The following is a 70,687-nucleotide window of genomic DNA, read 5'->3' on the forward strand; positions in this document are numbered from 1 at the left end:
ATTCACAATGTGGTAAACACCAAAGTGGATACTAGATTGAAGTCCATACAACCGATGCAATTGTATAATGTTCTGCAAGCTGACTACATGCAGAAGCTGCTGTTACAAACAAACAACAAAACAAAAACATCTGAAATGGGAAGAAGTATATTTGCTCAAGCCCTACAGACACAACGATAATAGCAAATCTGGAATGAAGTCATAACAATCGAGACTTGTATGTAATTCCAAAGCACACATACACAGACAATTGAAACACATTCCAATTTGGCGATGCAGGCGATTTCAATTTTCAAGCGTCGATGTAAATATAGACGGGAATTTTGTGTACCTTGCGAAATTCGTCTTCACTAGCGATGGGTAATCGCTTCAAAATCGAGCACAGGTTACGATTTCACCAACATTGGTCGACGAAGCTGCAAATCAACCAAAGATTGTAAAGCTACTCAAAATGAATCAGATGTTCTTGCATAAACGAACGGTTACCTAAAAATGACGGCCGACCATTTCTCTTTTCAGATTGGGGCTAAAAATTGGTGGAGTGAAGGGGTATAATGGTGACTTGGCCGGATTTGGTCAAACGGACTTCACGAGATTGAGGATTATTGGAGGGAAGACCTGGTTAGGATTATACTGTGAAATGCAGTTAGCTATCATAAATGCATCCGAGTTTTGATTTGTTTACCGGGTCGACTAGATAATCTATCAGTACAACCAAATACCTGATATATTTCCGATAGGCGGCCCTATCAAGGCCTATCAGTACAACCAAACGCGCCATAAGTGGATCATTTCTATTTCGATATGAGATTTTATTTATTGTTGTTTTGTGAGTTGAGTGAAGAGAGTAAAGTAAGATAGAGGGAAAAGGTAGAGAGGGTGATGTTTTTATTTTTAGAAACTAGTATTAACACTCTGCTATACACAAGACATAACAGTTTCAAATAATGGATACAAAATATAATAAATATATAGAAAAAAAGATTCTAAGCAATGTGAAGATTTATAAAAAACAGAAATGTCTTATCCTGTTAACTCTAAAAGAAGAATTACTAATCCCTAATATGAAACATTTATGCAATTTTAAGTTATAATTTAAGCGGAGTAAATATAATAAAAATTAATGACAAAAAGAAGACGTGTGACTAATATCAAAGAGTATGAGTTAATAAAAATAAAATATACAAATAAAGAAAATATGTGTGAGTAAAGATGTTTATTGACAGTGCTTGCAAGTCATTAATCCAAATAAAAAAGTATATTAATATATAAATTTAATAGCTTAATTTAAAAAAAATACTTGAAAAATATATGAAATATTAAACATATCCACATTAAATATATGAATAATTTAAATCATAAAATTGAAAACTTCTTTGAGAAGTCAAGTTAGAAAATTTGTATTATCCAATAATCACATTTTAGTTGACTATTTATTTATTCCGTTTATTCAGACCATAGCATAACTTGATATACATGGCCAAAGATTAAATTAATTTTTTATATTGGAAAGAATAAATTTCTTACTTCCCGCAACATATACGTATAAAAAGTAAATTATCACTTAAAATAACGATAATATTTTATGCATCTTGTTTGTTTTGAATAATGTGACCATTTACACTACTCTTCATATTAAGAAGTTATACAAACTTTATAAGTTATATTTAATTTTAAATATATATAATTTCCTCTTTATTCCGTAGTTTAGTCTATAAACTTAGTAGTATTGTTTAATTAATTAGAGGTGAATTAAAGAAAGAATTAAAAAATTAATTGAGTAAATATAGAATGAAAATTGTAAACATTACATATTTGTGTTGTCGTTTAGCTTGTGAATGACTTAATTTGGAGAAAAAGTATTGCAATAAAGGATTAAATCTCAATTTTAACCTAAATAAATGGAAGGCAAACTAAACTCTCTAGCACAATGATGCGCTATTTTTTAGCACTAAAAATACCTGCAAGTTTACAGGGTAGATCTAGTATAGCTAAAGGTCAGTATCGGGATATCGAACACAGGGAATAAGATTGCAACTAGCTATCATATACTAAGTGTCATATACTATTTAGAGACACGAAGTTTTTGAGTTTGGATTTTATAAACTAGACAGAAATAAATAAACAAGAAAAACATAGAACATAGAAACAAATAATATAAAGCAAGCGAAAGAATGTAGAATTTTAGGATCCAACTACTACAACCTAGTGATGATTAATCTCACAGAACCTTTACCTTTATATGTCTCTAGGATTATTAGGAAAGTCGCGATTCTAGGATAAGCCCTCTCTCGAGTGCACCTATCCAGTAGATTAGACTCTAACTATCAAAGTCTTCTTCCAATAGATTAGATTCTAACTCCTTAAGTTCCTAAGACTCAAGCCCTCACAAAGGGTCCCCTCTCTTGAGTGCAGATAAACCTATGTGTTGTACTCGTTCCTTTTACCACGTAAAACTAGCTATCTCTCGATTAATCTAGTTAAACGGACATAGTTCTAAAGTTGGCCAGACAAAAGAACAATAGAAGCACAAGAACAAACAAAACAATCACAAGAGATAGGAAAAGGTTCAATTCAATAAATCAAAACACATTCATAATAATCTTCACCAAAAAATCTACAAATGATGTTTAACTACTCATAGACAAGTAGTAAAAACAATGAAATAAACTAGACAGAAATAAACAATGAGTTTTTTATTTTTGATTTTATAAACTAGACAGAAATAAATAAACTAGAAAAACAAAGAACATAGAAACAAATAATACACAGCAGGCGAAAGAATGTAGAATTTTAGGATCCACCTACTACAACCTAGTGATGATTAATCTCACAGAACCTTTACCTTTATATGTCTCTAGGATTATTAGGAAAGTCGCAATTCTAGGATAAGCCCTCTCTCGAGTGCGCCTATCCAGTAGATTAGACTCTAACTATCAAAGTCTTCTTCCAATAAATTAGATTATAACTCCTTAAGTTCCTAAGACTCAAGCCCTCACAAAGGGTCTCCTCTCTCGAGTGCAGATAAATCTATGTGTTGTACTCGTTCCTTTTACCACGTAAAACTAGCCCTCTCTCGATTAATCTAGTTAACGGGCATAGTTCTAAAGTTGGCTAGACAAAAGAATAATAGAAGCACAAGAACAAGCAAAAAAATCCCAAGAGCTAGGAAAAAGGTTCAATTCAATAAATCAAAACATGTTCATAATAATCTTCACCAAAAAATCTACAAATGATGTTTAACTACTCATAGACAAGTAGTAAAAACAATGAAAGTACGAGACATGAAAGAAATTGATAAAACCCAAGGTTGCATCTTCAATCTTCTCTTGCCTGGATCTGCAGAGCTTCGCTCCAATGGAAGATGGAGGAATTTAAGTGTGGAAGATGGGATGGAAGAATGTGTAGAGGGCAAGAGTGGAGGCTCTGAGATGGAGAATATGAATTAGGTTTATGGGTATTTATAGGCTAGAAAAATGGTTAGTCTTGGTTATTTTCGCGCCCTACAAGAAATGAGAGAGATATGGTTTCACAATTTAATAATTTATTCTCTTTCTTGAATTTCCGCCTAAATTTTCGTCAGCTTTGACTGCATTGCGCAATGTTCGTAGAATAGTCATAACTTTCTACACAGAACTCCGATTGAGACGTGGAAGGTATCCACGCGAAGTTCTTTCGAAGACGAAGAAAATGGTATGAATTAATCACTGGTTGGACTTGAAAAGCGATGGGGAAATTGTCTTGAACTGAGGCTGTTGCACCTTGGCCTTTTTTGCACCTTTTTCTATCTTTTTCTATCATTTATCAACAAACACGTTAAAAGTACCAAATATATAACATATACAATTCAAGAACATAATTTGCATGATTAACATTTAAAACGAACCAAATCTAGTTCTTAAAACATGCAAAAACCGTGTTTGTCACACAATTTCAATTTTAACCCAAATATAAGGCTAATTAATATATAGATGTAATAATTTAATTATAAAAAAATAATGGTATTGCACTATTTAAATGTGTTTTAAAACTTCTTCAAGAAGCTAGCATTTTATTGGACTTTATTTGTTCAATTGTTTTTGCCTTCAAAAATTATTTTAGATAGAAGATACTCTATCTTTCCATTTTCTCTCCAAAAAGGACATCAAGGTCTTTTCATCCAACTTGCACTTTATATTAGGATAGATAGATGTGTTATTTAAAGTGGGACATTCCGAAAGGAAAATGGTTCACTTAGAGTAGGACGGAGGGAGTATATACAAGTGATATCCAAATTTCACTTTCTTCCATTTACATTTTGATTAACATTTCTTAAAACACGTACGCAATAAAATGGGAAATCTATTCGTGGACGGATGGAGTATTTAAGAAAAGGCCCAATAAGAAATACCCAATACACTTTGATGGAGCCCAACATCAGAAAACATGAAGGCGGTTGATTGATACCTCTCTAATCTTCCTCATCTTCAGCGAGCTTGTGGCATCTGCAAGCCCTAATCCTCCATTTTCCCCTCTATTCACTGAATCAGCTCATACCGTCCAGCCGTTTAGGTATTTTATCACTATTCTTCTTTCAATTTCAATTTTTTGGACTGTTCGATGCTATTAATTTTTTTTATCCACACATTATATTTTTCTTCCGTAAATTTTCAGTTTTTACTGTGTTACTTCTTCTGGCATTTTCCGTTGTTTCTTTTGTTTTTGAAACAATTAATGCTATGGTGAGCTTAAGAATATTGGTTCTCGATAATATAAGCTCTACTAAATGGTAACCATGTTTCTCGTGTTTTTGATCTTGTGTTGTGGTTCGCATTGTTACCGCAATGTCTTCATGAAATTAGCTGGATAATATTTCGGAATTTTGTTGTGTATTTATATGTTTCTGTGCTTGTGAAATTATAGTTTGTTTTTGTACTGTATAATTAATCTTTCTGTTTCATGCTGTGTGTTTTTATATGTAGATAAGTTAGATTGATGCAGTAGCTATTCAATGGGGCGCCACAGCTCTCCATCTCCTGTCACAGCTGATAGGTCTCCTCGTAGGAGAAGCTCGTCTAGAAGAGAAAGATCTCCTGCTCGTGAAAAAGGAAAGTCGCCTCCCAATCATAGGAGTTCTAATGCAGACAAGCTTCAACATCGTACCAGGTCACCAAAACGTGCTAGAACAAGATCCTCTGCATCTCATTCACCTGTGAGGGAGAAACTCCATGGTCGCACCAAACCCCCAATCCCTAGAAAATCACCATCTCGCTCCCCTGTTCATGTTAAACAAACGACTTCAATCCGGACCAGATCTCCGAATCCAAAGAAATCAAGGTCTCCACCGCCTCTTTCACCGCGTACTAAAAGATTGGAAAGAGCTAAATCAGAACGAGATGCTGGAAAAGGGAACGAGAGGGAGTACGGGAAAAATCACAATAGGATGAGCGACAGGTCTGCTCGTGAGGGAGAGGAATTAGACAGGGATTTGTCAGTTGAGAAGAAAGAGAGAAGGACAGGAAGGGATGCTGCTGGTAATGGCTCTAGATCCAGACTTGAACGCTCCCGTTCACCTTCTGATCGTTACCGCAGTGGTCAACGAAGATCTAGAACGCCACCTGCCACTGACAACAGAGGGCGTACCGAGGTGTCTGGTGATATTCACTCCCCACTCCCCATACCTTGTTCATGTCTTAGTGTTTTTTTAAAATTGATGAGATAGCTTGTTTCGACATGGTACGCACAAAGAGTCAAAGACAAGTCTTGTTGACATCTAAAATTTAGATAAATTGCCTCTAAACACCTAAGTGAACATGGGAAACTGTCATCATAATTGACATCTAAAATTTACATTAAATTGCCTCTAAACACTAAGTGAATACGGGAACTGTCATAATAATTGACACCTAAAATTTTGTTTGGTTCTGGTTTGTTTGATGTAGCATGAATGACAAAATTTGATTGAAAAGTGAAGTATATAAGCTTTATGGAAGGATGGGTTTTACTTTTGAAAAGTAATATGTATACCCATCATAGTATGTTTCACCTCTACAATTTAACTATGTAATTAGCATATATGTGTTTGGATTGTTGTAAACTATTACATAAATGTATTTGATCCCAGGATTTATCCTTTTTCTTTAGTGTTTTTGAAAGGTTAATAATTTGATGCATGTTTTGAATGTCGTGTCCATTCATTTGCTTGAAAAATAACACTACTGTATTTTGAAAAGTTAAGTTCTAGCATTCGTTTTTCAGGAAAATCTCAAATTGAGTATGGATTTTTATTGAATTGATGGAGAGAGATTTTAAGACATCTGACAATTTTCTAAATGCTTGCAGCCGACACACTCAAGAGATGATGAAGATCAGTGAGTTTCTCATTAAAAACCATGTTTAAAATTCCTGGTTTTATGGTGTCTGTAATTTTCTGTTTTTAATTCCTGGTCGTTAGGAAACTTTTATTTAACTTTCAGGAAATAACTAAATCCCGTTCCCAATCTGATTCATTAGCTGTTGCTTCAGGAAATAACTAAATCCTGGTTTAATTTTTTGGATCTGTATATAAATAAGCATTGTATTATTGCTTCAGATGAATTCTTGATACAATATTTCATTTTTTTAAGCAGTAATGGTGACAGCGAGGCTCTGGCTAAGATGAGGGCTGTGGAAGAGTCATTGGAAGCAAAGGAAAAAGTATCTTTTTTTACTATTTTTTATGTCATTTTTCTACATTTATTTGTTTTTCATGACCCTTGCCCAGAAATTTTAGTCACACTAAAAAACATATAACTATCTTAGAAATTCATAGTTTATGGTCATTATTTTAAAAATATGTCTCACTTTTTATATGGCAAACTTGTTAACATGTGCAGCAGCATAAGCCTTCATTTGAGCTGTCTGGAAAACTTGCGGCGGAAACCAATCGAGTAAAAGGTACAATTGGATCACCTTGTATTATTAAGATTTTTTTTATCAGCCCTTTTTTTCCTCATATTATTTGGAATTGCTTTATTAATCGGTTGTAACTTTATTATTTATTATATGAGCTTCTCAATGGATCACAAGCAATCAACTCAGCTCCTGCATTTTCTTTTCAAATGCCGTTCAGAGCGCCCCTTCTTCTTTTTATTTGAAGTTCTAACCCCTGCCTTTTCTCTTAATATGTCATTCAGATTCCTGCCTCTTTTATATGTAGTCCAGCTCCCTGAATTTTCTATGGCATCAATACATAAAAATGTTTGTAACCAAGTAAAGTAGACATGATATGACTCTACCTACTCTTGTAAAAAGTATTGGTACCGGTGGTGCAACTTCTAAAGATCTAATCTCTCTGTTATGTCTTATTTATTCTACCCTTTATTTATATATACTTTTTCTCTGTTGCTTCTTCTGATGCATTTGAGGCTTCATCAGGTGTAACGCTGCTGTTTAATGAGCCACCTGATGCTCGAAAGCCAGAAATAAGGTGGCGGTTGTATGTTTTCAAGGGCGGTGAAGTGCTCAATGGTAAACTTTAATTGGATATCATACCGTGTAATATGACAAGCTACATTCATCGCCAAATTGACCCCTATACTTTTTTACTTATAAAGGAAAAACTTTGTCTTTCATGTGCGGTTCCTTAATCAGCTCCCATTCTTTATTTCCGGTTTCATTACCTCCAACCCACCCTAATTTTCCGTCTTGCTGTATGATATTATGAGCTTTTGTTCTTTCATGTATGCCATCTTCCTGATTGATAGTTAACCCAATTTCTCTCTCAAATTCATCCTGGATTTGATTTTATATGGCCATTGGTTTAAAATCGAGTCTACGTTACAGAACTATTTACTGTCATATTTTTGACATGCAGATCCTCTTTATGTACATCGTCAAAGTTGCTATCTGTTTGGTAGAGAGAGAAGGGTTGCAGACATCCCAACAGACCATCCATCCTGCAGTAAACAACATTCTGTTCTTCAGTATAGGTAGGACATTAGTCTAGACATGGTTATGATACCCTTTTATTTGCTTATGTAATCTGCTTACCTTTTACGATCTTGTATGGTTGAAGGCAAGTGGAGGAGGAAAACCCAGATGGTGGCGTGACAAAACGAGTGAGGTGTGGTTGTTTCTGTCACCAATAAAATGGCATTTTGCTTGGTTGATTTCTTTCCACTGACTAATAGGTTCTGCTGCTTTGCAATCTGCTAGGCCTTATTTAATGGATCTCGGAAGCACCAATGGGACCTTCGTCAATGTGAGCAGCTTGTCGGAATAATTTTTGAAATCTTCTCTCTGCTTCATCGTATAAACATCTTATTAGGAGTTGGACACAAATTTAGCTTTACAGTTGTTTTCCCCTTTTCAGGATGAGCGGCTTGAACCCCAGCGATACTACGAACTGTTTGAGAAGGACACTATGAAATTTGGCAATAGCAGGTAAGCTACTTAAAGAGATACGACGAGTAGGATTCTTCTTACAGTTTTTGTCTGTTTCCATGCCGTTGATACAACTTCAACCCAACCTGTGATGTTACAGCCGCGAGTATGTTCTGCTGCATGAGAATTCTACCGGATGATGCCATCCATCTCTTCCCTGAAAAAGCTTTCGGAAAATGGCGAGGGGAGCAAGCGGACGCATTCTTTGCTGGAGTATGTTGGTGTGGACGTTATAAAAAGACTGGATATACTGAAACCGAGCTTTACTTTATTGGTAGTAAATTAAGCGGAAGTTTGCACTCAAATCTATCTGTGGTGTCTCATTGTAGTAAATTGGTGAAATGGAACGGAGGAAAATGCTGCCCTTGATTGTGTTGTTTTGATTTGGTTTAAAACTGGAAGCTTTTGTATTCGCATTTGAAGCGTTAGGTAAATTGGTACTACTTCTACTCACTTTTATTTTTAGTTCGTCCTATATATTTTTTTAAAAAAGTAAACACTAATCAATACACTCCATTATCATTTCTTTCTCTTCATTATTTTTTCAACTGTAATTTTCTATTCTATTCATACTTTTAACTACTTTTTCTTTCTATATTTAACCCATTTAAAATGTAGGACTATCTACTAAAATTATGTATTACTCCGTATTACTTACGTGTGTGACAGTCTACATTTAAACGGAGGGAGTACAAGTCTAACAAATAAATTGAGGATTAAAATTAGTTTTGGTTTTATTATAGTTATTTAACAAAAATGATTGATTAAAAATAAGATTAAAATTGGTTGGCAGGTAGATTATTTGATAGTTCGAAGTAAAATGATAAACTTTGTGATTAGAAAATGATATGGTTATGAGATTGAATTTTGTGAGTTATAGTATCATTTACTTTTTGTAATGAGAGTTTGATGTTTCGAGAAAAAATAGAACTTTGCAATTCAATATGTCATGAGATTGGCTAGAATTCATTCTTTTAAGAGTGAACTACCATAATAGTCCCTGATCTTGTCGAAAAATGTATCAATGGTCTTTAAAAAAATTTAGAGCATTTTCGTAAATAAGACTAAAGTAACCCTAGACACCAAAAATGTAAACTTTTAATGTTTGAGGGCATTTTAGACTTTAAATACTACTCCCTCCGTCCCACAAAGATTGTCTCATTTTTTCATTTCCGTTCGTCCCACAAAATTTGTCGCATTTCACTTTTTACCATTTTTGGTAGTGTACCTCATATTCCACTAACTCATTCATACTCACATTTTATTATAAAACTAATATATAAGAACAGGACCCACATTCCACTAACTTTTTCAACTAATTTTTCATTACAGTTCTTAAAACCCGTGCCCGGTCAAAGTGAGACAATCTTTGTGGGACGGAGGGAGTATAATACTATTTTTGTATTTTTAGTCACTCCTTAAATACTACTCCTAGTATACTATTTTTATATTTTTATTTACTTAAAATAGTTTATTATCATTATGAGTTTAAAAATAAATACAACCTTAAAATAGTTTAATTATATTTTATTTATTTTTAAAATAAAATATTAGTATTCATTATAAAACTCAAGTGTATATGAAAATAATTTAATAATAACTTTTTTAATAAAAAATATTAAAGTGAATTATAGAATTTTTGCATGTGATTTATTTTCATTTAAAAAATTTAATTAATTTTTTTTTAATTTGAGAAGAAAAAATATTATAGTGAACTATAGTAAATTTTTTACTTAAAAAATGTTACTTAAATATTTAAATGTTACTATACATAAGTGAAAAATAAATATTTTAATTACGTAAATTAAAATATAGTATAATGAGAAAATATTTTTAAAATATAATAATTAAAATTTAAGTGAATTATATCTACCGTAAATTAAAGCGAACTCTTGCAACATTTTTAATAAAAATATTAAAGTAAACTAAAGTAACTTTTTTTATTATAAAGCTCAATCTATACATTATTCAAGTAATTACTGAAAAAATTTAAGTGAATTATAATTCAAAAAAAAAATGTTTTATGTCGTAAAAATATAAAATCAACTAGTACCAAAAAGGTAAATTTTTTTAGCCCAAAAATGTGCTTTTATATATGTCCAAAAAAATTTGCAAGAATGAAAAGGTACCAAAAATGTGATTTCTAAATACCAAAAATGCCCACCATGGCATTTAGGGGATTTTTCAAATGTAGAGAGTATAAAAAACCGACATGTACCAAAAATATAATTTTTAAGAACTAAAAAGGCTATAAAATTTTTTCAGGGATCATTGGTGCATTTTTCAACAAAATCAGAGACTATTAAGGTAGTTGAACACTTCTTTTAATAGCTATTATGTCCAATAACACTAGACTTAAATTATCTTGTCTTAACTTGATGTTGCAATTGAAAAAATAGTACTTACAGAATTAGAAGTCAATGATGGGTTCACCAATGGTCAAATTTCTGTGAAGAGTCCAAGGCAAGTTAAATATCTTTGCCATAATAAACTTGAACATCTTGTTCACATTTATATTATATTTTGCACTTGAAAAGAATAGGGCTGCATTTATTGCCTTTGCATATCTTCGAGCCTGCATCATATTTCCAAATCTCAGATTATTTTTCTTTCAGTTTAGCAAAAAAAAAGGGAAACTACTTATTGTAATCTTAGAGATTAATTGGATGATATACCTATAATCAAAACTTATATAAACAAATAATTGCAACTATAAACAATTGTAAAATTGAGTATTTCTCAAACAAGCATTGCACACACCACATTGCACAAACACACACCACTCAAAGAATAAGGAATTAAAAAATTATTTTATATCCATTATACTAAAAACACCCTCATATAATTTGAAATTGCTATTATATGGAGTAGTATTATTTATTTACTTAAAAAGGTAATAGTGTAATATAAATACTTCCTTTTCTACTATTTATTATTCATATAAATCTATTGTTATACCTATAATGTTCCTATTTATTTTAAGATACAAATTCATTTTTATGTCGATGAGATTTATCTATAATGTCCCTACTCATTTTTACCTGCGTGACGACAGTCCATTGAATATCAAGTGGTAGCTGCATGAAATCGTCAAATTTGGTCCCTATTATTATTGGTACAGCCGTCTGCAAATTAAATAAACCATCAACAATCAATTAAATAACAAAACTAAATTTGCCTTTTTTTTTCTTTTGGCATGTACACCTTTGAAATTTTCAATCATTTGAATATAAAATCACAACAACCGATTTAATAAATTAATGTTGATGAATTACAAAAACTTTAGTAGTATTTCTTATTTTAGAAAGAAAAGTTGACCAGGCCGATTCTTCCCCCAATACATTCATATTCTGCGGCGTAGTGAGAAATTCGAAGAATATATACAATAAAAAATAATATATATATTTAAATATAATTGTCTCACACCGATTCTTTCATAAAAAAAGAATCGGTCTTTAATAAAGTTTGAATTGACTCCAACTACTCAAATTGATTTTTTTGGGGAAATACAGCAGTATTAAGTATTCGGCTTTTTCAGTTTGTTTTCAGGCAATTAGTAATAGTAATAAATTTAACATGGAAATCGTGTTTCATACCTGATTCCACTTTCTTGCCTCACTGTACCATCCAATTACGCTGCAATTTTAAAAAATACTAATTAATAATTCTCAAATATAATACTTCATTAGTCACACCGAATATAATTCATTTTCCTTTTTTTTTCCAACCATATTAATAAAATTGAAAACACATTTTATCACTATTTGTTATCTCTTAATTTACTCTCTCTATTTAACATACAAAATAAAACTTCATAAAATCTCGTGTCGCCTAAGGAAGGGGGTCATCTTCCATGGACTTTGTTTTGTGTATGACAAGTTTTAAAAAATTTATATATTTAGAAAGTGATATAATTTTGTTGGACAACCTAAAATGGTAAACAATTAGTTTATTTTTTGTGGTTTTGTGTAGGGGTGGCATGGTACGGTATACCGCACCGAGAATGTCATACCATACCGTAAATTGTGGTATGAGAAAATGTTATACCGAATTTTCGGTATACCGCATATGATTATTTCCGATACCATTACCATACCGTCTATGCGGTATACCGTACCGTATTGCGATATACCGTACTTTTACGTTATACCGAAATAAGGTATGACATACCGAGTACGGTATACCAAAATAAGGTATGGCATACTGTTATACCTGTGTTTCATACCAAAAAAATTCTATATAGAAAAATATTTAAAATAAAATTTCACCTATTTAAGTAATGTCCAAAAGATTAAAACTACCCACAATCAAATCTATACAGTGGACTTGATTAGCATCTCAGCGTGAGTGTGTATGGGTTGGGGGCGGCTGAACTAAAATATGAAAGTAGGGTTAGAGATTTTAACATATTAACTATTTTTTATATAAATTTTAAATACAATATATATATAGGGTTGCGTTAAAGATAGAACCATTCTTAAGTGTAGAACCTAGAACTCTACATATTTTATTCATTGGATGAGGAAAAAATGACGGTCAAGATTAAAAATCATACATATTAGACTATGTTTTCACGACATTCTGGACTCAACATGTGAAAAAACTTACATGTTGATGGAAGAATGAATGAAACGAAGAAGAGTCCATGCATGCTTTATTTTTTCACTTATCTGCATTCACCCATTAATAATAGTTTTGGTTATAATGGGAAGTTGTTGTGCAAATCAACACCATTGGATTAAAAGATCTAACGACCTCCGTTTGGCATTTGTTCTACGTTTAAGAATGGTTCTATCTTGATCACAATCCTATATATATATATATATATATATATATATATATATATCGAATTTTTGGCAAATATCGTGAATGCGGTATATTGCGGTATACCGAGGTATAGGAAAATCTATACCTTTACCGTACCGAAATCTATCGGTAAGGTATCATACCGTACCGCAAATTAAGTATTTCTGATATTTTTCGGTACGATAAGTGCGGTATTTCAGTATATTTAACCGGCCCTAGTTTTGTGGACGAAGATAGTATGTACCTGTTGAGTGTACGTCGGCTGGTGAGATCAAACATAAATAAAATTGCTGCTGCATTTTTGCAGGCAATTGGAACTTGATCAAATGACCTTTTCTCACCTGCATTAATAATAGTTAGGGAAATACTACAATGCCCAACTAAAAAAACTGCATTTAATGCATGTTATCCAACTAAATATGAAGGGTCATTCAACCACAATTTGAGATGCAAGCTCCAATCAAGAAATAAGAAAAAGATAAATGGAATTGGAAATATAAAAAGATTTAATTAAAGTGGATGAAAAGAAACCTCCAACATCCCATATTGTGAGAACAATGGTTGCACCTTGAATGCACATAGTTTTATCCATCACATTCACATTCACCTCTTTCATCTCCAACCCTTCTTCATCTCCCACATACTTCACCTACCAATTCATATACACACAATCATCTAATCAATTATCAACATACAACTACAGAGATGCTGTTTGGTTTGTTAGATAAGATAATCGCGAGTTATAATGTTCAGGATTAAATTAGTCATAGGAATGAAGATAGAACGGTTAATCATGCAATATAATCTAAATTTAGTTTTATGAAAAAAACGCAACCGAACAATAGATAAGATTTCATGGTTTGTTAGATAAGATAATCGCGAGTTATAATGTCCAGGATTAAATTAGTCATAGAAGTGAAGATAGAACGGTTAATCATGCAATATAATCTAAATTTAGTTTTATGAAAAAATCGCTACCGAACAATAGATAAGATTAGTTGTGAAATTTAATCCCAAGTAATCATGACAACTTAACAACCAGTATACCAGAAAGGTTGTTTTCCCAATCTCGGGATCACCCAGCATAGTGATCTTCAACGACACCAAATCGGAGTCGCTCTCACAGCAGCCGCTACGCGATGTCGTAGCCGCCACCGCCGCCGCCGCGTGTTGTCGCCCTCCGCCTCCGGAATCCACGGATAATCTTGTGTAGCGAGGATAAGGCATCCTAAGCGAGCATACAAGAATTCTATCACAAACCAAGTTCAAAAACTGCCGTACCCTCCACCGGATGCTGACGTGGGCTAGTTTCAGGCGGCGGTGAGTCATCTCTCCGGCACCATAGCTGCATATATATTTCCGCCTTTTCTTGGTTTTTGTATTGATTGGTTTCACCTTTTTTATATACTCCATTTAATACACGAGCATATCAAATAAAGCTATGTGTTGGTAGTATTTTATTTATTTTTATTTTTATTTTGAATATAAATATTCATAATAAAAACGACTCGGTGGGGTAGTTTGAAGATATTATTTTAATTTTTGTAGGTGGAGGAAGGACCATGTAGTAAAGCCTCTCGATTGATCATTTCAAAGCGGTTGCGTTTGATTTTATTTTTTCAAACTGAGAGAGGTGTATTTCCTATCCTTTATTTTGTACTATCATTACTCGTTCTTTATGGGAAAAAAACAATTTCACAGATACTTCTGAATTTTCGTTCTGCACATGTCATCATCATATACTCCCACCGTTTCATTTAATATGTCCACAATCTTGAATAACACGAATTTTAGAAATATTTCCTCCGTCCGCGAATAGGAGTCATGTTTAGCCATATTAGTCTGTTCGCGAATAAGAGTCCCGGTTCAATTTTATCATAAATGGTAATAGGGTTCCACCTTCTACTAACTCATTCCACACACATTTCATTTAAAACTAGTATATAAGTGAGACCCCTATTCCACTAACTTTTTTCTACCCACTTTTGTTAACATTTCTTAAAACTCGTGTCTCCCATAAATGAGACTCCTAATGTGGACGGAGAGAGTAATTATTTAGTGTAATATAGATGAAAGGTGGCTGAGTGTTTTAATAAAGAGAGATGAATTTGTTTCAAAATATAAAAAGTAGATATCTTAAATGGGATAAACTAAAAAAGAAAGATTGACATCTTGAATGGAATTGAGGGAGTACTATTTAACATTTAATAAATACTCCCTCCGTCCACGAGAATATGTCATCTTTTATTTTTACTCCGTTCTACAAGAATATGCACTCTTTTTTTTATTCCGTCCCACAAGAATATGTACTTTCTAATTTTGAAAAGTCTTGTATCTCTAATAAGGTGAAACTCATTCTCCACTAACAATAATTTAATTATTTTTTCTCTCTACCTCTCTCTTACTATAAAAATTTTACATTAAAATCCATGCTGAACCCAAAGTGCATATTCTTTGGGGACGGAAGGAGTAGTATACATCTGGGTACTTTATAATGTTTTAGACATTTAATGCGTAACTGAAACCATCTTTGCTACCAAATACTCCGTATGTCCCTTATAATTTGTCACCATTTAAACCGTCACGGGTTTTAAGAAATGTAATAGAAAGTGGGTTGAAAAAGTTAGTAGCATGTGAGTTATACTTTTATATAGTATTAATTTTAGGGTAAATTGCCACTAAAGTCATGAACTTTCACAATAGTTTAGTTTTTCCCTTGAACTTTAAATGTTGCATGAAAAGTCATGAACTATACTGGATTGTGTAAATTTCTCATTCGACCCGACCCGACCCGATAGTTTTCCGGCAAAAACTTATCCTACGTGGACGCCTCCAGCATGACTTGGCAAATCGACGGCATTGCATAAAACGGCGTCGTTTTTATACACATACAACGACATCGCTTTCAGGCGCTGGGAGAGCATCATCGCTCCTTTTCGTTGTCCGCCGCATGTGCTGTTGCTCCAGCAGTCACGAGTTGTCAGACCCGAAGGTTGAGGTGGTGGCGACTGCGCTGAGTGAGGAAGATCTTTTTTAAAAAAAATTAGGGTTAGGGTAAATGAAGTGGAAGAAGAGTGATTGGAATGGGAGTAAACACACTCAACATCCAAATCATATTCCATGTTAGCATAACTACAAACATCATTACACTGATTAGCCGGAATACCCGACTTGGGAAATCGGCTTCTCATGCAACATTTAAAGTTCACGGCAAAAATTAAATTATTGTGAAAATTTATGACTTTTGAGGCAATTTGCCCTTAATTTTATAATAGTAAAATGTGAGTGAGAATAAATTAGTGAAATGTGAGATCTACTATAAAAAATAATAAAAGTGAATGGTGACAAAAATAAAAATCTATAACAAATTTTCATGGACAGATGAAAGGAAGGAGTCCCTAGATTGGTTCAAATATAGTACAATAATTAGTTAGTATTAAGATATCATAATTTATAAATACTACAAGAAAGTAAAACGAAACAGAAAATCTTTGCAATAAAAAAAGGAAGTCGATATAATTATTGCAATAAGAATATTAATATAAAATATGATATGCCTTGTGGTGTGTGCAGTTGACTGGAATTGCGGCCGTTGGATAACTATACCTAAGCTCAAATTGAATGCATTTTAACCAAGGTCAAGCTTTATATATCGAACAATTTGAAAGAATTTAATGACTTGAATTACAATAAATGTGTGCAAGTGTGCAACTAGTGACATACACAAAGTAACGCGCAACAGAAAAATAAAATAAAATAAAATAAAATAAAATAAAATAAAATAAAATAAAATAAAATAAAATAAAATAAAATAAAATAAAATAAAAATAAAAAAAGAGCGCACAAAATACTTATTCCTAAAAGTATATAACAATTTCAACCAATCCAATTAATTATGAAATTATATAATTGAAGGGAGAATTTTCTAATCGATAGTGTCTTGCTGTACTAATTTTAATTAATCTAATTAATTAGGAAATGATTAAAATATCAAAACTATGATTAACTATGAATGCAAAATAAGGGGAAATTACTAGGCTATATTGGGAGTAAGTAATTATTAAAAAACAAAGAAGAGGAATGAAATTTTAGAGCTCATGTTAAGCTAATTGAAAGTCAATCTTATAGAGTTGAAATTGGATATATATTTAAAAGAAAGGACAAGTGGGAAAATGCTTTGTTGGACATTGTAAAAATTGAACTCATGGATAAGATGAATTTGAACTAGTCAGTGTAGATAATTAAGTAGTTTTTTAAACTCTTGGATAATTAAATCGAATGAGATATTCTAACCTAGAAACGGCCCTTCCTTCTGGAAAATCAACCTTCACTTGTAGCATCCGTTAGATCGAGATAAAGGTACTGCATAATATTATAAATATGAATCAAAAGTTTGAACTTTTAGATTGCTGGGATTTTGATTTAAATTATTTTGATGTTAGAAATGTTCACTCTATTAGAAATGTATCTTGATGTTATTAAGGCGGTGAAGATATATCGTCTTGGGCCGAGCTTTTGAGAAAAACAAAACTGAACAAGAGATAAGAATGTCTTTTAATCACAGGTAGTCATGAAGAACCGAGCAACCCTCGAGTTCTTTTTAAAAAGTCTATGTTATATAACTAGTACTCCCTTTATTCCGCGGTAGTTGAGTCATTTTATTTTTTGCACTCGTTTTAGAAAAAATGATATAAATAGTTAAAATGAAGAAAAAGTAAAGTAAGAGACAAAATAATGTAGCCAAGACTTTTATCTACCTTATTTTGTCACTTACTTACTTTCTTAATTTTAACTCTTTATTATCACTTTTTAAAAACAGGTACAGAAAATGAAATGACTCAATTACCATATAATGGATGGAGTAATAATCAAGTCTCCTTAGCTAAATAATTCTCCAATAGAAATGGGTTGTTCATTTATGCTCACTCTTCACATGTACAAGTTATAACATTGCTCAAATATGGTTGAATCTAATCATCACTCCACTTTTCCTCTTTCAAAAAATAACAAAAAAGTTATTCTTAATAATACTTTCATTCAGTCTCCTAAAGTTAAATCAAGTGTGAGTTTTATATTGAATAATATCTTATAGCTGCTGCTTATCATAATATTGCTTACATCAAACAAGTGTAAGCCATACGTAAAAAGTGCTGTTACTATCAGTTTGATGACAAGATTGAATTCACATGATATAGGTGGACATTTCATATGCTTCCCATGAATAAAACCCCTAAAACTACTCAACCAAAACGCACATGATCATGGTTTTTGCCAACATAAATAATACTCACTCCGTCTCCTAAAAATATTAACTTTAGAAATGGTACGGGTTTTAACACAAAATTGGTAAAGTAATAGAGAGTGTTAAAAAGTTAAATGCGGAAAATAAAAGACACTAAAAGCTCTATGGACTACATTGTATTAAACTTGAATTAATTCTCTCTATGGTTACACCACCTTTTATAGGCTCTAATTCTAGCTATACATGGAAAATATATTCTAATTCCATAAATATCTTATTGATTTGATTTTCCATAATCTTTAATTGATTTCCTTCATTATTCTTGCCGTAACTTCATCCATTGCCTTCTTGTTCTCCAATTAATTAATTTCCTCCTTCCAACACTCCCCCTCAAGTTGAGTATCGAGTTTTGGGAACCTTTTCCTAAAATGGAGAGTTTCTATTTTTAGGAAATGGACTAAAAATGAAAGAATTTCTATTTTAGGAAACGGAGTGAGTAACACCAAATTCTAACATTTTAAATCTATTGATTTGCATGACAGTTGGACTCATCATATTCCAAAAATTCTCATTTTACAGCAAAATAATTGGTAATAAAACTCCTCATTTTACAGTTAATATCTCTAATTCAACTAATGCAATCAAAACTGGCAATTATGAGATGCTAAATGCAGCAGCTAGTAGCAAATTATTGTACTTCACATTTAAACTGCAGGCATAGACAGTTAGAAGGGCTAGCAGAGACTCTTTACTCCTCTTATAAATAAGATTTAAGATATGTCCCAAACCAGAAACCAAGAACAAGACTAAACCCTATTATACCTCACATCCTAAGCAAGTGCCCTTCCTCCAACGGGGCCTTGTCTCCAACGATGCATCTCCCACAAAAGGCGACCTTGACACCGCCTAGTCTTGGCCCTGCACCTGAAAAAACAGAAGCAGCAAAATCTGATCCGGTGGCGATAGGGACTAGAGGTACCGTTGGATCTCTCATCATGCAAGAACTAGACCACTTCAGCCGCCTTAATTTAGGCGATGCAAGCAACTTGAAGAAACCATGCCACAAAAAACTCCCTTTGACAGGGGAGTTCTTCAAACCAAAGCTTGATTCAGTGATCGCCATTCCCAGGAGAAACAAGAGAGGAGGAAGCAAGAGGCTCCTACCAAGTGTGTGTTCTGTGATCGAAGTAGCAAACGTCAATATTCAGCCAAGTTCGTTCTCTGTATTCGCCTACAGAAATTTGAAACACGAAATCTCAAGAGGCTACAAACCTTAGGCATTACTGTCAGGTAGTTTCGAGAAGCTGAGTTTCTTTAGACGGTGTGCGATGGGATTTCTGCATTTTATGTCTACTATTTCAACCATGCCCTGACCTTTCTTGGCTCCCTTTTTTCTTATAGGAGTTACATCTACCGATGTATCATCATATGCTGTTAGCATGGGAATTTGAGGAGTACCATGCTTCCTCCTCGAATTATCGAGGTCCTTATGGTTTCCAAAAGTGCCTGTGCCGCTGCTGCTGCTACTGCTAGCTTCATCTGCCGATGTTCCTTGTTTCAATCTTCTTGGAGTTGCATCACCAGTTGAAGCAGGGACAGATGTGCACGGAAAAGGCACCTGAGATGCAGATTTTGCAGATTCGAGTTCTCGGGACACTAGGGCACCTATTGTCCCGGTGGTACCTACTTTGATAGAACCTCCACCGCCCCTAATAGCTTCAAGTTTCTGTGCCATAGCAAGCTATTGAGATCAAATAATAGGTTCTTCAAGATTTGTTGTATAGCCTGCATAAATGCATCTCCCAGAATGTCAATAATATAATGATGGAAGTAATTAAGAGGAATGAATGATGTGATGCATTGTTTTCACTGCAACATTGATGTCTAAGGAGTAAGAGGAGACATATATGATATAATGCCAGACAGAATTATTCCCGGGCTTATATGCATGATGGTTAGACATCTTCTTTTGCACTTTTTTCTTGGAAAAGGAACAACGAACCAACCAACAACTTCTACATTTAAGAGAGCAGATCGAGAAAATAATCCGAGACATTCTTAGAAATGCAAGGAGAAGATCCTCAATTAGAAAAGATATAGATATATAAAAGAATCAAAGGAAACAAGAAAAGCAAAATAAAACTAAGCGCGTTCCGTATTTTAGGCTCTACTTGATCAGTGAAATCCTTCCATGGCTAAAGAACCGCATTGCTCAGTGACAATATTTTGTTGCATAAGATACAGTAACTAAAGGATAAATTAGTGAGAATAGTTTTTATTATTCTTTTTGCATTTGTAGTAACTTGTTCCCATAAGTGGATAGCCAACTTCTTCAGCCGTTCGAATGTTGGGAGAAGGCACAACTGTAATCACTCTCAGTTCATTGAAAAATATGTCTCCACAATGGCTTCAACTATTCCAAGCTTAACAATTAATATGCCAAATTGTATGCAAACTTAGAAATTGTTGCTCGAGCTACTAATCACACAAAACATGGTTTCATAAACAGTTCTTAATCACGATAAAACAATGGCCATTGGTTCTCACTTTCTTAATCTTGAGCAGCCTACATTCACCCCACATGTGGGGGAGCCTGCCTCTACAATTATACGAGAGAAGCACATTCAATGCGGAGTCTACAATAAGTAGATTCCCAAGCCCAAACATAATGTGGGAGTCGAAAATGCAGATAAGAAAGTGGTTCAACGCAGATTATCCCCAAAAACTGAATGCTATGATTTTGTATATTTGGATTGTACACTCTAATACTAGTTGCCTAAACACTCTGATCATCTGTCAATTCTCCATTAATCCAAAAGAAACCAGTTCGATAACATACAAAATCAAGCTACCTAATTCAGTTTTGATCATCTAACACAGTGTCAAATCGAATATGCGAAAACCAACCATGATAAAATGCTCAATCGACGTAGGAGAGTTATCCAATGAAAAATTTAAATAGCAATTTGAATTTGAATACGCATAAATTGGCTTAAGATTAGAGACGAACAGATGAGAAAAATAAGCGGGCAGTCATCATAGAACAATAAAATTGTATATTGAAAATGGAAATAGACAAAATTAGAGGAATGCAGTTATGAAGAACAAAAGATTTACAAAGAGAAAAAAGCAGCAGCTTCGCAGAGGAAGCAAATTGTGGAGATGGAACGAAAAAATGATGGGAATGTGGTAGGGAAAGTACCAAATGTAGTGTGTCTCAGTAGCTATCCATAAACCTACCCCTAAAATTTAAAGGCTCCAGGCCACATCCACCATGGTTATTCTATTATCATTTTTTGTTTGATACAAGTTTTAATAACGGGGTGTTCGTTTGCAAAATTGTACTCGCTCTGTTCAATGTTAATAAAGTTATTTGGAAAGTTTAAGTTCAATTTTTGTCAAATAATAATTCTCATTTTTACTTTATTATAACTTCTCTCTTACTCTATTCTCTCTTACTTTTTCATCATTAATTTAATACACTATTCTTAAACTCCGTACGAAAAAGAAATGTGACTGATATTGAGAAAGAAGCATTCGTGGGCGACAACTGTAGATGATGAAGAAGAGATGAAGTCTTTAATTCAGAATGATCATGATGGAGTAAGATTTGACTCTATATCATTTTATTTTATATGGACTACCTTTTTAGTTTTTCTGTTTTCATTTCTAAATATTTGATTCTATATCATTTTATTTATATGGTGTACCTTTTTATTTAAAATTATTCTAATTTATTTGACATCATTTTAAATTCCTTTTCAAGTGTTTCATTTTCAATTCTACTTACTTTATTTTATTTTTAAGATAGGAGGTAGGGTAGCCGTCAGCATCACTTTTCGGGTACACTGATTCATCACTAACAAAAATTAATGTCGTGCAAAATTTACAAACCTATTGATGCCAAAATGTGAAGATCTACTGTTCATCCATAACATAGTATTGGAGTTGGGGCTATTCTGGATAAACTCGATTTCATTGTGATTCACTCTAGATTATGAGAAACTAGCTACACGGTAAATATTTAATAATTTGTTATTCCTATATCCTCATATAAGTGAGACATTTTTTTTAAACACAAGATTTAATAAAATGATGTATAGAGAGTTAAATAGAAGAGTGAAGAAGATAAGAATGACATTGTTTTATATTTTGACAAATAAGAAATGGCTCATTTTAAGCGGAACATCCCAAAAGGAATACTAGTCATTTATGATAGGACGGAGAGTACTTACAAAACTTGGGCCAATTTCCAGTTTTACATACTATAAAAGATTACTTGTATGAATGTACTAATATTTTTACTTGGTTCACTTAAAATAATTATACAAATGCTTTTTTGCCACAAATAGGGCTTATGTACAATAATTTGAGTCCATGAAAAAAAAATCTAATGTTTTTATAGTTAAACATTTTTTTTGCCACATTAGTATACTCCATATGAACATAATAATTATGTTACACCAGCCACAGCTTAATCTAAGTTATGAGGTGAAACCATCTAGGTCTTAAAATAGAAATCAAGAAGAATCTCTTTATGGTGTGCAAAACTAAGATATGGAGACGAGCAAATAGATGGAATTGAAACCTAGAACATGTAATTCTGCTTTAAGAAGATCAGTAATGTGAACCAAGAGAAAAAAAAAACAAGAAGCCAAATTATATACAGAATCATATCCCTACTAGATTACAGAAAGGATCATACTGGCACCATATTTTATAGGTGGCCAAGAACCAAGAACAAGAGAAAATTTGGAGCCGGAAATCGTACCAATGCATGCCGTCATCTACTTGGCAGCATACCAACTCTGAGCACATTTGGCATCAACAGACAAACCAACTCTAAGAATGTTTTTCCCTTCAAAAGGCTTTGACATACAATCTACGACAATAGCCTTGGCCTCCTCAGCCGATTCAGTTGGCCCTTCTAGGATCACTTCGTCATGAACCTGCCCAACAGAACAACGGGGCATTTACTATTTCAGAATTAGCCTTTATGGAGATGAATGGATATCCCAAGTCCTTGATAAGTTCGACAATTTGAGATAACTTTTCAATTTTATATACAATTGCAAGGGCTACAACTGGAGAAATCCTTGAGATGAAATAAAATTAATCATGTATACTGTCACTCCTAAATAGTAAAATCTTCCTAAGTGAATTTAATTGTTTTCTTTATTCTTATAACTTGTTTCTTTTATTTTGCCTTGATAAATAATCTTACCTGTAACAGAAGTCTCCATCCGAGCTCCTTCAAACGTTTGTTTCTTGATATTTGCAACATGGCACACATTGCGACATCTGCAGCACTTCCCTGCAGCGTATTTCAAGGTTTTATGTGTTAGATGCCAACACGGCCCAAGATATTAGGCAGCCAAACATAGCCCTAAACCTCAAACCATGTTAGAAGGGCACCGGGAAACATTGACCTGCACAGGGGTATTGATAGCAGCACGTTCGATGTGAGCTTTATGTGCTGAGCTGGCATTCTTTAAAGACGGGAAGTGGCGGGCCCGCCCTAGCAACGTATTAACGCAGTGATAGTTATGTGCTTGTTTCTTGCGTAGTGTCTGCCAGTGTAGCACTTCTTGTCTATCACTGTACCAGAGATTAACTGTTTCCTGAGCTTCCTCGCGAGAAACCTGATGGCACAGATATAGTGTTCAAACATGGAACGAAACTTTTCAAGGAAGTGAAAGCTCTCAAGAAACTATTTATTACCTTCCAGTCCCGAGCAAGTCCAACAGTTGTTTTTCCATATGCAATGGAAAAGTTAAGCATCTTCGCTTTCCTTCTTTCCGAACCAAAAGCATCCTGAAATATCATCCAAAAGATCCAATTACCAAAGGTAGCCCTTATTACAAAGCTCTAAGTTTGACACGAGCAACAGACCATATTCAGTAAGAAGCTATATACATGACTAAATTGCTAGCTTTGCTATCTCAACCATCTAACTTGACGCTTGATAGAAATAGGCTGACCATTAGCAAGATATGAATTGACCTACCATTTCCAAGCTGACAGAAAAGTCTACAACCAATATAGTACTTAGTCAATGGCAGTGATATGCATTAGATTTATTTCTATTTTTACATGATTCGAAGAACTTATGTTTTCCCACACCAGAAATCTGGATACCAAGGAACACAATGACAAGGAACTACATGTTGATATAGTAGCTGTTATCTTAAATGAAGAAAGTGACCCAAAGAGTGTGTGTGTGTAGAGTGGTTAATGACCAAGGCCAAAGGTCTCGGATTCGAGTCCACCTTGTTGCGGCCTTTAAAATTTCTGTTTATTTATCCATCATAAAAAAGTGTGCCAAAGAGAAAACTCTAAGTGCAAACCTTTAGCAACGGGGCTGGAGGCTTATCTTCGCCAGGCTGAGGATGCCACTCAAGAAGCACATCCTTATTCTCAACAGCTCTACGAATGTGTGGATACATGTTCATTGCAGTCCTCGAGTGGAAGTCACCACCAGCTTTAAAAGCTTCAAGCATACTCTTACAGTTGGCCAGATGAGCTAGAATCCTAAGCTCTAACTGATTGTCCGAAACAGAAAAATACATAGAAATATTTAGTATTTTTGCTCTTATGAACGTTAGTTACCTTGGAACTGAGACCAAATATTTAAAGACGGGGTCTTTTCTGAACACACTTTTACCATTTATAACTTTATAAGAAATCCTAATCATTTGAACTCTTAGGGTGCGTTTACGTTGATTGATGGGTATTTATTTATAAAACATAAGATTGCGTATTTGAAGGTAAGAAGGTCAAAAAAGTTCAAAATTAATCAATCCATCAAAGTAAACAGTTGATTAGCTTAGACTATGTTTAAAGTAAACAGTTGATTAGCTTAGACTATGTTTATCAATCTATAATATCGTTCAAAGTAAACGCCCCCATAGAATTGAGTATTTGAGTAAAAAGACAGTCAAAAGAAGTTCAAAATTAATCAACCCATCAAAGTAAATGATAGATTAGATTGTGTTATATTTATCTATCCATCTTATCATCAACGTAAACACCAATTATATACATATTATTATAGTTTGAGTTATATGTGGTTGAGCTATATGCATAGAATATGTTGGGATTATATCTTCTGAAAAACTAATAACTCCAAACAAAACACTATTAAGAGACCTTGAGTTATTACCTGTCCGTAATCAGCAACTATTAGAGAGTTTCCAGGTGCTGCTATAAATGCCTGACGGATCTTGTAACGATCTTTCTCCAATGCCGGTTGGTTCTGGATTTCAGAAGGTAAAGATTACGAAACTCAAAAACAACTTCAGGAAAGGAAAACGTGACTGGTGCTTCTGTTTGATGAGGGGATTTTCAAGTAAATATACAAATGCCACTTAATATCTAAAGCTTCAGTTAAAAAATTGTACAAACCTGCAGATTAGGTCGCCTAGCAGACAGTCGACCAGTTTCTGTGTTGATATTTAAGGAACAGTGGATTCTCCCATCCTTTCCTGAAATGTGATTTCCCTGAGATGGAAAATGAAAAGCAGAATTAGGAACATAAGAAATTTCCTACTATTGTCCTAGCACACACATCAAATTACCAAAAGATAAGAAATGATACTCAACTATCGAAGGCAAGCAGCAAAGACAACATTAGCCACACTAAGCCGCATGATGATGATGATGGATCTATTATAAGGGCTTTATAGTTTTTTTCTTGTGTCCGTATGAAATATTCACAGAAAACTCAATATATAGTTCAGCAAACATCATAACTAACTAATGCAGTAGAAGAAACATCATATAGAGGCCTTCCAGAATGACTAGAAAAATTGCACATTCTAAACAGATTAACAGAATCCCAGTGGATTTACACAAAACTTATGACAGGTTAATGGAGCTATCCCTCAAATCTTCTGCAGAAAATTTAGAATAAAATTCTCTTATCCTTCCAGAAAGAGGTGTCTTAAAAACATTGAACTTATGTTTGGCACCCGCTAAAACCAAAACCCAATCCGAGAAAATCCCGAAAAAACAGAAACAGAAATAAAAGTGAAAATTTCTTACTGACGTAGTCAGCAAACTAACCAGGTAACATGGTAAGTCTAGAAGAAGATAACATGTTTATTTTATTGTGACATCATAAAAGTATCCAGAGAAAAGTCTGGATATGACTTGAGAAGCAATAATTATCAAATATCAATGCAGCAAATGAGAACCAAAAAAATGTATAGAGAAGCATCTCAAACTAACTAAAAAAATCCACATGTAAAACAATATTTTGATGGGGTAGGGTTGGCAAAACTAACTTACAACAGCATATATAGAATATAATTCTTTAAACCTTTTAAAGAGTCGTAGTATCTTAAAACGCTCAAAAGCTCATATTTGTGCACCCACTGCAGCCAAAATTCAATCAGAAAAATGGCCCAAAAGAAGTAGGTAAAATAACTAAAGAGCAAATGTCAAACACAAAATACATTTATAATGTAATCAGCAATATAATCAATCATGTGAAGAAACCTGCAATGGGAGAATAAAGTTGGATATCAAAGAATCAATCGAGCAAACTTCACATAGAGCAGCAATGGCATGACAAGCTTCAATTCCCGCCTGTCCGCCACCAAATGCAGAATAAGCAGTTCCATAAGCAGATATATCTCTGTCTATACTTTGGGGCGCTCCATTGTCCATCGAGGAGATTTGGTTCTCTTCTTCGGGAAGTTCTTCTTCATCCTCTTCATCCGAGAAATCAAAGTCTGCAGAGACCTTGCCAGCAAGAGTCTTCAAAGCATCCCCACTAACAGAAGGCCACCCACTTGGAGTGAACTTATCAGCTACCATGTTCACACCTTCGGGCTTACTCAATACGATTTTACGAAATTTTGTGGCTTTCTTCTTGCCCTCTTCAATTATATTATACACGTTGGGAACTTTAAATTCTTTCTTCACTGGAAGGAATTCATTTGGATCCTTTCTGCAAATAAAATAACAAAGAATAAGTGTATGCTCATTATTATTGGCTTTCAACAACAAAGGTATCAATTTAGATTCTTTCAAAGGAATGGTAGTACCTGTTCTGCATACCACCAAAGAATAACTGACGCAACTGTGCATCACTTCCCACATTCATGTCTTTTGCATCAGGGCAAAGTTTAGAGGCCCACTTGCGAAATCTATCAGCAGCTATCTGCTGCTCTACTTTAGCAACCTTCTCAATTACAGCAAGATAAGAACGATCGACCAGCATTCCCTCTCTCTCCATTTTAACAAGGAGCTCCCCAAACGGGCGTAAATATTTACAGTAGTTGTCAAACATTGACCCTTGGTATTGTCCATCAACAGACCAAGGAGTTTTCAACAATTTCTTCTCCAGGCTTTCATACAGGCTCAATGTGCTTATCGAATCCAGAGCAGAATAACAAATCCATAATTTTCTCTCATCTCGTTGTAACTCTTCAACAGGAGGAATGACAACTATTTTACCCTCAGATCCATCTTTCTTAAGTTTTTTCCGACCAAAAATATTCTTCATTGACACCTTCCCAAGAACTTGTTCTCCAGGGCCTTTCTTCGCATCAGACATGACAACGGGATCTCTTGTGAGTGCTTCCAAAGAGTACCCTCCTTCTGTTCGTCGAGAGGAGTTCCACAATCGAGCCATGTGCATTGTATCAGCATAGAAACCAGAAAGTTTAAGCCCATAATTCTCTATTATATGACTATCAAAGCTGTAGTTGTGCCACACCTACAAAAAGTAAGGGGGGGTTGGATTATATTTATAAATTCAAATTTCCTTATACCAGGCTGAAGGGTGCCCTGATTGGATAAAATTATTGCAGAGGAACAATGGAACATTGATAACGAATAATGAAACAACAAAACAATGAAATACTTTTTTAATGGACGGATCTTCAAAAAATGGTGCAAATTCTTTGATAAGATCCTCGCCACCTCCATCAAGGACATCTACCCAGATACAAGACTTTCCATTACCAAAATCAGCTTCTGGCCCAGAGTATATGCTGAAACATATCACTTCACCATGATCTACGGGTGTTTCTTCTTTAACATCAATATTTGCTACCTACAGTAATAAAAATCAAAGAGAAAGGTGAGCATTAAGCAGTGGCTAGAATTTGCCCAAAAATGGTATAGAAAGCATATATTTAGATTTTGAATTTACAATAAAGCTATACATGCCTCTGTATCACATGCGTGAACAAGATCCTTGTATTGAGTAGTGAGTAGGTGGACTACTTCCCTAGCTGCATGTATGCTATCAACAACAAGAACCTTTTCATAGACCTGGCTAAGTCTCTCATGAAGTTCCGAGTGCTCGGGATGAGTAATTTTCTCACTGAAAGGTTCACCAACGTCATCACTTGGAACAACTTCATTATCAGTAGAAGCAGTTTCTTTAATACTGAATACTTCATCCTTGTCAGGTTTGGGACCTTTAACTCTTTTACTTCCCAAGGAACTTGGATGAGCCTCTATTGTCATTACATGGCCCTCCAAAACTATCTTTTTATCATGATTTGGGTAAGAAACTACACGAGATCCAACGTGGCCGAGAGATATCTGGTTATGGGAAATACGATGCACATGTTGCCTGCCATTTCCAGTAAATTGTGTCTCCTTCCTGCTTAATTCTCTCCCTTCATCATACTGCAAAACAAACAATTTTCCCGTGATCAGAAAAGCTCTGAAAATGGCATTTAACAATGTGAAAGCTTTCAATGAAAGATGTGACTTCAATGCATTGCCCGTATTAAGAATAACGTACTATTGTTTTTCTCCTATTGTCTCCTGTATTTGTTTTAAGATTTGCAGATGTGTTGTTCCCATGAGCAAATAGTCTCTTGTTTTTCCTACATTCTTCGGTGGCTTTACCCCAATCTTCAATGGTATGTCCCCAGTCATTGGCAGCTTGTGCAGTATTTAATACTTCCAAAATTCCTTGACCATCTTCCTCTATTGCTTCCGCCTCTCTATATAAAGAGGAATTTTTCCACCTATATGCAAAATCACTCCTATCTTGATAACGCATTTGATTATCGTTGTGCTGAAACGTGCTGTAGCTCGATTTTTGGTTTAATTCGAGCACATCAGCACTGATAGCTCCATTAGGGATCCCCCTCTGAGCACTTTGGCTTGCTTTATCTTCCAGCCTGCAAAACATTATGTCTGAGTCTATATTCAAGCACAGCATGCCAAGTTTTCTTTTAGTTGGAGGACTGGGGCTCGTACCCTAGTCTCTCACCCTTATATACATGAGGAAAACTATTGAGCTACAATGCTCGTGGTAGCATAAAGAAATGACATACTCCCCAATTACCATTGCTCATAAAAATGGTGTCGAAGCCCAATGAGAGTGACCAAAACAAGAGAAAAACGGAACAAAAGTTTGAAGAAACTCTAGCTCCTTGAATCTATTTTACGCTGCCTCTAAAAAACAATTTCCACGGTACCTAAAAATTTCCCATAAACCCTTAATGAGTTAAAATAAAAATTAGCAAAAGACGAAGTGTTAAAAATTCTGTAAAACACTAAATTGATGTGTTCGCCCCTCAAACAACCCCAGATGGCCATGCATCAGCACTCTATGTTCGATTTCTCGGGCCGTTTGAGAGTCATGTGCGAATTTATAACACATTTCAAGATACAAGGCTTTTCCCCAGTAAAAAACAGCACCAAAAAATCTCAATCCACCAACAATACACATCTACCTAGTCTCCTAAACAGCACATAAATAAGAGTCCGACACACCAAATTTCTACATTTTGAAACAACATACACAAATTTCAACAGTTCAGGAAGATGAAGAAAGCATCCAAAATCAAAAGAAACACTTGTTTAGAGAGTCAACAATGAAGTAAAGGAGGCGAACCTGCAGAAAACTCTGGCGGAAGAAGAAACGGAGTAGAAGTGAACGCAAGAGCGGCAAAACCAGAAATAAGGCGGGCAGAGCGAGGAGGGGCGGAAGGGGGCGGTGGGCGCAGAGAAGCCCATTTTAGGTATTGCTCTGCCTAGCTTGTTGCCTCTGTGAGAGACAATGCCTCGAAAAGCTGCCGTCTTGATAACTTTGAAAGAAAAAAGAAAAAGAAAAAAAATTGAGGGGTTAATTGGCGGCTATAAATAAGAGGGTTTTACAGGGGTTTATCGGCTCCTTGTCTCGGAGTGGAAATGGCGGAAGGAGGAAGCAGAAGCACATGCGTTTTTAGGGAGAGAAAGTGGCGTGCGAGGATGAACTCTTCTCAGCGGCAAATCGGTAAATGTGGAGAACTTGTTTATTGCAATTGGCACACAAAATTATCGAAATTTCAAATTTTTCATACACTTTTTCTGTTTAGATTTAACCCTGATTTCCTTTTTTTCTGTTTTAATTTCATTTTAATTTTACTTAAATGCACGATTTCCACTTTTATGTTTCATTTCAATTATTTTTTCTAATTTTTTTGTACACATGGTTTTTATTTTTCATTTACTCCTACTTTTATTTTTATTTTTTTTCACACGCACTTTTTACGTGTTAGATGAAAAAGAGTTTAAAACACACTAATTTAAGAGCAATCAATATATATTTTTAAGTTTCAATCACTTATTTTTTATAAAAAAAAATTCTTGGTTACTCATTTTTATGTCTTACATTCTTCTACTACTCATGCCACAATTATTTTCAAGTGATTTTAACACACTAAAATACTCCATGATATTAAGAGTAACTCGGATCCCCTAACATCAAAATCTTGGCTTTGTCATTATGTCACGGTATACTGAAAAGTCAATATATACTATGATATTGATGTACCATAATATGATGTATACCAGATTTGTGTATATCATAATGATATGAAACAGAATTTCGGTTTAATGTTATTTCGGTATGTTATATCAAAATTTGGTATAGTGTAAAATTATGGTACGCCGGATGTCACTACGATATACTGAAAACCGATATACCTTAAAAGTATAAAATACCGAGTTTTGGTACGGTTATGGTATTGAAAATTGGCATACTGAAATCATTATATCAAAAATATTACTAAAAAAGTTATAAAGTATGATATTTACTTATACCAGCATTTTCGATAAAGTATATATTATGACAATTTCAATAAGTTACCATTAACATGTAAGGTCTAAGTTACCAAGAGTTCATTTTATTCGTTATGTTTCTTAAAACATCTCAAGTGCATGGTATAATTGTTTAGAGTAGAGACAAATTTCTCATTTTCATAAGAAGTAGAGAATACAAAATTCTAAATATTGCTACCATATTATTCTACTTTATATCATAGAAAAATATTGAGTTAACCTCGCCCAAGCTCATCAATTTTTCCAAACAAATCAAATCGAGTTAGGTTGAAAACTAATTAAATTTTAAAAAATGGAATTTGGTTAATCCAGAAACAATTTGCATAATGTAAAATTTCTAATGACTCGTGCGACCTCCTCCAGACTTTTGCTAGTTGTGGACGGGCTCGAAATTATTGTCGGAGTTTAAATTAGTTCGATTTGAAATCGGACCAGCTTTTTGAGTCGGGTCGAGAATGTCATAGATAAACTTTAAGAGCATTTGCAACGAGCGAAGAAGAACATGTGTCCCCGGAATGAAACACGTTCTAAACACATTGGAGGTGCCTCTAGGTGACAGCGTGATGCATGTGTGAACCTTCTTGCGTTAAAGATGAAAACTCGTGGTTGAAGTTTATCTTTTAGTTGTATTCTAGTTTTGAATTTAATTTCGAGTATTTTGTTTGTCAAATTCGATCTCCTAAGGGATTGAATTTATTTTTGCAGTCATTTCTAATTAGAATTAGAAGTGGAGTTTGGATATAATTATATCCCCTTAACGAATTGAGTTCATCTTTTCATTTTCAAGTAGTAATATGATTTTTGGCAAATCTATACTAATCTAAAGTGCAAGTTTGATGAAAAGTCCTTAATACCCTTTTTGAGGGAAAATGGAAAGATGAGGTGTTTTCTATTCAAAAATAATTTTTTAAGGCAAAAACAATTGGACAAATAATAGTCCAATAAAATGCTAACTTCTTGAAGAAGTGCTAAAACACATTTAAATAGTGCACTACCATTAATTTTTTTTATAATTAAGTTATTAAATTTATATATTAATTAGCCTTATATTTGAGTTATATTGGAATTGTGCTAGAGAGTTTAGTTTGCCTTCCATTTATTTAGGTTAAAATTGAGATTTAATCATTTATTGCAATACTTTTTAATATAAAGAGTAGTGTAAATCCTCACATTATTCAAAACAAACAAGATGCATAAAATATTATCGTTATTTTAAGTGATAGTAGTAATTTACTTTTTATATGTATATGTGGCGGGAAGTAAGAAATTTATTCTTTACAATATAAAAAATTCATTTAGTCTTTGGAAATGTATATCAAGTTATGCTATGGTCTGAAATTAAAAGAAAAAAAAATAAATAGTCAACTAAAATGTGATTATTGGATAATACAAATTTTCTAACTTGACTTCTCAAAGAAGTTTTAAATTTATATGATTTAAATTATTCATATATTTAATGTGGATATGTTTAATATTCCATATATTTTTTTCAAATTAATTTTTTATAAATTAAGCTATTAAATTTATATATTAATTTACCTTTTATTTGGATTAATGTCTTGTATAGCACTTTCAATAAACATCTTTACTCACACATATTTTCTTTATTTGTATATCTTATTCTAATTAATTCATACTCTTTGATCATTAGTCACACATCTTATTTTTGTCATTAATTTTATTGCTTTTACTTCACTTAGATTATAAACTAAAATTGCATAAATGTTTCATTCACTGGGGAGTAGTAAATTCTTCATTTTGAGTGAGACAAAATAAGTACAATTCTGTTTTTTTAAATCTCCATATTTCTTTCAATTCTTATTTTCTATATATTTATTATATTTTATATTCATTATTTGAAACTCTTATGTCCCGTGCATAGCTCGGGTGTTAATACTAGTTGACTGTAATGTCATGGACTTCACAATAGTTTAGTTTTTCCGTGAACTTTAAATGTTGCATGGAAATTCATGAACTTTATCGGACTGTGTAAATTTATCATCCGACTCGACCCGATAGATTTTCGACACAAACTTATCCTACACGGCGTACCGGATGCGTGACTTGGCAAGTGACAAATTTAGGGCTCAATTTGAATTGTGGAATTAATGCTACTTTTATGCTGAATTCGATTTTTTTGTTTATGTCGATTTGTATGCTGAATTCGATTTTTATGTTTTCATTTGTTCTACCTGTATGTTTGTGATAAGTCTGGGGTCATAGATTGCAAAGATGGAAGAGAAACAATCAGAAGTAGTGGAGTTGCCAAGTCACGCTTCTGGCGCGCCACATAGGATAAGTTTATGTCAAAAATCTATCGGGTCGGGTGGGATGGGAAATTTACACAGTTTAATAAAGTTCATGACTTTTCATGCAACATTTAAAGTTCGTGGGAAAAATCAAACTATTTTAAAAGTCCATGACTTTACATGCAATTTACTTGTGATTTTTTGTTGCCAAAGTCTAGGTTTTATTGTTAGTTTTAATGGTAGCTGAAAGGTTGGTCGAATTACGCGCGCTGAAATAATATCACAAACTGATCAAGTAGATCGGCTAAACCAATCCACGTCTGTGCATGTGTATGGAAAGTACGTGAACTGACTAGACAGACTCTCTAGACCTATCTGCGTGTCGTCGGACGCGCAATCTAAGGCTACTTTCAAAACCTTAACCCACAAGATACTAAAACTTAGCACAGGGAAGTAAGTATCGAATCCCACAAGGATGGAGGTGTAAAAGCATGTGCGAAGGACATTTTGGGAGGTTTGGTTGTTGCCACACAACTAAAGTGGGTTAAAAAGTATCTACTTGACTTGGAAGACGAACATGAGATTCTACCTAGACTGATCAATTAGATCGGAAATGTACGGAAGCATGAATAACGACTAAGCATAAAAAGTTGGAGGAACATTCAAATCTGAACTAAGGCAACTAAGAACACCTGCATCTAAAAGATCATATTGGAAACTTTCCTAAAATAAGTAGACAAGGTGAAAAAGCAAATGGAGACCATATTTCCTAAGCTGGCTAAGGTGGCAGAAAAGTTGAAATTAAGTATAAAGCATAAAGCAACTCTAAAATCTGATTTCCTAACTGATTCCCTAGTACATCTTCTCCAAATAACCAACGAAACATAGCATTTGAGATACCATTGATGAAAGAAAACAGAGCATGCTTCGGACAAACCGTAACGAGAAATTTAAGTTGAAAGCTACTGGATCTACGCTAACTGACTACTAGACGACAAATCAAACAGGAAATGGCCATAATCATGCATTCCAAAACAGAGTGAACCAGATCTACGAGATCAAACACTAACAAACTAGATCCACGGAATTAGACAACTAACAGTTGCGAAAAGCATCCAACGAATAGAAATAAAGCTCAACATCACAAGATCCAACATAGGATAAGCCCTCTCTCGAGTGCACTTACCCTACATTTAAGTGTCAATAGAATTATTAGGAATGTCCCTACATAGGATAAGCCCTCTCACGAGTGCACTTACCCTGTTGATTAGATTGTAATATCAAAGTCTTCTTTCAATACCTCTAATCTAACTCATTTAGCTTCTATGACCTAAGTCCTCAATATGATATCTCTTCTCTCGATTGCAAATTATCTAAGTGGTGATTATCCCCTTATCCACGAAAAGCTATATATCTCTCGATTATTATAGCCTAATTATCACAATTCAAATGGTAGCTAATCATAAGAATGAATAAAAGTACAAGGATAGTCGATAATAACCACCAGAGCTAGGTAAAAAGTTCGAATCAATTATTCAAACATGTGTACAATCTTGTCTTCACCCAAAACTCTATAAAGTGATTAGCTAGTCATATTTGGAATAAAATCACAAATATAATCCATTGAAAACACAAGAAACATAAACAAAGATGATACAATTGTCCCGAAGATGAATCAAGCGGTGAGAATTCTTTGCCTTGATGATAAAAGTCTTCACAATGACCTTCTTCTTGCTCTTTGACGAAATTCTAGAAATATGAGGACTGAGAAATGGCTGAAACATGGTCGTTACAAATCCCAGTAACATGCACCCATCGAGTCACTAGAAACTCTCTGGAAGTCAGTGTCATTCCAGTGAATCGTTCAGACATCCAGTTGGGCAGAAATCTCCTGAGGACCACTTTTTTGTTCCTTTTCACCTATTTTAGTTTTTTTCTTACACATCTCCCACAAAACGGTCAAAATAACAAAATAGTAGAGAACAAGATAAAATCATACCATTTCTTGGCCAAATATGAGCAAAGTCGAGTCAAATCAAGTAAGTTTAAATCATGTAAGTTTTAATTTTTAATGAATCTCGTATTTTAATTAAATAAAAAATTAATATAATTATAATGAAGAAGAAATAAATAAAAGATAAAAGGTGATATCCATTAATAGTCAAGGAGGGGATGGTGAGTTATGAGTGTTGTTTTTTACTTAAGAGATGAGGTAAAGAGTGCTAAGGGAAGTTATGATTAGTGATTGAGTTGTGGGTGCCCTAAATTGATCGAAGTCATTAATAATTTAAAATCAAATAAAATTAACTAAAGACGTGGAAGACTTATACATATATGTATATATGGTTATAAGTAAAATACAATAAGTGATATCAAATAAAAACACAAAAGTGACATCAAAATATCCAAAATAAATTGTCAATGATCTCTCAATATGCTAAATATACAAATCATAATTCAATAATAGAAAATGCAAGATTATGTCACTACAAAACCTTTTCCACAAAAATTGTCCTAAACAAGGACATTAATTATTCATGTGATATTGTTATATTTTTCATGCTTAATATGATAATCCACCTCGATGGCAAGAAAAGTAGGGTTATTTCGATTTTTTAAGTTCAACCCTGAATGTGTTGGAGCAATAAACATCCTTATTCCTCGCGATCGACTCCCTCTTCGTTGTCTTCGTCGTCTTCATCATCGTTATAGTTATCGTCATCATGGTCGTGAGGGCAATCTTCTTCTTGGATTGTGTGTGCACACAAATATTCCAAAGCATTAATCACATCACTCATTATAGGCCTCAGGCTAGCTTCTTCACTCAGGCACATTGCCGCCACAGCAAGAGCTTGGTGAAGGCCTTTCTCAGGGTAGTTACCCTGAAGCAATGGATCCGCCATCAAATGAAACGTCTTTTTGTCCTTAAACAACGGTTCCGCCTATAAAGATCCATTAGTAAACAAAACAATTAATGATCCTAACATCAAAATAAATCGTCAAACAACCAAATCTTTCATGTTGCACATGCGTACCCAGGCGAGCAGGTTCTGCTCGTTAGTTGGCCGTTCATAATCAATCACCCTCCGACCCGTGATGAGCTCCAAGAACACGACTCCAAAGCTATAGACGTCTGATTTTGTGGTTAGCCTCCCAGTCTGGGCATACTCAGGCGCACAGTAACCATAGGTACCCATAACTCTAGTCGTGACATGATTTTTGTCGCCAAGAGGCCCCAGCTTGGCAAGCCCAAAATCCGAAAGTCTGGGGTTGAAGCTAGCGTCTAGGAGTATGTTGGATGCCTTGAAATCACGGTATATGACCGGAGGATCCGCTTGGTCATGCAAGTACTCGAGCCCCCTCGCTGCTCCTTGAGCAATCTTTATCCTTGTATTCCAGTCTAGAGGCTTCTTTCCTAGACTCGGACCTGTAATAATTTTTTTTATTAATATATATAAATAATTAAATTGAAAGTATTAGTATAAATTGTGGCCATACATAGGAGATGATCTTCCAAGGAGCCATATGGCATGTATTGATAGACTAAAACTCTATGATTCCCTTCAACACAATATCCAATCAAATTTACAAGATTAGGATGATGAAGATGACTCAACACCAGCACCTCTATTAGAAATTCTTTGTTTCCTTGGAAACCATTTCTGTCTAGTTGTTTCACTGCCACCTCCTGATCATCAATCGACAAATCACTTTTGCTGAACCTTTACAACAAACACATTCGTATATGTATACATGCATATAACAAGATCATGGTCGACCAATGAATATAATTACCATGTGTTTGGATTCAAGGTAGCCTTTGTAGACCTTCCCAAAACCGCCTTCGCCTATCAAATTGCTATGGCTAAAGTTTTTAGTGGCATCGCATATCTCTGTGTAGGTGAATACTTGAGCAATGATGTTGCCATTTCCAAGCTTCTCTATTTCATTTGATATATACCTTATCTTGCTTCTATCTGTAGTATGTAATTAGATCATAGTCATGACAGAAAATGCAACAAATCAAATAAAATTAAAGATGGTTTACCACTTCTGGTTGATAGACTTGCAAAAGAGGTATGTCTTTTATTCTGCTTCTTAAATTCTTGAAAGCTCTTCCTCAAGGATCTTTTATGATGCCTCGATCCATTCGAGACACAGCCTGAAAAACAATGCATCATCATTTTCTTCAAAATTTTAGAATTTAATAATTCAAATCTCGTGATGGGGGCAGACGAAAGAAAAAGGTTTGAGTTTTCTGGAAAAACCAGATGTGGTTTCTGGTCTTTCCAGAATTTGATGATTGCAATTCGCTCTAATTTCTCTCTCATGCAACCACATCCTGGGTTGATCATGTTGTATATATACGTCTATATTTGGCAATATACGGTTTCTTATAGCCGGATTTCTCTATTCCATATGATGTTTCATTTTCTATTAATACTTGATGGTTATTTGCATTTCCATCATACATATATTACTTGTCATTTACAAACGTGGATGTTCTCTGGCCATGTTATTACTTTGGATATACGTACAAATGTGACTTAAAATGGAATTACATAACTAACAAAAACTACATTATAAGGTAAAGAGGTATAATAATACCCCACGTCTCATAAAAATATATGTACTTTCTATTTTCGTTTATCCCATAAAATTTGAGTATTTTTATTTATGGAGAGTTGTCCCCAACTCATTACCCATATACATCAATTTATTTACAATTTATACGGTCTACCATTACCACTCATTAAACACTAATAATAAAATAAAATAACACTATCATTAATGAAAAGTATTTAAGGCCTATATTTTTAGTCTTTGTCGATACGATACATATACTTAGCTCGAGCCACACCGCTTCATTTTTTGTCATGTCTCTAACAAGTGCGGCTACATTAGCTCGAGCCTCACCACTTCGTTTTTGGTCATGTCTCGAACGAGTGCAGCTACGTCTTATTGTATATGCCAAAAAGAGATAAAACTATCTAATCACTGAGTTTACAGATTGATTTTGTTATCTAAGAGCATCCACATTAGCGAGCACAAGCTCGTCCGTCCGTCCGTGCCAGCGGCGCGAATGAGCTGTCCGCCGCTGCGCTCTTGCTGCTAGCACGACGCTGCTCAATGCATCGAGCACGTCTGTGCCAGCGAGCAGGCGGACATGGCAGCTTCCTATGCTGTTGGCAATTTATTTTTTTTAAAAAAAATTGGATTTTAATTAAAAAATCTGATTAAAAATAAAAAAATATTTTTCCACTTCCCAAAAAATTATATCCATTTTCTACCCACTTTTAATTTATTTTTTAATTTTTTTCTCCAAAAATACACATTTTCATATATAAATACCCCCACTTCCACACCAAAAATTCATACCACACTACACAATTCTCATCTAAATTCTCCCATTTCCATTCTCAATTCTCAATCTTTCTTTCACTCTTACTCTTACAACAAAACAATGTTCGGCCACGGCGATCACCCCCCGGCTCCCCCGGTTGGAACCCCGATTGGTTCGGTTCACAACCGTTTACTAGTCCGAAAACGGAATATTCGCCCCCTCCTCAAACCCAAGGTTCGGAAGTTCCGGGTGGCTACCGGCCTTACCCGATCGACGACCAAGATGCCCCCGAAGGGCAATACGGGTGGACACCAGAGCCTAGAGCGAGGTCAAACGGCCCCTCCCAAACTCCGACTCCTCCTACTCGCGGTGTCTGCACACCATACACTCTGGCAGAGATGGAGCAATTATTCAAAGCGTTCTTGTCAATCTCCGAAGATCCGGAGGTTGGCACGAGCCAATCCGGCGATCATTATTGGTGGCGCATCTGTCGCCGGTACAATGAAAACCGATCGGCTGGAACAATCGAGCGCAATCAGAGTATGGTGCGCAACGCCATATGCAGAGCCAACGAAGAAATCCAAAAGTTCCAGGGGTATTACCTCCAGGAAGAGCGGTCAGAGGGGAGCGGCTGGAGCGAGGTCGACATCATCAGTTCCGCCTTGTCGACCTACCAATCCATGAACTACAAGCCGTTCAAGTACCTCAACATTTGGCAGGAGACGCGGTCGCATCCGAAGTATAGGGGAGGCGTAACATCCTCCTCTAGCGGCTCCTCCAAACGGTCAAGGTCGGTATCCCTATCCGACGCCGGCTCCGAAGACGTGGCTAGACAACTTGCCGGAGCTAACTTGGGTAGCCCCGACGCCGGCCCGAGCGGTTCCCAACGCCGACCGCAAGGAAGGAAGAAGGCGGCGGCCAACTGCCATCGCGCCGTGACTCCATCCGCCCCCGCTCCCGAACAGGCTCCTGCTCCCGCTCTCTATGTGCCACCTCAACCCCCCACCAACTCGTTGTGGGGGGTTTTGGCCCAACTCAATTTGGTCGATAGGTCAAATATGATCCCTGAGCAACTTCGATCGCATGTGGCGATGATACGGGGTATCCAAAGAACGTTGGAGGTATTGCCGGATGATGACTAGTCTTCCCCGGGGGCATTTTTACTCTTAAATTATGTTATTTTTATTTTTTAGGAGTTTAATTATGTAATTTTTATTTTTTAGGATTTTAAGTATTTTAATTATGCAATTTTTATTTTTTAGAAATTTAATTATGTAATTTTTAATTTTTTTTGTAATTTGTAATATTATTCCGGGTATTTTTAATGTATTTTAATTTTGTGGAAATGTTTTTATTTAAATTGAATAATGGAATGGTGGGACCCTTGTGCTCGTCCTTGCGGAAGAGCACGGATGTGAGTGTTGTGCTCTTGCCTACGAGCAGACAGAAAAAGTGGGGCCGGACCCACATCCGTGCTAGTTGGCAAGAGCACAGATGTGGATGGTGTAAGATAAAATAAACTAACATAGAGTAAATCAATAAAGTTCAAGCAGAAAAAGAGAATTATAAGATATTGATTTCATTGATACGGTGTCATAATTTAAATTAGTAATATAATATATCAAATTATTCTTGTGTCAAAATAGGATACACAACCATATTTTAATAGAAAGAAATAATTTAATAAGCATGAGAAAAAAGGAACGATCACGTAATTGGTAAAATGAAAGATTTTTGTGAAAAAAGAGAAAATGAGGAAATTTGCATAAATAAAAATATAATGATATAGAAAAATGAATCCAATTTTCTTCATTATCTAAATACAGTCAACAACTGAGAAAAGAAACCGTTGAACGTTGAAGAAAAATAAAAAGGAGAGGGACGAACATCAAATTCCTACAATGAAGCAAATTCGATGCGTAATCTCCAAAATTTCCCCTCAGATCCAATTCTCCTCAATATCCTCCGCGATTTCATTTTTTGATATGCATTTGTAGAATATGGAGATTTTAGAAAAGGAATTCTTCAGAATCCGTTATTGAAACTCTATCCGGGATCATCGACGGGCGGTGGGGTGTTGCGCAAAATTCAATCGGTTCGCTCCACCAGAATCGAGTAGAAATAAAATGATAAGTTGGTTGAAGAAATTAGGGATCGCATTCGGAGCCTCCTTTTTATGGCTGGTTTGCTTCATTTACTTCACCCAGGTTCCCTTTCCAGCTCTCCTTTTTCTCAATTTCAATTGTTGCCGAGTTTTTTCATTCGTTTCAATTGATTTTTAACAATTTCTCGCTTGATGCGGTAAGGCAATGCTTTATTTTCTAATAATTGTTATATTTGAGTGATTTCTGAAGGCTTTTATTGCGTGCTTTGTGTGATCTCTTATGTTGAGGAATGATATGCTACATACACATAAGCACCACTCTCGTTTGATGCACGAGTTGTTTGTTTTGATTAATATTTAGTTTGATTTGATTCTAATACATTAAAAAATGTTATTGAAATTTTTAATTTCACAAAATTCATTATAAATTAAAACGAGCAACGTTAAACGTGCATCAAACGAGACTGGTGCTCACATAAGGAGCTCCATAAAGTCTGTAACATATCATTCCTCCTCTAATGTTGTATGCCTGTGTTTTGTTGTGGACGAGTCGCACCTAATAGTTTCTGATTGCATGGTATATTTATTTTGATTCCCCTAATTTGTGATTGTCGTGAGCCTGATGATTTGTTCTAAAAATACTTCAATTCCTGTTAATATGCTATTGAGTTATCTATATAAAATGATTTCACTATTAGGCATCTGATTTATTTTCTAAGAAGAATCTAGAGTCATATACTCATATATAACTAAAATCTTTTACTCTATTAGGGAAGAGTTTTTTAGGATATCTTTCAGTAGGATACAACGAGGATTGAATGATGATTTGACATCTTATAGAAGATTTTACACCCTTGTGATGTTTGCATATGCTTTCTTTTGTTCTCTGGATATTTGTTCTCCACCCTAAATTTGGAATTTTATTCTGGTTGAACCAGGGCTTCAGATCGTTTGTTTGGACTGCAGTGTCATACCTGCTAAAAGACAAGCTAAAGCTATCGCCTTCCGCATCCCAGTTTGTGACCACGATAGCATTTTTTCCTTGGAGTATCAAACCTGTATATGGGTATGTTCTGAACTCCATTTTCAGTGTGATACCTTTATGTGGAGAAGTGTGCTCATTTTCATGAAAGAAAATAGAAAGTCCAGCAACATTTCCAGGGTGTTTGTTTAATACCCCCTCCCTCCCATCACCTGTAAATATGAATTCTCTTTTATCTGCATATGTTCTTTGGGCATGTGAAAATTGGAAAACAAGAGCTAGGACTAGCAGCCATTATGGATGTAAAGACCTTGTAGATTTAAACTTCATTCAGGTGTATCAATTATTCATTCAAGATAGAAAAATCAAAACACTATACTAAGTGCTACAAATAGTAATAATCAGCATCTGGAAGCCTTAACTAGCCCATGATTGACTTGAGTAAGTACTTTTATTCATGAGAAAAGAATCTGCATGATTAATTGATCATAGGAGTATGTTACAAGCTGGACTCTTGATAGTAGTGCTTTATTTCTCTACTGCACGCATGCAATTTTGATAAGAAGCATTAAGTAACTAGTACTTCACCGTTGATGACATAATTAATGTTGAATTGCGATTTGCGGTGCAGAATTTTGTCAGATTGCATACCAATTGGCGGAAGAAAAAGGATTCCTTACTTAATAATTGCCACATTGCTATCTCTTTTCCCATGGCTTGTTTTGGGCATCCATACAACTGCAAGGACCTCCAGATTGCAGCTCATGATTCTTTTGACAGTACAGAATTTGGGCTCTGCAATGGCCGATGTTGTGATTGATGCCATGATAGCTGAGGCTGTAAGATTTGAAAGGCAAGTCTTTCAATGTGTTGTGGGGCTGCTTTTTTAGTATGTGCTGTAAGATTGTGCACCCTTTTAATAGAAAGTAAAAAACTTATATTGCTATGTTCATAATTGCCGACGTTTATCTGTTGACACCAGAGGATGAGGCCTTCAAATTTAGTTTTAATTTTTACCCTTGACCTTTGATAGAGTTAGCTCAAATTGAAGCTTAAAATATTAGCAGCCATCCGTAATGCAAATGTGGAATACATTACCAAGGGCGAAAATGTTGTTTCTTGAACTAAGTATGATGAGTGCTGCAGACTGCATTTAATTCCTATTAAGTTGAGAATGCCCAATGTGCTCTCTCTCTCTCTCTCTCTCCAAATGAACAAAACCTGAGATTAATCTTCTGTGTTCTAACTTGACATGGAACATTTTGGTGTCTTTATTGGCTGTACTGGTGAATTTGTCTGTTGTAAAGACTTTCTTCTATACTATATGAAGGGATACCAAGTTTCAAAGATAATGTCATTTCCTCAAAAGTATATGCTAAAGTGTCAAGTCATGGTTTTTTCTACGTCGCTGAATTTGTAGTTAGTCTATGTATTTCTCTCATGTTTTGGCGTCAATAAATTACTTTCTTGTGACTCTTGAACAGGGTTAGTTTTGCTGGTGATCTTCAGTCCATATCCTGGATGGCAATGGCTTTTGGAGGGATATGTGGCAGTTTATTTGGGGGCTACACCCTTGACAACTTACAGATAGATAAAATATTTTTACTTTTTTCAGTTTTACCAGCTATACAGCTTCTTTCATGTAGTTTAGTTGAGGAAAGTTCAGTAGAAGTTAAATTACTTTCTGAGAACTCAAACTCAAATGGAGCCTCACACTCAATTAATGGCAATGATTCCGATGAAGATAATGCGAGAAACCATAGAAATATTTCTACAAACAAGTCTGGAAAAAATACTCATAGGCGAAGAAGGGGGCAGAAGAGCACAAAACAAGAGCCTGTAGCTGTATCTGAGTCGTCTGACCACAGATTCATTATGGGAAAATGGTTCAATTCTTTGAAAAGTGCCACATTTTCATTGCTTGGGGCTTTCAGACAGCCAATCATTTTGAGGTAATTACTAGGGCATTCTCATATAGTTAGTTGGTTGCTTGTGTAAGGTTGGAGTGATTTCCAGCTGAATATTGTCTCTTGAGCTGCTCCGTTACTATATGTACTTTACCTGAAACAATTAATTGTCATGCTTGCACTTAAGTTTCCCTTTGTGTTATTTACTTGCATATGTGCTTTGTGGATTCATTATTGGAATGTATATTTACCCATTTCATGATCTATTGTGGAGTTCGGCAAGTAAAATCGCCAAGAAATGTGGATGATGATTCTTACTTGTTGTGATGTCAACAATTGTTATACCTTTTCAATGATTGAATACCAAAACCAATATAGTAATACTTGAAATCAGGTTACAAATAATAATGCTGCTACCATAAATGAAAGTGACAATTATTAAACTGACATTACTGACACATGGAATATCTGAGCACATGTGTTCAAGTGTATGTGTTTCTTACCAATTTTATTAGTATTTCTTTGCAGCCTTGTTATTGAGTTTTTATTTGTAAGTTCTTTCTCTTTAATGACATGAATAAACTGATGGTTTCTTTTATGCTGCTACTCTCCTGGGAGTGTAGACCCATGGCATGGTTTTTCCTGGCACATGTGACTGTTCCAAACCTGTCGACAATAATGTTCTATTACCAGACCGAAGTTCTCAAATTGGAAGCATCATTCTTGGGCACCACTCGTGTCATAGGATGGCTGGGACTCATGCTCGGGACCTTCATTTATAATCGCTACTTGAAGAAAATGAAATTGCGTAGGATTCTCCTGTAAGTCGATCTTAGACCTGGACTCCTCTTGACTTTTTGGCAAAACTAGACCCTCACTCCATGTAAGTTACCAATTATTCATTTGTGGGCTTCTTAAAAATTTTCAGGTGTGCTCATATTAGTTTGTCTATATTAAGTCTTCTGGATGCAATTCTGGTGTCAAGATCAAATCTTTCACTAGGCATATCAGACAAGGTTATGGTGATCTTCGGATCAGCTTTATCAGATGGCATCAACCAATTTAAGTACGTACATAACAGTTTTTGTATCAAAGGCTATTCTTATTGTTGCATTGAAATGTCTCAATTCATGGCCACCTATTTTCTATTTAGTTGTATATTTTCCGGCACGTTACCATACCCCAACAATGAGTTTTGATGTAGAAATCTTCTCCAACCATACACCAAACTCAAACCCATTTTTGGTGTTTTGTGAAACAACAGGTGTTACTTCAAATATTTTGTGAGGCAAAAACTCAAAAATGGTGTAAATTTTGAATTTGGTGTAAATGGTTGGAGTAAAACTACTTTTTGGTATAACATATACTCAAAAATGAGTTTGAGTTTGGTGTAAATGGTTTGAGATGGTCTTAATAAAATCTTTTGCTCGGCCATCTCCAACCATTTATACCAAATTCAAACCCATTTTTGAGTATATGTCACGCCAAAAAGTAGTTTTACTCCAACCATTTACACCATATTCTATTTTACACCACTTTTGTGTATTTGTCTCACAAAAGCAGTAACACCATATTTGGTGTTATCCATTGAAGAACCCAAAATTGGGTTTGGGTTTGATGTATGGTTGGAGAAATTGTCTACAACAGAAATGAGTTTTGGTGTATGGTTAGAGATGGTAAAAGTAAAACAGTGAATTAAAATCAGTATTCAACCGTTCTTGCAGGTTTATGCCATTCCTCATCTTATCCGGGCAACTCTGCCCACCTGGTATTGAAGGAACATTGTTTGCACTCTTTATGTCCATCAACAACTTGGGTTCGACTGTGAGCTCGTTTGTGGGTGCTGGTCTGGCCACAGTTTTGAATATCTCTTCAGGAAGCTTTGACAACTTTTTCGTGGGCATTATGATCCAAGTCGTATGCACTTTCATCCCGGTGGCTTTTCTATTCTTGATACCGAAAGAAGCTACAGGAATATCAGCTTAGCTCAGCTAGAGACAGATCGAAGAACTGACTTGATTAGGCGATATAGAAATGAGCTTTGGTGGTTTGTTTTATTTTTCAGAAGAGCAATTTTGAAATTAGAAACAATTGTGGATTACAGGATTCCATTTAAGCTTTTAGCCTACTAATGTTTTGGTCTTTGTAAAAGGATTTAAGAGAAGGGTTTAGTTGCTTTGGACAAAAGTAGGAATGTTTATGTCATATTGTAACAGACAGCAATATCTTTTACACAAGCGCTGAAAGTAAATTTTTTACTCCATTTTTCTTGTTAATAACTATACTACTAATTGCTTAAACTAAAGCCTTTTCTAGATCGAGTTGCTAAAAAAATAAAATAATAATAATTAAAAAAATAGATCGAGTTAGCTTGTTACCCTATATCATATCCATGGTGGATCTATCCTAATTAAATCATAGTACTTATTATAATTAAGTAGAGTTCATTTGTAATTTAGAAGGATGAGTCAATGTATTCAATGGGAGATGATCAAAGTGTAATTAGAGTATAACTAATATTAAGTGTATAACTAGAGAACAAATATCAGCCATTAGATCAAAATGATATAGTTCACTATATGAGCGATTTAGTTCACTATAAGAGTGATTTAGTTCACTACCGGAAGAGTGAACCAAAACACCATTATAGTGAAGTATGTACTTCGTGAATGATTTAATTCACTGTAAAGGCGTTTTGGTTCACTCCTTCCTGTAGTGAACTAAATCACTCTTATAGTGAACTAAATTCATGTTCTCTAGTTATGCATTTAAGTAGTGATTTCCCTAGATCACTGCTCTATATTCAAATGTACATTATAATTTAATTTAATTTTGAGTGGATACACTGTATATCCAAATACACGGGGTACTAGTCATTCTATGGGTAAGCAAAATACTGAAATTGAATATCTGATCCGAATTAAACAGAACTTTAAATTCATTTTGATTTTTTCAAAAACCAAAAAACTGAATTTTTGGTTAATATTATATGTAAAATATATTCTATATATATTTTCTTTGATTTAAATAAATAAAATGTAATAATATCTAGATTTTAAAAAGATTATAACTGTTTGGACATGTTAATTAGTTGATAAGGAGTACGATAATATTTTTGTATTGATTATAAAACATTAATTTTTGTTTTTTTGGTTTTATTGTGCAATTTTGATTTTTCCGATTTGTTTTTTTGTACCATTTCAGTTTTTCAGATTCTTTGGATATTTTTATGAAATTTTTGTTTTTCGTTTCGACCCGTTCTTATTTTCAGTTTTTCAGGTTTGATTTTTCGGATAATTCAGTTTCAATTCGATTTTCATATTCACAAAATTTTTCAGTTTTTTTTTAATTACCAAGAGTATCCATCGGCGGGTCGAGTGACTATTCCCTGCGCTGATTTGTAGGCACCACCTCAACGGGTGGGTATCCACCGGCGGGTCCAGTGACTATTCCCCACACTGATTTGTAGGCACCTCAAAGGGTGGGATAACTGGCCCTAGGATTTAAAGTTGCTCCATACCCAAAACAGGGATCGATATCTGACCATTTGGTTAAGGATGGATAAGTCCCGTGCCACTCACAATTGGGAAATTTTTTTCAGTTTGATAGAAAAACAAAACCGAAAACCAAATGCTGATGCGTGACTATTACTCCCTCCGTTCCATGTTAATAGAGTCATTTTAGCATTTTTGGAAGTTCTAAGTTAATTGAGTCATTTCTATATTTGGTAAAAAGTAACCCCATCTCTTACTTTATTCTCTCTACATCTCTCTTACTTTATTCTCTCTTACTTTATTTACCAACCACTTAACACACTATTCTTAAACTCCGTGCCGAAAAGAAACGCCTCTATTAACAAGGAACGGAGGGAGTAAGTAATAACCACATTCACCAATTCCCAAATTGACTGACTTTACCAAACCGTCGCCGCCGATCGTGAAAACTATCAGCTGTTAACACTGTCAGGTTCGAGATCTTCGTCCATTCAATGGAAGATTAAGGGTTAAATGCTTTCCTATTTATTTCAAAATCAAGGCTACTTTCTGGCCTGCCTCGTTAGTTTTACTCCCTTAATCAAACTAGTTGCAAAATTGATCTTACTTCATTGTTGATCTCTGTTTTCTATAGCCGTTGTTGATTGAATTTAGTTAATTTTCACTTTAGTTTGCTATTTTGATTGTTCATTGATTAGAATCATAGGATACAGAAGAAGAAACTCCAAACACAAAGCTTGTAACTGCATAATCACAAAAAATTGAACTTGAATATACACAAATTTTCAGTTTCTTCACTTATGATTCACAGAATACTAATCTGATGATTGAAAATCTACATGCTTTCCTTTTGGTTTTGGAATTATAAGTTTTCCTTATTTTTCTTTTATTTTAAATAATGTTTTTACTCCACTACTTGGCTTGATGTCTATGGTCTTCATCTTGTTTCAGCAGAAAGAGAAGTTATAGTGCAAATTTCAATTGGATATAGAATAACATAATGAGGCGTAGACCTGGAATTGGAGGTTTGCAGAATGCTGCTGCTGCTAGGGTTCTTCCCACTCCTTCTCTCTATATTAAATATATATGCGAATCTTGCTTTTAGCTTGGCTGTACTTTTTATGAATATTTTTGGATGATTAAAGGATCAATACCGATTGCTTGGAGAAAATGTGGCAAAATTGCGGACAGATCTCATGAAAGAACAACTCGCCACATTTCGTTCTCAGCTAGAAGACTTTGCCCGCAAACACAAGGTTCTCTTTTCTTTTTCTTACTTTGAATAAGGTTTAGTATAGCTTTCTTGACTGAAGTCTGCTCATTTTTTTCAGAAATAAACATTGACAAAAAATATACAATGTTTGATTTGAAAAAGCATTATTTAACTTAATTCTCCCAAATTTTCAGTCGTCAATGTGACTATTAATACAGAAAAAGTGGGCCCTATCTAGATTTGAAAACCAAATAAATGTCAATATTGGAAGTGTGGTCTATTGCTTGATAATGGGAAAACTTTAATCTAGAACATGATATTAACCATTTTACCAATTATTATACCATCTCTTCGCTTTATTTTCCTAATTCTTTTGTCTAGCTTTTATCAGTAACCTGTTTCTTTGAGTAATTTATACCACATTAGTTATTGTGCGGTGCAAGCTGCCAAGTTCACATTATTTTGAAAAACTAAATATTTTATGGTTAAATTGAGCGGGAACTATGCCAATGAAGCACTCAAAGTCTATCCAGAGATAGTGACTGAGTATCTTGTTTCCATTTTCCAAAATTTTGTGAAGTATATATGAAAGAGGTAAAGGCTAGTTGGTTGGACTTGGACTGTATGATAAGATGTTGAGTAAAATGAAATGTATGAGAATCCGACTTCAGCTTCCTCTTGTTTTTTGTCTAGTATTAAAAACAAAGAAATATATCCATCAAAAGGTATTAACTCCATCTACCGTATTTGTTTCACGCAAAAAGTCTGATGAATTTGGTGAAGCTTTGATTATAAGCATGAAAATTTTCTAGCCTTAGGTGCCATAACTATCAGTCTATCACTATACCAAATAAGAGATACTACATCTTTGCAGCTTCTGATCAAAGTTAGTTCACATTCTTATGCAGTTTTCTATAACTGATTCCCTTAATTCCTTTCCTTATCAAAATATTTAAAGTATTTGCTTGTCTCTTTCATTCTGTGTGGTTTGATAGAATGACATCCGCAAGAATCCAGCATTTCGGTCGCAGTTTCATGAGATGTGTGCCAAAGTCGGAGTTGATCCTCTGGCTTCTAATAAGGGTTTCTGGGCTGAACTATTGGGCATTGGTGACTTCTATTACGAACTTGGTTGGTACCACACTTCTTCGTTGATCTCTTACACTAAGCTGTTTGACACACTTATATTATTGCCTGTCACTATTGTATTTTGACAAGTATCTAGTTTCACAACAGTTTTGACAAGAATCCAGCACTAGTTTATTTTATTCATAATAGTTTTGGCCTCATATTTCTCTTATGTATACACAGTCTCTGTTCTTTCACTTCTAACTGTAACAAATCCATGTATCTAGACAGGTGTCCAAATTGTTGATATTTGCTTGGCTACCAGACCTCACAATGGAGGTCTGATCAGCTTGGAAGAGCTTTGTAAACTGCTTGGTAAAAGAAGGAAAGGGACTCGTGAGGCTATCTCTCAGGATGATTGTTTGCGTGCCATAAGTAAGCTGAAGGTAATTTGGTCTTGCTCTTATCGCTGATGTTATGTTAGTGGAATATGTTTGGGGATACCCCTGAAATCATTTTTAAACACCTGTCTGATTAATTTTAGCAATGAACTTGGGATGGAAGGAGTATCATTTATGAAGTCTCTTAAAAGGGACAGGCTATATTTGATTGCTTTCCACAATAATTATCTCTGTTTGGATAAAATTATGGTTTATTTTCTCATTGGCACACTACAAGCTTATTTTTCTCCTAAACTTATGATGCAACATCAGATCTCTTCTCTTACCCACTTTCATATATACATGTGTATGCACATCTGTCTGCATTCATCTGTCTCTTTTTCTATATATATTTAAGGTAGCTTGTTACCTAATTTATATTATTAATATCATTGCGATTTACAGTGTTAAACACGTAAAATTGTTTCAGGTCCTCGGGAACGGTTTTGAGGTGATTTCTCTTGCCAAGAAGAAGCTTGTTAGATCTGTCCCCACAGAGTTGAATAAAGATCACAATGAAATCTTGGAGCTAGCGCAGGTTTGTCCTTGAATCCTTGACGAATTTTGCTGCTGTATTCTTGATTTTATCACTTTCATTTCTAGATATGTTTTTTACCCTTCGCATATATTCTTGTTGATTCTACTCATTTTATGATCTTATCCATGCCTTATGGTTGTAAATTGACGTGTGTCCATAGAATCCTCTTGTTTGAGGCTGTGTATGTATAGTATGTGCTTTGGGTTATGGTCAGGTTTTAACTTCTAGTACGTACTGTAATTATTTGTTATGCTGTTTCATTAGGGTCAAGGCTTTGTGACAGTTGATGAAGTTCAGAGACGGCTCTCTTGGTCTTCTGGACGTGCAACTGATGCCCTCGAGACTTTACTAGAAGTAAGTTGCTGCTGCTATTTTTTTAGATGCTTAAAACTTTGATTCCAAATGAGTATAGCTTATCTGGTACCTGTTGGATAATACAGGAAGGTCTTGCCATGATTGATAATGGACACAAGGATGGTAGAAGCCGATATTGGTTTCCTTGCGTATCATCTGTATCTTCTTACTCAGCATCTGATGATATATAAGGTTCGGTTCTTTATCTTGTTTTATGTAATTTTGTACTCCCTCCGTTCTAATAGAGGCATTTTATTTTGAGTACTCGTTTTGAAAAAATGATAATACATGGTTAAAGTAGAGAAAAAGTAAAGTACGATAGAGAATAGTGTAGAGAAGAGTATTATCTACCCTATTCTCTATCTTACTTTACCATTTCTCTACTTTAACCATTTATTATCATTTTTTCAAAACGAGTGCTCAAAATGAAATGCCTCTATTACTGTGGAACGGAGGGAGTATAATACAATGGCTTAATTGTCACAATTGTGCTAAGGAGTGTTATGTTGTTAAATTTGTACGAAATATACCTGCTTTTGCGTTCCCATTTTGGAAGGTTGACTATCTGCACTGTTTTTTTTTATTTGTATGTAAGAGCGGAGAGCAAATTGATCCACCTGTTTAGGCATTCAACTCTTGTTGATGCTCATTTAAGATATTATGTACGTCCATAATATAATTTTCTTGAGAATTCTCTTGAACTTTGATCATTGGTCCGATTCTTTACAAAATCATGCTAAGTTGCCCTTATTCTATATTGGTGGCTGCTCTGAAGATTGTTTTTTTTTCTTCTTCTTTTTTACTCGAATAACAAATTATTGATTTTTTCCGTATATAATTCCGTCTATATAACATATAGGGTGGTTAATTGATCGGTTCGATTAGAAACTGAACTGATTAGTCAGTTAACTGAGTAAGGAATTAGCCAAAGCCTTTAGAGTCAAAGGTGGCTATCGTCACAGAAATAGTCCTTTAAGGTTGACATTCCTTTAGAGACAGTAGCGGAGGCAAATGCTTTAATAGTTGATTGGCTAATCAATTGCGTCAGAAGTTAGGACATCCCACATTCTACAGATAGGTGTAGGTATGGATATGCGCATATGAGTGGTTCAAACTCTCAGCCAAGGCAACAACAACAATAAGCTAGCTCTTATTAACAGAATCCCTTTCATCCCTCAAATCCCACTGAAATATGGAACATGCCTTGGAGCTCATAGCTTCCACTCACCCCCCTTCCCTGGATTCACCTACAGAGTGTGGAATTGATGGATTGAGAATCACACTACTCATCACATTTCCAATGATATCTCATACTATATGAGTTCTAGCATAGAATACCATGGTGGTAATAAACTCCAACTTGGAAATGGTATTGGTACTAAAATTTTGCTAATATTGGTCAATCATATTTTCTACACTTCACTCAAAACTCTTTTCTTAAAAATCTCTTTCATTTTCCTATTATAACAAGTAATCCCTCTTAGTCGATTTCCCAAAGATAACAATAATGTATTTTTGAGTTTTCACTCTTCCTTTTGCCTTGTTAATGACCAGAAAACCGATGGACTCATTCTCAAGGGCACTCTTGATCAAGGTCCGTACCATTTTCATTTTCCTAAGCCGTATGTCAAGCCTTCTTCTAGGATTTCTAGCATTTCCAGTTAAGTCAAGAGTTCCAGTAAGCAACCTACTATTTGCCAAGCATATCTAGGTCACGTTTATGCAGTTCAAGCCCTTTCCATTTTAAATACTATGTTCTTGTTTCATGGCACAGGAAACTTGACCAGTGTGCTTTTGATGTCGTTGAGAAAACTCTCCGCAAATGTAATATTCATTTAACTCAATTAAATCAAGTTTGTTTTATCATCCTTATTGCATTGCTAAAGCACATATACTTCCTTATACATAGAGGTAGGGAAAAATTTTGGTACGGTAGTGATATGAATTTTCATATGCCATGGTATGCTACGACATACCGAATTTTGATATATACCGTAAATCACGGTATATATCAGAATTTACAGTATGCCGTCTATAAACTAACATCATTTCATATCCTTAAAATGATATATACCGTAAAAACCAAATATATTTGTACTTCCTCCGTCCTACTGATCAACTTTCCGTTTTGGGTTATTCTATTATAAGTGATTAATATCATTTTTTAGCAAAAGACATCTTTATTTTTTACTTTACTCTCTCTTTCTTACTTTATTCTCTTTTCCTCTCTCACACTTTATTCTCTCCACTTTACTCAATAAATATCATTTTCTTAAAATCCATGCCCAAAAAAAATTCATCGCTTATGATGGGACGAAGGGAGTATACCGAGAAGATGGTACTGTGATGAAAATTTATAATATAATGGTATAATGGAATTGCGGTAACCGTATTGAAATTTGGCGTGCGATAAAATTTTGGTACACCGAATTTTGGTACAACATACCGAGAAGATGGTACTGTAATGATATTGAAATTGATCGTACTGAAAATATAGTATATCGAATGTTGGTATACCCAACTTCATGTAAGGTAAAAGTATGGTTTTTGCTCATACCAGATTTTTGGTGCTGTACTCGGTATGATAGTTTCGATACAACCCACCCCTACTTGCCCCTTCTTTGCACTGCTCTTCTTGATCTCATCCATTTATGACATTTATTGAATGTTATGCGTAGATATCGGGAACTTGTATTCCCAATATAGGTAGGTAAGTAGTTCAATGACATATTGCATAAAAAGCAATCTTCAATGGTTAGACGGTTGGGACTAAATAGTCTTGCTATAATGCATCTCAATTCTTGTTCTAAATTCTTTGATGAATCAAAGAACTTTAACGTAGTGCATCAAATGAGAAAAAACTTTTCATACCGTGTACAACACTGAAACCACTTCATATCCGTTAATCCCGATAACACCCGATATTGTATGTCTAAACCCGCTACCCGCGCGGGTATACACGTTAATCACTATACCCAATATTATTAGTATTAGACATATACCATCTTTTAATACTTTATACAATCTAAGAGTTCTTTTGAAGCATTTTTATATTTCAACGAACATACAATTGCAAACTCACCGGAACTAGCTATAGAGTGTCCCCTAACTTTTATTCTCACTCTATTCAAAGCTTACCATCGATATTATACAATAAATTAGGGAGGGTTTTCAAATTTTCTATCAGGGTTTCGGGTCGGATACGGGTACCTGCATTGTCGGGTACGGGATATCCGACGCGGGTATCGGGTAATCCTGATATGTTGCGGGACGGGTATTAAGACAACAAATTTGGTTAAAATCGGGTACGAGTACCCGTGGGTAATCCGTTTTGCCACCCCTACTTGAAACGCTTTCCAGTTTTTGCTTTTTGTAGCTATACATTCCCTTGACCCCTTCGTCTCATAAAATATGTGCATTTGAAATGATACGAGAACTATTGCACAATTGATATATTAAGAAGATGAGAATGATGGTTAAAGTAGTGATAGTAGATAGTGAGACCCATATTATTATTAGTATTTAATGAGTTGTAATTGTTGGCCATAGTAATATACATTGTAAATAAATAATGTATATTTCTAATGAGTTGGGGATAACTTTTTCGTAAATGAAAATGCCCATATCTTTATGGGATAAATGAAGATAGAAAATGCATATATTTTTATGAGACAAAGTAAATATGATTTCCAAGTTGCTTTCCACTTCCCAATTTTCGCTTCTAGTTGAGAAGGGCCAAAAGTCAAGGAAGAGGCAGCTTTTAAGAACTCGCCATCCATTATTATGCTATCTTCACCCAAAGCTAATCTAATGATGATTTTTCTAAAAACATTTAACTTTTCAGTTATGTCTTTCTGCCCTTCACTCTTAGTTACCTTTTCTAATGGACTTCTTGTAGAAACCATTTGAGTAGCTAAGTTGTAGGTCTGTTTCGAATATTCCATCTCTTCAAGATTTTCCATCAATTTTTGGACAATCATTGTTGGATATTCCCTTTTCTTTGGCATAAGCCATCAAGAATTCATGCCATTTCTCTTGTGGTTAAAAGAATTTCCACGAGTTTATGAAATGTCTCATTTAAGGAGGCCAAAATGAGACGTTTTGCTAAGCTATTATCCTTAACCCCACTTGACATATGCATCTTGAACAACATCAGATGAGTGATCCTCGGGAAAAAGGAGGGGAGGGTTTCGTGAACATTAAGTTTTCAGCAATGAGAACCACGTTCATGATTCTTTTCTAGTCATCATAATTACAGGAGGGTTGATGTTTTGTGACTTCGCGTTAAGCTTGAATTATTCCAAAGTTCGTATTTATTGTAGTTTTATACGGTAAGGACATTTGTTTAGCCATTAGTTGAGCTAAAACAATTTATTGAACTAAGAGCATCCACATCCATGCCCTTGGCAAGAGCATGAATGTGGGTCCGGATCCACTTTTATTCATTTTTTACTCCATGCTCTTCAGCAAGAGCACAACACTCACATCCATGCTCTTCCGCAAGAGCATACTCAAGAGTCCCACCATTATATTATTCAATTTATATACTTCAACTACTAGAAAAATTTCTACAATATTAAAATGCATTAAAAATACTTGAAATACTATTACAAATTACTATAAAAATAAAAATTACATAATTAAAATCCTAAAAAGTAAAAATTACATAATTAAATTCAAAATAAAAAAAATTTGAAGTATGAATGAGAGATAATCTGATGTAAAGACGGAATGATGAATGTGAGTATATATAGATAATTTTGGGATTCAATATTTTTTTAAAAAAAAATTGAAAAAAGGGTAAAAAAAAAACGGCTATATTTTTGGGAATCTAAAAATAATTTTTTTTCTTTTTTCCGGATTATTTTCGATTTTTTATGAATTAAAAATAATAATTAAATTAACGTATTAAAAATGAGCCCACGCGTGCTCTTCAGCACGGCGGTGCTCTTGCTATCAAGCAAGGCCGTGCCGTTGGCAAGAGCACAGTACACGCTGCGCAACAGCACAGCGGGTGCTCTTGCATAAGAGCACTGCTGCAGATGCTCTAATAGTCTAGTTTGAACCTCATACATTGGCCATCATTTTGTATCGTTAGAATATGTAATAGCTCATCGAGTATGACTGAGTCATCTCTATGTTCGAATAGTTTAGTCCCTTTAGGTAGTTTTCAGTTTCCAAGATAAAATAATACCAAGATGTAATCTAGGATTGAGTTGTGAAATTATTTTAGTCATAAGGGTTAGCTATGACTAATTATCCATCTAAGATTGAGTTGTGAGATTGAATCTCATGAACTAAACACATTACATAATTAATCCTGGGATACAATCTTGCAAACTGAACACCCCCTTAGTAAGCTCTAGTTCTAATGTAATATGTTACTTACTTCACCTCGACTCGACTTGCTAGCTCTCCCTCAGGTATATGTCGGAGTATCATTTCTATGCATTTTAATATATACATTTAACTAATACTCCCTCCGTCCCAGACATTTTCCTTTTTGAGATGTCTCACTCTAAATGACACATTTTTAAATACAGAAATGCCACTTTCTTTACTTTTTCATATCTCTTACTTTATTCTCTCTATTTTACTGATTAAAGTACTAAAAAAAATCGCATGCTGAATTAGAAAAACTTGACTTAGAGTGGGGCGGAGGGTGTACATTAATAAAAAAGAGTTTTTTTTTTGTTAGGCGAGAGTGAACAATGGAGTTTGATCAATTACATTTCTATTGCAAGAGTTGACGGTCTATACACACTTTGGTTTCCCAAAGTGACGAGAGAAATTTTTTGTCCAAATATACCCAAAACGTTGAGTCATTATCATTTATTCCTTGCAAAACTAAACATTATGCGTTTAGATTAAACAAAAAAAACAGAAATACTAAAATATACTCCTCAAACAGCCGTCTAGAAAAACTGTTACAAAGGATTGCTACTCTAAAAGGAATAAGGATTATTTAAATGTGTCAACATTAGCCCAATTATTATAAAAATACAATTTAACTTTTTAATAGAATTTGTTTATAAACAACATTCATACAGTTAGATAATCGATCATTTAGATTTTAGATATCTATACGAACACTTTTACGGGTACAGAAACGCAATCGGACATAATATTAAATTCAATTAATTAGTATTTTTTTCCATACATGCCAACTGTTTTTGACCTTCACAAATTCGCAAAACCACATAAATATTACATAAATTGAAAACACGATGACGTGAACCAAATGCAACTTTGTAAGCACTTATTTATATTTTGCTTTGCTTCTCCGATCACATTTATTTCATATAATACTATACGTGGTCTTGCCATCTCTCTAATTTACACTGTCATTACTTTTTCATCACAAAACCTCATAATCTTTTGTTCATCTTTCCACGGCTTCTCTTTATAAATTCCTTCTCCAAACCATCAATTCTCATCTCTCTCTTTTAACATGGAGCAAACCCTAAATCAACACAATATCTTGGCTCAATATGCATGCTTCGCCGCTGGCTGCGCCGCCGTGCTATTCTCCATAATAAAATCCCTACTTCTGACCACCACCGCACAGGCATGGCTCTGGTCCATGCTTGCCACGGTGGCGGCCTACTTGTTAGCAGACTTGGGCACTGGCATTTACCATTGGGCCATTGATAACTATGGGGGCCCACAAACTCCGATATTCGGCCCACAAATCGTGGGCTTCCAAGGCCACCACCACCGGCCCATGGAAATCACTAAAATGGACATTGTCCACAACGTCCATGACACGGCGGCCGTTGTCGCGGCCGTGGCCACTCCAATAAACTTGCTATGCAGGGACCCCGTTTTGCTGGCGTTTATTGGGGCGTTTGGAGGGTTTGTGATGTTCAGCCAGCAGTTCCACGCGTGGTCCCACACGCCGAGTGGGAGGCTGCCGCGGATGGTGGCGGCGCTCCAGGACGCCAGGGTCATCCTGAGGCGGGCCGAGCACGCCGCGCACCACCGGCCTCCGTTCAGCACCAATTACTGCATTGTGAGCGGCGTGTGGAATAGGGCTCTGGATAGGTCCTACTTCTTTGTGGCGCTTGAGGTGGCGGTGGCCGCGGTTTTCGGCCACGAGCCGCGGTCGTGGAGCGAACCCCGCACGGATTGGTGGGAGAAATCAGGGATCAAGTAATTATAATTGTTTGCTAGTAAATTATTTGATTAATTCATTGTGAATAGTGAATATCGTGGGATAATATTATTAGTACTGGCTACATGGAGATTTCTTGATTGTATAATTCTAAAATATGTTACTACTGCTACTACTATATATATATGCTTTCAAATGCAAAATGCTCAACTATTTACAAAATATAAATCCGCCCGCCACTCTTTAATTTATGGTTGTCATAAATTTCGCCGATTACCAACGGAATTTAGCAGTAATAATGGTGACGGATTAGTAACGACATTTCCGTTGGAAAATATAGTAACATAATTTGTAGCGGATACTCATTATATATTTGCGGTATAATACGACGCCTTATTTAGTGGTGGATTAGCAACAGATTGTCAACTGCAACAAATTATTGAAATAAATGTTCTAGCAACGGATTTGTGTTTGCTACTAAATAGCAGCAGAGCAGTCCGCTGCAAAACCTGTAGCGGACCGAATACGCTACTAAACTGCGATTAGGATTTAATTAGGTTTTAAATTAATTGAATTTCACTATTACTCAAATCTCAGCTCACATGTTTATACTCAATTAAACACAACTCAAACCACCCCCTCCCCACGCCTCAGGCCATCTTTAATCATTCACACCAAACGAAACCATTTTTTCAATTTTGTCAAGTCAAACAATAAATATACTCCAATTATTTACACCAAATGCAAACCCACAAAAATATTCCATATTCAACTACTTTTTTTATTTTTTCAATCTTACGTAGATATGTATTTAAATTACATATTAACCCCATTATAATTTACCAATAAATTATATAAATTAAATATCGTATTATTTAATTTATGTCTTATAGTATTAAATTTAAATATAATATTATATATAATATCTCAAATTATACAAAAATAATTTATACAAAATAAAATGGACTTACTTTTTTAACTCTATAGATGAAAGAATAATTAAATTAAATCTACTACAGATACTTAACCTTGAATAAATGCTTAAATATAAAGCTAAAGATCAAATATATTTAAACAAATCACAATAATTATATAAACGCAAAACACTAAATTCGTGTATTATTAACATAGTTAGAGTACTAAGTTAGTACTACAAATTATATAGATGATTATAATTAAATACTACTCCTATATAAGAGAGGCCCACACTATCAAGGCCATATAGAATAGCCTCCCCCATCCATGACCATCCGTCTTCTTCATATGTATCTCTCCAGAATCCAAATTCGTCGTCTATCTTCTTTCCGCCATTTCCTCTTCTTCAGGTAAGGGTTTGTTTTTCAAATGTTCACAAATTATGCAATAGCTACACCATATTCGGGTAGCTATTGTTCAAAAAATGCAAAAATGGGGGATTGGGGATGCGTTTGGTGTATGGTTGGAGCCTTGGAGGTGCCCCCGAATGCCGCTGCTCAAGTGGACCGGAAACTTGAAGAGACGGAAGAAAAATACAATGATGAGCGCGAGAAGAGAATGAAATTAGAAGAAGATGTGAAGATTCTGAACGAGATCCCATCATTTCCATAGCTCGAGTCATTCTGTTGTTTAGTCTCGTAGTCATGATTATGAATAATTATAAGTTTTACTCTATTTTGTAATTCGTTATCAACTAGTACTATTTTAAAGTCATGACAATATCAAATTTCATGTAATTTGAAAAATACTTATTGGTATATCCATTATTATTTTTGTCTACAAAGAATTGTTCTTATTTATTTGTTGAGATGTTTGTTTGTTGTAAACACGTTGTCGGAGTAAAATAATTGATTCGAAAATAATTTAAAATTAGCAACAAAATAGCTATATATAAATAAAAATAAAAAACTTCAGTAGCAAAATATATCGACTAAAAAACTTCTGCTACTAATCTGCTACCAATAGCAACATATATGCTCGTTGCTAAATTTGATTCATTTTCGTTTCTAATCTGATTTCAACATTTAGTAGCGATTAAGTCTGTCGGAAATCCGCTGCTAAACATTAGTAGCAGACTGTGTCGTTACAAACATTTTACCAGCAAGGCTTTTAGCAATGTAGTCTATCCGCTACTACTCCGCCACTAATCACTTTTAGCAACTGAATTAAGTCATTTAGTGGCGGAAAAATCTGATGCTAAAGAGCGAGATTTTTGTAGTGATTTGGGAGGTTCCTTCTCCTCTTCGAGATGGTCGAGCTTTTCCTGGCTGCCCACGGCTACTAGCATTAGTTGTGACCAAATAGGGAAGTTTTTTCTATCAAGCTTAAATCCTATTTAAACTTGATGGATTTGGCTTGTATGATATTTGATGCTCACTTGATCTTGGCTTTGATTTAAAGCTCGGGATTGTATTGGTAGGGGTTGTTTGTTGCTAGATTTTGGCCGAAAGGTTGAGGAGGGTTTTGAACGACGATGAGATTGTTCTGAGTTCTTGAAAAGAATTGGTTGATTTTCTGATTTGGGTCGATAAGATTAGGTCTAGGATCGAATTGCTCGTGATATCATGTTAAATATTGAGTTGGATCGAAGTGATTATTTCAGTGATAGGTTTCACTTCTTTATAATGAAGGAATGAGAATGTACAAAGGAAAAAAATGATAATAAAAAAATAGATATAAATATGCTATATTCATAATGTTTAGATAATATTCTTCCAAAAATATATTGATTTCATGTGATTTTTAGCGTTAGGGATTTCATACTTGTAATTGTGATAAATGCAATTTTTTTAATTGAAACAAACTGTGATGAATGCACATAATCGCAAAGCCCATAAAAATGTGGTCCAACTGATTGCAGATTCCACTTTTGGGGTAATGGGCTGCTCTCTTTCATCAACGGCCCTGCCAAAATTAGAGATACCGAGAGTACTCCCTCCGTCCAATAATAGATGACACACTGGATAATGACATAAGATTTTTTGAAATATTGTTTTATGTGTTGAGTGGAGAGAGAAAATAATATATTTATATCAATGTGAGAGTGAACTTTTTCAATAAAAGAAATATGACATCTTTTATGTGACAAATTAAAAAAAGAAAGTATGATATCTATTATGGGACAGACATTATCATGCATATAGTCGAATCAAATTAGATCTTGGTTTAAACAACTGTATTTTATCTAACAATTCGACTATTTAATCGAGTCAACCCATTGAATTCTGGATTAATCCCACTCAAATTTCAAGTTAATCGGACTAGAATTTATCGGGATCATAATGACGTTTGATAAAGCTTGATTTATTGAATGGTTTAATATAAAAGTAAGAATAGTTTATAGGGTTTTTGGCCTTAAAAACCTTAAACTTTCCCCGAATTCCGGTTTTTCCCACAAACTTTCAATTTTGTTTTTAAAACCACCAACTTTCGGTTCGTATGCAATATCCCAACCTGACCCGAATACCCAATTTCCACTTAAATTCCGGCATGAAATTATCCAACGTGGACGCCGTAAAATGACTGGCAACGGCGTCATTTTGTGCACGCCCTAATTTAAAACACGTATCATGTTTATTGGAGCATTTAAGCCCGATTCACCCCTCATTTGGAGCATTTTCTTCCAGATTTCAACTCCAGGTAGGTGTATTCTTCAATTCGACGTTTATTGGACCGATTTGGTTGATAATTGCTCTCTGATTTTTTGTGTTGTTTGCTTTTGTTTAACTTATTTTGGGTATTTTGGTTTCGAATTAGGGTTTGTCGATGAGTTTAACTGAAAATTTGGGTGTTTGGGTATTCGGAAGCTTAGGTGCTGCTTAGGTGCTTGAGATGTCGTCTTCTTCACAAACATCAAGCTTGAACCTCAGTTGGAATCATAGGGGATACGTTATATGCAATCATGGAGTTCGTGCTGAGATTGGGACGTTGAGGACTGATAGTAATCCCGGAAGACGATTTTATCGTTGTCCGTCTTGGAAGGTATTTGTTACGTCTCCATTTCACCGCTGTAAGCTGACACACCATGAATTTTATGGAGTTTGGTTTAATTTTGTAGGACGATGACTGTAAATTCTTTCGGTGGATTGAACCTTCTTCTCCGTTAAGCACACAACTTGAACTTCAAAGAACCCGGGCAGTAAAAGACCACTTCGAAGAAAAATGGAGATGTCAATACTTGAAGGCTATTTCTCTTGAAGAGAAATTGAATGCAAAGATTGAAGAGTGTGAATTGAAGAAAGAAGATGGTGAGTCCCTTCAATTAAGGATTGGAAAATTAGGGGAAAAGGTGCTTAAGTTGTAGATAGTGATCATCCTGCTGTGTGTGCTAATATTTGTCATTATGTAGGTTGGTAATGTTTATGTAGGATCTTTTCTTTTGTGTTTGGTAATGTTCATGTAGGATCTTTTCTTCTGTGTTTGGTAATGTTTATGTAATGTATGATGGTGAATTTGTAGCCTTTTGGTACCTTAGTTTGGGATGTTAATGTTATAGAATTAGGTTTGTGTATGATGTTGAATGAGTATCCCATTGGTACCTTATTTTTGAATGTAGGATGATCTTGATGATATACACCTCTTGTTGCTGCATTTAGGGTTTAACACAAAAGTAGAACACAATTGTTACCAAAATTACACATCTAGAGGGCATAAACTTAGATAAAACCCAAAAATAGAACACCCAAAGTAGATATATCAAAATGTAGTTAGATACATCATCAAAGTAGTCATCAAAGTAAAACCAAATTGTTCCCAACAATACAAGTCATGGGACAAATATTCTTCCAAGTTCAAAATAATCAAAGTTTGCCAACACACTTCATCAAAAAACTATCAACAAACTGCCTAAACACGACTCTCTTGGGTAGCTAAGCCAGACTGTGCTCCAGATCCTGAGGGTGCTTGTTGCCGGCGTGCTCGGCCTGTTTGTGGGCTTGATCGTTGCCGGCGTGCTCGTTGCTGGTGTGCTTGTGGCTGCGGGTTTACAGGTACCACCTTTCGAGGGCGTCCTGGCTTCACCTAATAAGATTAACACAAAATTAAATCCAAGATTGAAGTGCATTGTACCAAATCCATATGTATTACATAAATTTAAGTGCATTGTACCTTGTCCTTTGATGGCTTTGCAACTGCATCATTTTTGCAGGATCTAGTATTGTGCGCTTGCTGAAGGCATCTCTGACAAGTCATGACACATGTTTTGCGAAGTTTGTATGGCCTAGATGGATCCTTCTCCAGTGGGTCTCTCTTCCTCAGTTTCTTGGGTCTGCCAGGCATTTTCTTAGCCGGAGGTGGGGTGACTTTGTATCCTTCTGCCTCAGGCCACACATTCTCACCGTTCAAAGGTGGAATGCCAAAGCTGTGAGCAAGTTGGTACTTCTCTAAAGTGTAGTACTCATTGACATAGGATTCAACCGTTTCATTCAAGAAAGTTATAACTGAACAAGCATGAATACAAGGAATTCCTATAATATCCCAAACCCTGCACCCACAAGATCTCAAGGCGGGTATGACCACAAATCGATGTTCTTCATAAGTCACCTCAAACTGACCCCCCAAAGTTGGCGTTGTGATACAATAACGACTCTTATACATCAAATCCTCCACTTTTTTTCTTATCCTAGGACACAGCACATCATGATTGTCACGCACCTCATGCAATTTCCTATAACATCTCTCCATCAAGGATGATCTAATGTCCTCTAACATATGTATCATGCCCTTGCATCAACAATGTATGCGTTAAAGCTTTCACACACATTATTCAAGATAGAATCACTTTTCTGAATAGGAGTAATGAAAGCCTTACAAAACCTGGTGATGTTTTTAGTCATTAATAGAGCAAATGCTTCAGGAAGCTCCTTTTCAAATTCATTGCAAGCTGCACGGTATTCCTCTACATATGTGCTCCTCACAACTGCCCAGAACAGACTCTTCAGAGTTGGGCCCTTGTGAGACTTTTGCAAATTCGAATACACATGCCTTGCACAATTTCTATACTCGGCCAGAGGAGTGAATTCCTTAACAGCATTCTCCAATCCCTGTAATTGAACAAGAATAATGTAACTTTATTAAAAGTTATAAGCTTCATAAAAATCATTGAATTTGTTTGAATAATGTACCTTTTGCTGGTCACTAATGATTGTGATTCCAACACCTTCACCCAGGTTCAAATCTTCAGCCAAAATGCTCAAGAACCATTTCCAATTAACCTCATTTTCTGCCTGAACAACTGCCCATGCTATTGGGAAAATTTGATTGTTCCCATCCCTTCCAACTGCTGTCAGAATTGCACCTCCTAAATATGTCTTCAGAAATGCTCCATCCAGTCCTATAACTCTCCTGCATCCCATCATAAATATCTTCCTCAAACCACTAAATCCAATGTAAATTCCCTTGAACACAAACCCAATACCCACATCAATCTCAAACCTGCCTTCTTTGTCTACCCTTATCAACTCTAGGACATAACTCCTAAGCTTCCCATAATGCTCCTCCACTGAGCCTGTCAGCAACTCAATTATCTTTTTCTTGGCATTGTACAACTTCCACCTGTATGCATCATGTGCAAACCTCTGCACTAAGTCTGCTCTCAGTTCCTTAACAGTTGTGTCAGTCTTAAGCCTAAACACAGTCAAATACTTCTTTGCAATCCAGTTTGCAGAAACTATTTTGCTTCTCATATTCCTAGGGCAGGTAAGTTCAAACTCCACTCTTCTTAACATAAATGCCCCAGTGGTGTTACTGTAACTCCCATAGCACTTCCACTTACATGGTTTCTTGCAAGAAGCTTCAACTTGGTTCTTACAGACCCTTTTGAAGCGCATTTCCCAATCATTTTTAATGGCATTGTTTGTCAAAACATCCCTAACTTGGAATCCATCCACAAATCTCATCCCAACTGTAACTTTCAATGTCTTATGATCACATTTAGGATTATACACACGCCTCTTATGTCTTTCTCTAATCCTTGCCCGAACATTCTCCTCATCAGTTGAATCAGAAACAAAATCACCATCAGAATCTACAAAGTCTGACTCCCCACATCCATCTGTAGTATTAGTCACCCCAACATTAGAAACAATACCATTGAATAGATCATCAGTTATAACCCTCAAGTTTTCTTTCTTAAACTTGTCTTTAGACTTGATGAATTCATCATCATCTGATATGAATCCATCTAAGCTGGAGTCATCATCTGATTCACCTTCCCTTTCAGTAGATGGAAGGTAGCTCCCATCTTCATACTCATCATCCTCTTCTTCATAATCTCTCTCATCCTCACCATCCCCATCCTCCTTAGCCATCATCATCTGCCTCTCTCTTTCATACTCATCATCACCACTCTCATCACAACCCTCATCACCACCCTCATATTCACCCTCAGACACATCCTCACCACCATTAACCTGCTTGCCTGTCACAGCACTATCACTATGTTCAACTTCATGTGTTCCACTAACAACTCCACCAATGATGTATACATGTAACACACATATTCTCATTTCAAGATAAGACAACATATGCATAACATCTTTGTCATCCTTTATGTCTACCATTTTCATAGTCCTTGGAACCTTAAATATAAGCCTGCTCCACTGATCATATCCCAACTGCTTAATTTCATCAACCAAACCAAAATAACCAAACCTATCTACATCAAAGTGAGGTTTAGTAGTTGTATCCCCCTTATATATAGCTCCAACGTACCATCTTTCACCATATTTCCACCATGATAGAATTGAATGCTAAAATCATCCCTGCAAAAAGGAAAAAATAACACTAAATAAATTCTGCAAAAAGTCGAACCCTAACTTTGAAAAAGAATTTTGCACATGCACTGTTCACAAACACAAAAATCTAACCCTAACTTTCAAAAATAACAAAAATAGGAAACTAAAACCCTAATAAATAATGTTTTTGTCTCATGTTCACAAATGCACAAAATAAATCCCAACTTTGTCAAGTGTTCACCATGTGGGGACTGAGAGAAACATAAAAATAATGAAGGCAGGTGGGGACCGAGACCAACCAAAGAGAATAATTTCGATTCTTAACTCTTAAAGAGTGGGGACCATGTAGGGAAAAGGAACGCACCTATGCGACATTGTTGGCCGCTTCGAGACGATGCCAGTACAAAGCCGACCAACTTCCAACTTCCACCTTCTTCTCCAATCTCCAATCGACTGTAAATCCCAAAGGAGAAAAGCGCCTACTTGAGAATGACGGAGTGTGTTTGTGATGGAATACGAAGAAGCCCCAGGTTTTGGGGCTTTTCTTTAGTTTAATTGTAATTATTTATTATTTCTTTATTATTATTTAGTCTAACATATTATTATTTATTTAATTTCCATATTACCATGATTCTGCCAAATAGGATCCAACTAACCCTTGATATGCCAAGTAGGATTATTTATGACACGTATACAAGCCGGCGTTCACCGCTGACCCACCTCTGACCCGCCGTGGGATATTGCATACGAACCGAAAGTTGGTGGTTTTAAAAACAAATTTGAAAGTTCGTGGGAAAAGCCGGAATTCGGGGAAAGTTTATGGTTTTTAAGGCCAAAAACCCTAGTTTATAATAGATCGTGCCATTGAATATCTAATTTAAAATATTTAAAATGAAAATAAAATATACAAAATTTGAGAAATTTCATATGTTTGAATTCAACAAGTTTCATAAAAATCAAATAGATGTGTATGACATATCAAATGGAAGAATTTTATGGTTATTTATAAAAATTAATCATTGAAATGATAAATTAGTTATCAAACAAGATAGATAAATAGACAATAGTGTATTTGGATTCACAATCCACAGAGTTAGCCCTGCTCCAATTATGAAATTTTATTAAACCAGAAACCTTAAACCCCTAACTTCTAAATTTAATAGGCTATTCGGATATCACACGGACTATTCTTATATACTTAGGGGTGTTCGGTTTGCAAGATTGTATTCGGGATTAAATATGTAGTGTGTTTGGTTAATGAAATTCAATCCTCCAACTCAATCTTAGATGGATAATCATAGCATAATTAGTCATAACTAACCCCATATGACTAAAATAATCTTACGACTCAATCCTACATTATTTTAGTATCATTTTATCTTGGTAACCAAACCCCACATTACGACACACCTTTCTATTGCTGGAATGGATGTATATCGTTCTAATTAACTGCTTACATTAATTTCAGGCACACTTCTCTAACGCATGAGCAATGGTATTCAGAATAAGAACTCTAATTAACTGCATTATACTATTATAGGTCAAATTAATTGTAACAGCCTGTATGATGACATCTTCAACAATATTTTAAAATCCCAACCCCAAAGAAGTAATAAAATAATTTAAATATTCTCTCCGTTAAATGGGAGTTTAAAAATAATGTGTTGAATGGACGGTAAATAAAGTAAGAGAATAAAGTAAAAGAGAAGTTACTTTTTGTTAAAAATAGAATTAACTCAATTATCTTGGAACTTTCCAAAATAGAAAATGACCACATTAACATAAAACGAAAAGTATTTTAAAATTCATCTAATGTTGTTTTATTTTTTGGGTTTAGTTAATTATATAATTTAATTAAATCATCGCTTTGCTTAATATACTATGAAATTAAAAATTATAGTTAAACTAACATAAAATAATTGCATACTGTAGAAATCATAAAAATAAAAGACACAATACAAATATGTAATATAAAAATAGAAAACAAATACTAGTAGTTAAATTACAACAACTAAATAAGTATGTTTATATAATTATAATATATTTAATACTATATATCTTAATTTAAGTTTGATTTAAATGGTATTGTGGTTGGGAGTGGTACAATTATATCTTAAAATTAGAATAAGTAGAACTTATCGATTGAACAAAACACATAAGTTTGGCAACACAACCCATATCAATTGCCAATTAATATCAATTGCAACACATAACATATTAATTGGAGCAATTGAGATTTGTCTGTGCTACAAATTGACGTAACAAACTAACAAAATCCAATCTTTGGGACTATTTCCGCCACCTCGCATCTTCGCCAACACATACACCAATCTTTGTATTTTCTTGAAAAATGCACTTCTTTTTATCATATTATTACATAACTATCTTAGAAGCAACGTGTATCCTAAATTAGCAGACATCTCCATTTTGAATTGTAGTGTATATCTCATATTGTATATAAAGGATGATAAAATACAAAATTTGTGTTAAATTTTGGACGACGCGTAGGGTACACACACTGACAGGTTATCTCTTTCTTTGAATTGAGGAATATAGCCGAACTCAGTACACTAAAACCTAAAATAAGATAGATAATTAGTTTCAATATTAAAAAATTAATCTTATTTTTAGTTTTTGAGAAAAAAATATCTATTATTAGGTTTACATTAAATCAAAACCTAAAAGTTTTTCAAATTTTGTGAGTAAAAAAGACATAATATAGAGAATATTCTTTTAAGTTTGAGTTTAATGTAAATGGTTGGAGTAAAATCATATTTGACGTGACATTTACACTAAAATGAGTTTGATTTTAGTGTAAATGGTTGGAGATGCTCTTATCAACACATCTTTAAAACAAATTATGCAGGATTGGATCAAATAAACTACTCCTTCCGTTTCATTCAAGATATTCATTTTTCCTTTTTAGTTTGTCTCATTCAAGATATCAACTTTCTATATTTGGAATAAAATCTCTATCTCCTCTCTCTTTATTAAAATATTCAATTAATTTTTCTAATCTACTTTATCACAAACAACTAATTCCACCTAAAATTCCGTGTCACGCAAGAATGTGGCCATCTTGAGTGGGACGAAGGGAATATTAAGAGCGTCCACTATGGCACGGACGCCCGACCGCCGCGCCGCCCCCCCTTCTCGCACAGCCGCCCCACCGCCGCGGCGCCCGCATCCGCCCCGTTTCCACACTATAGGGCGCCGCGGCCACGCCCCACCCATTCTTCCTCCATTCACCCCAGCCGCGGGCTCGCCCCGAATGCGGCTATCCCGCGTCCGCCACCCCCACCGCCGCGGCGTGTTGTCCGCCCACCTTCCCCACTATAGTCGCCCCGCTTCCGCCCCAAACGCGGCTATAGCCGCGTCCACGTTATAGTGGACGCTCTAAATACTCCATTCGTCCCACGTTACTTGAGGCGTTTCTTTTTGCACGGGATTTAAGAAGGTTGTGTTTATTGAATTAAATAAAGTAGAAGAGAGAATAAAGGAAGAGAGATGGGAGAGAGTAAAGTAAAAGAAAGAATAAAGTAAGTGTGATTAGATGTTTTGTTTTTAGTCAAAAAGAGAAATGACTCAAGTAACTTGGGGCAACCCAAAATGGAGTACGACTCAAGTAACTTGGGACGGAGGGAGTATGAAATACGTATAAAATAGTTCTTGATGCTAAATATATATCGATCGTAAATTCGTCACTTTTTCAAATGAAAACCCATGATCCTTAGTTTAAAATACAAGTTACATTTTATATTGATCCTTTTTTACATTGAAACTATCAATTTATAATAGTTTATAATTATAAAAAAAAGTTTGTAATGAATCTGGCTTATAATACTTGAATAAATTGTGTGAAGCTATATTTTTTTTAAAAGAAAAAACGTAACAAACATTGAACTGTTTGAAAATTTTAATTTTGTGATTTGGTACGGACGCTATAGTTATATTTTAAGTCATCAGTTTTTTACACTTCATCCGTTTCGTGACACATTTTTTTATACTACGTGTTATGTGAAAATAATACTCTCTCCGTCCCATAATAGATGACATACTTGGATATTGGCACGAAATATTAGGAGATGTTGTTTTATGTGTTAATTGAAATATATTTATATAAATGTGTGAGAGAACTTTTTTCAAAATAGAAAATATGACATTTCAAACTAAAAAAAAGTGTAACATCTATTATAGGACATAAAATATTATAGGACATAAAGAGTAATAAATAGTTAAGTAGAGAGAAAATAAAATAGGAGAGAAAATAATGCAGATGACTACTTTACATTTATCTATTTCCTTGGAGAAGCTCAAAGTTGATCAAAACAAAACGCGACTTAAAACAAATATTTACCTCTTCTCTACATTAAAGATAAATATGGTAGATTTACTATTTTTTAGGAATGTATAGTTACCTTTTTATAAAGGTAAATAAGATATGTATATACTCCATCCATCCTAAAAGAATACGCATTTAGAGTTCGGTACAAGTTTTAATATAAAATTAGTAAAGTAAAAGAGAGGTAGAGAGAAAAAATAATTAAGTGGAGAATGGATCTCACCTTATTAAACAGAAAAGAGTTTCCAGAATTAGAAAGTGCATATTTTTGTGGGACAGACTAAAAACGAAAGAGTGCATA

At 34.8% G+C, this 70,687-nt stretch overlaps 7 protein-coding genes and 2 long non-coding RNA genes across 20 annotated transcripts; 5 read left to right on the forward strand and 4 right to left on the reverse strand.

The window, feature by feature from the left end:
• The first annotated feature begins 4,414 nt into the window (after positions 1-4,414).
• Positions 4,415-8,856, forward strand: LOC121787766 (FHA domain-containing protein DDL-like). Its single transcript, XM_042186604.1, has 11 exons — positions 4,415-4,551; positions 4,962-5,626; positions 6,322-6,350; positions 6,609-6,675; positions 6,855-6,915; positions 7,396-7,488; positions 7,835-7,949; positions 8,036-8,083; positions 8,176-8,221; positions 8,333-8,403; positions 8,504-8,856. Exons 2-11 carry the CDS (start codon positions 4,991-4,993, stop codon positions 8,541-8,543), a joined length of 1,206 nt encoding a protein of 401 aa, XP_042042538.1. The 5' UTR covers positions 4,415-4,551; positions 4,962-4,990; the 3' UTR covers positions 8,544-8,856.
• A 1,907-nt stretch (positions 8,857-10,763) lies between these two features.
• LOC121787814 (septum-promoting GTP-binding protein 1-like) lies at positions 10,764-14,679 on the reverse strand. 2 transcript variants are annotated; one of them, XM_042186658.1, is made up of 6 exons: positions 14,257-14,679; positions 13,777-13,858; positions 13,454-13,550; positions 12,000-12,039; positions 11,445-11,528; positions 10,764-10,978 (listed from the first exon to the last, which is right to left on the reverse strand). In XM_042186658.1, the coding sequence occupies exons 1-6, from the start codon at positions 14,620-14,622 to the stop codon at positions 10,814-10,816; spliced, it is 834 nt and encodes a 277-aa protein (XP_042042592.1). In that variant the 5' UTR covers positions 14,623-14,679; the 3' UTR covers positions 10,764-10,813. The 2 variants fall into 2 exon arrangements, with proteins under 2 accessions (XP_042042592.1, XP_042042591.1); XM_042186657.1 differs by having other exon boundaries at positions 13,741-13,858.
• Positions 14,680-15,893: 1,214 nt separating this feature from the next.
• On the reverse strand, positions 15,894-19,865 carry LOC121787816. 6 transcript variants are annotated; one of them, XR_006047537.1, is made up of 4 exons: positions 19,724-19,865; positions 19,274-19,627; positions 17,503-17,571; positions 15,894-16,222 (listed from the first exon to the last, which is right to left on the reverse strand). It is a non-coding gene; the product is annotated as an uncharacterized LOC121787816 (long non-coding RNA). The 6 variants fall into 6 exon arrangements; XR_006047535.1 differs by having other exon boundaries at positions 15,894-16,237; XR_006047536.1 differs by lacking the exon at positions 15,894-16,222 and adding an exon at positions 16,746-16,815.
• On the forward strand, positions 19,606-20,237 carry LOC121787817. The gene is made up of 2 exons (XR_006047538.1): positions 19,606-19,741; positions 19,853-20,237. It is a non-coding gene; the product is annotated as an uncharacterized LOC121787817 (long non-coding RNA).
• A 2,786-nt stretch (positions 20,238-23,023) lies between these two features.
• Positions 23,024-30,710, reverse strand: LOC121787401 (DNA polymerase I B, chloroplastic/mitochondrial-like). Its single transcript, XM_042186111.1, has 13 exons — positions 30,321-30,710; positions 29,217-29,601; positions 28,631-29,098; positions 28,323-28,514; positions 27,502-28,175; positions 26,951-27,404; positions 25,856-25,951; positions 25,614-25,706; positions 24,799-24,993; positions 24,173-24,265; positions 23,881-24,093; positions 23,676-23,765; positions 23,024-23,400 (listed from the first exon to the last, which is right to left on the reverse strand). Exons 1-13 carry the CDS (start codon positions 30,440-30,442, stop codon positions 23,239-23,241), a joined length of 3,237 nt encoding a protein of 1,078 aa, XP_042042045.1. The 5' UTR covers positions 30,443-30,710; the 3' UTR covers positions 23,024-23,238.
• Positions 30,711-36,168: 5,458 nt separating this feature from the next.
• Positions 36,169-38,085, reverse strand: LOC121785805 (probable serine/threonine-protein kinase PBL23). Its single transcript, XM_042184247.1, has 5 exons — positions 37,826-38,085; positions 37,573-37,754; positions 37,276-37,465; positions 36,813-37,204; positions 36,169-36,719 (listed from the first exon to the last, which is right to left on the reverse strand). Exons 1-5 carry the CDS (start codon positions 37,959-37,961, stop codon positions 36,432-36,434), a joined length of 1,188 nt encoding a protein of 395 aa, XP_042040181.1. The 5' UTR covers positions 37,962-38,085; the 3' UTR covers positions 36,169-36,431.
• A 2,861-nt stretch (positions 38,086-40,946) lies between these two features.
• LOC121786222 (probable folate-biopterin transporter 4) lies at positions 40,947-46,377 on the forward strand. Its single transcript, XM_042184810.1, has 7 exons — positions 40,947-41,328; positions 42,164-42,291; positions 42,839-43,060; positions 43,692-44,159; positions 44,738-44,935; positions 45,043-45,180; positions 45,839-46,377. Exons 1-7 carry the CDS (start codon positions 41,248-41,250, stop codon positions 46,098-46,100), a joined length of 1,497 nt encoding a protein of 498 aa, XP_042040744.1. The 5' UTR covers positions 40,947-41,247; the 3' UTR covers positions 46,101-46,377.
• Positions 46,378-47,955: 1,578 nt separating this feature from the next.
• Positions 47,956-53,087, forward strand: LOC121786371 (vacuolar protein sorting-associated protein 22 homolog 1-like). Of its 6 annotated transcripts, none has more exons than XM_042184991.1 (9): positions 48,019-48,080; positions 48,563-48,659; positions 48,754-48,864; positions 49,817-49,952; positions 50,181-50,335; positions 50,760-50,867; positions 51,132-51,221; positions 51,308-51,413; positions 52,776-53,087. In XM_042184991.1, the coding sequence occupies exons 2-8, from the start codon at positions 48,609-48,611 to the stop codon at positions 51,410-51,412; spliced, it is 756 nt and encodes a 251-aa protein (XP_042040925.1). In that variant the 5' UTR covers positions 48,019-48,080; positions 48,563-48,608; the 3' UTR covers position 51,413; positions 52,776-53,087. The 6 variants fall into 6 exon arrangements, with proteins under 6 accessions (XP_042040922.1, XP_042040924.1, XP_042040925.1 ...); XM_042184994.1 differs by lacking the exon at positions 52,776-53,087 and adding an exon at positions 51,817-51,922; XM_042184988.1 differs by lacking the exon at positions 52,776-53,087 and having other exon boundaries at positions 47,956-48,080; positions 51,308-51,922.
• Positions 53,088-57,672: 4,585 nt separating this feature from the next.
• LOC121786768 (fatty acid desaturase 4, chloroplastic-like) lies at positions 57,673-58,377 on the forward strand. The gene has a single exon (XM_042185394.1). The coding sequence runs from the start codon at positions 57,673-57,675 to the stop codon at positions 58,375-58,377; it is 705 nt and encodes a 234-aa protein (XP_042041328.1).
• Positions 58,378-70,687: the final 12,310 nt, after the last annotated feature.

The sequence above is a fragment of the Salvia splendens genome, chromosome 22 (assembly GCF_004379255.2).
Source record: "Salvia splendens isolate huo1 chromosome 22, SspV2, whole genome shotgun sequence".
Lineage (NCBI taxonomy): Eukaryota > Viridiplantae > Streptophyta > Magnoliopsida > Lamiales > Lamiaceae > Salvia > Salvia splendens.

Coding starts and splice junctions, on each gene's coding strand:
- LOC121786222 (XM_042184810.1), top strand. CDS start 41,248: ATGATAAGTTGGTTGAAGAAATTAGGGATCGCATTCGGAGCCTCCTTT. Junction 41,329..42,163: donor GCTTCATTTACTTCACCCAG/GTTCCCTTTCCA, acceptor TGGTTGAACCAG/GGCTTCAGATCGTTTGTTTG. Junction 44,160..44,737: donor AGACAGCCAATCATTTTGAG/GTAATTACTAGG, acceptor CTGGGAGTGTAG/ACCCATGGCATGGTTTTTCC.
- LOC121787401 (XM_042186111.1), bottom strand. CDS start 30,442: ATGGGCTTCTCTGCGCCCACCGCCCCCTTCCGCCCCTCCTCGCTCTGC. Junction 24,094..24,172: donor GACTTGCTCGGGACTGGAAG/GTAATAAATAGT, acceptor CTGTGCCATCAG/GTTTCTCGCGAGGAAGCTCA. Junction 23,766..23,880: donor CTATCAATACCCCTGTGCAG/GTCAATGTTTCC, acceptor AATACGCTGCAG/GGAAGTGCTGCAGATGTCGC.
- LOC121787766 (XM_042186604.1), top strand. CDS start 4,991: ATGGGGCGCCACAGCTCTCCATCTCCTGTCACAGCTGATAGGTCTCCT. Junction 6,916..7,395: donor GGAAACCAATCGAGTAAAAG/GTACAATTGGAT, acceptor AGGCTTCATCAG/GTGTAACGCTGCTGTTTAAT. Junction 7,489..7,834: donor GGGCGGTGAAGTGCTCAATG/GTAAACTTTAAT, acceptor TTTGACATGCAG/ATCCTCTTTATGTACATCGT.
- LOC121785805 (XM_042184247.1), bottom strand. CDS start 37,961: ATGATGATGCATTGTTTTTCAGGCTGTGTCTCGAATGGATCGAGGCAT. Junction 37,205..37,275: donor CTTGGAAGATCATCTCCTAT/GTATGGCCACAA, acceptor AAATTATTACAG/GTCCGAGTCTAGGAAAGAAG. Junction 36,720..36,812: donor AGCAGAACCTGCTCGCCTGG/GTACGCATGTGC, acceptor GGATCTTTATAG/GCGGAACCGTTGTTTAAGGA.
- LOC121786371 (XM_042184988.1), top strand. CDS start 48,609: ATGAGGCGTAGACCTGGAATTGGAGGTTTGCAGAATGCTGCTGCTGCT. Junction 49,953..50,180: donor TGACTTCTATTACGAACTTG/GTTGGTACCACA, acceptor GTATCTAGACAG/GTGTCCAAATTGTTGATATT. Junction 51,222..51,307: donor CCCTCGAGACTTTACTAGAA/GTAAGTTGCTGC, acceptor TGGATAATACAG/GAAGGTCTTGCCATGATTGA.
- LOC121786768 (XM_042185394.1), top strand. CDS start 57,673: ATGGAGCAAACCCTAAATCAACACAATATCTTGGCTCAATATGCATGC.
- LOC121787814 (XM_042186657.1), bottom strand. CDS start 14,622: ATGGAGTATATAAAAAAGGTGAAACCAATCAATACAAAAACCAAGAAA. Junction 13,551..13,740: donor CACAATATGGGATGTTGGAG/GTTTCTTTTCAT, acceptor TTATTAATGCAG/GTGAGAAAAGGTCATTTGAT. Junction 12,040..13,453: donor AGCCGACGTACACTCAACAG/GTACATACTATC, acceptor TTAAAATTGCAG/CGTAATTGGATGGTACAGTG.